The sequence below is a fragment of the Zeus faber genome, assembly GCF_960531495.2.
Source record: "Zeus faber genome assembly, chromosome: 9".
Lineage (NCBI taxonomy): Eukaryota > Metazoa > Chordata > Actinopteri > Zeiformes > Zeidae > Zeus > Zeus faber.
The window spans coordinates 36,164-108,252 of NC_137197.1; the positions used below are offsets into that span (position 1 = coordinate 36,164).

At 42.6% G+C, this 72,089-nt stretch overlaps 1 protein-coding gene across 1 annotated transcript; it reads right to left on the reverse strand.

Moving 5' to 3' along the window:
- Nucleotides 1–16,796: 16,796 nt before the first annotated feature.
- Nucleotides 16,797–53,394, reverse strand: nyap2a (neuronal tyrosine-phosphorylated phosphoinositide-3-kinase adaptor 2a; the record flags this gene model as incomplete). The annotated part of the gene is made up of 8 exons (XM_080007272.1): nucleotides 16,797–16,982; nucleotides 21,439–21,548; nucleotides 22,440–23,393; nucleotides 33,429–33,742; nucleotides 35,263–35,484; nucleotides 37,805–37,851; nucleotides 52,885–52,938; nucleotides 53,320–53,394. 8 exons carry the CDS (start codon nucleotides 53,392–53,394, stop codon nucleotides 16,797–16,799), a joined length of 1,962 nt encoding a protein of 653 aa, XP_079863398.1.
- Between the last annotated feature and the right edge of the window lie 18,695 nt (nucleotides 53,395–72,089).

The window sequence follows — 72,089 nt, forward strand, 5'->3', positions numbered from 1 at the left end:
CGGCTTTGTCCACTGCACACTAGTGTGCATGAGTGATGAATTTAAAAAGAATAGAGCGTTCACAAAATTCTCTAAAACACGCCTGAATGAATACAGGAGATTGGACGTGAAGCCAGCTAGCTGCTGGAGATCAAAATCTTGAGTAGGGTCACTTGTAAAGCACGCATCTCTAAATTTTCGCGCATCACGGCCAGAAAAACCCAGTCTCCCTCCCTAAACCCTTACCTGTGGGCAGAGATTCCCACAAGTGACGCCTGAGCAGAGACCCGTGAGGGGCAGGGCGTAAAAGCCGCCCCCAAGTCTTTCTGTGGTCCGCAGCCGGTGCTGGACTACGCCCCTTTGTCCACCACATTTATATTTTGAATTTTATTTTCAAAATTGTAATTTCTCTTACCTGTTTTACTTTAAAATGACACAGAATAGTTATTTATTACTTGTTAATTGTGATGAAGCTTTTTAGCTCAAAATTGTCTGCGAGTCATATACCGTCACCGAAAGAGCAATAATTGGCTCGCGAGCCCTAGGTTCCTGACCCCTGTAATAAGGGGTTCATGACACCAGATTGTTGTTAATGTGTGCAAGGGCACACAGCACAGGAGCTCTTTAAATCTAACTTACTGTTTAAATTATTATAAAAAAAAGAAAAGAAAGAGGGAGGGGAGGCAGAGACAAGGATCGGATAAGACAGGATAAAAGGAGGAGGCTCTCTCCCCTAAGAGTTACTCCACCAATGTGGGTTTAGGCCCATATCCCAGTGAGGTTAGGATTGGGCGTAAAGCCTCTCTGAGGCTCATGTCCAAATTGTGTTAAAGGAGGTTAAAATACATAAGTGTCTGAACACCCACCCAGTGGCCGAAATGTCAAGCCCCCATCTCAATGAGGTAAGGTTTAGGTTCAGAATTGTTTCAGGTAAAAAAAACAAAAAAACATTCACAGTTGTCTGGAAGTTGAGTTTAGACCCAATACTTGGTGAGGTTAGGTTTAGGTTTGTATCATCCAGCAGTTAAGGTTAGGGTCAGAAAAAGGGTTAGGTTTGAAATGTGTAAATGTCCGGATCCCTGGGGGTTGGGGTGAAGCTCAAACTGCACTGAGATTAGGTTTAGGTATGGATTCTCCTGGGTTACGGCTAGGGTGAGGACCTCATTGAAGTTAGTTGGTTAGAGGGAGTACCCCTGTCATCCAAACCTAGAAAAGACTTAACAAACCGAGTACATTGCCTCCCTGTGGTGAAAAGAGGAACCGGAAATCAATATACAAAAATAAGTGCTGGCACAACTCAAAAAAATAATAAGAAAATACATGTAAATAAGTATAGGTGACCCTCACCCTAATCCAGGGATGAGCATGGAATCAAACAAAGGATCTTTGATTACATGCAAAGTGGAAAGATCATTAAATCAAGGTAAGTAAATCATTTCTGTAATGTGTATATATAGAAAATACTTGAAGAAAATAGTTAATTAATTACAAAGCAATAGATAATATTGTTTCCCTCGTTCTATGGATTCAGTCCTGATACCAGATGGAGGATGGATTACAGGTAATTAAGGTAAATAGGTTTAGAATACAGGTAAGTATATGTGGAGCGTGTCTTTTTTTTGGATGTACATATATACATACACACGCATGCACCAATATATATTATATGTACAGTATATATTGTGTGTGTGTGTGTGTGTGTGTGTGTGTGTGTGTGCGTGTATGTCCATGTATACATATGTGACCCACCGCAGACTTCAGGGTCATCTGGCGGCTTTTGAAAAAAAAAAAAAAGGTTTTTGTATCATTTGAAAGTGGAGAATCAGAGCTCTCAAACAAGGTGTCACTTGTGCAAATCAAGCAAATATTTTTTAAAGCTATGACTTGTTAATGAAAAGTGTGTGGCGAACTGTGATTCTTTCTTTATTCAACCAGGTCCCAGAATGCAAATGGGGGTTGGAGGACAAACAAAGCCTCATGGCAAATTAACATAATGCTGAATGGGCCAAACACGAACAGCATCAACAACACACAACGAATTTTGTTTTTAAAAAAGCTTTTATTCAACAGTAAGAATATACATGTATTATAAAAGTGGAATTATTTTGGAGTTTAAAAGTAAGGACAACACAACAAAATGTAGAGTCTATCAATATTATGAGTCTAAGAAAATCTGAAATCTGAAAATCTGTCACCAACCTCAACGGACTTCATCACATCATCAACTTCTTCTGTTGTAACAATAACAGCCATATCGTTGGTCTCCTCCGGTGGTTTCATCGTCACATTAAGGTTGAAACGCGCTGTTTGAAATGTTCTCCAAGTCCGGAGTAATATCAGATTCAGCAGCACTGTCGTTCTCCGCGTTGCTGTCGGAGAACTGACTATCATCATGGAAAATGAGGTGGTGTACCCACTGCTAACACTGACTTGGATCTATTGCAATGGTCAGATTAAGGTCTGAAATATGATTGAGCTTCTGCCACCCGCTTTGCGTAATCCATAATGATGTGGAGAAAAATGTTTTCACAGACAAGTAAGACCGAAACACCCCCTTGCTGCGCTTTAACTGTCCGTATACGGAAGTGAGGGAGGTGCGTGCACAAAGCGTTCTTCTACGCAGTTTCACAACAATGGCTCTGTGTGTGTAAAAGTAGTACGATTTAAAGGTTGAATTCTATCGAAACGATTTTCACATTGTGTGATTGTGAATGATCTTCACCTGGACTCTCGCTTTAAAGGAAACCATCGATCGGCGTTGTTCAGCGCTATTAAGCGTCTCGGTAAGTGAAATGCGTTTCCCCATGTAATCTAATGGGAATATTTAACTCCACGGTTTAACATTTTTCTACTATTTATAAATCAAACTCGGTTTTGAAAATACGTTCAGAGAAAAATAAAACACAAAGTGTCACAAATCTGGAAAAATCTAATTTTTTCCACTTATTTGGCTGCTCCTGGCGATTTTAGAAATGCGCAAGATGGCGGGTTTTGCTGCGGGTTTTGCTATGTATATACACAGCTCCCCTAAGTACTTGCAAGCAGTGTCTGGAGATATTCTATGATGATAACAAAAAAAAAACAGTTGATTATGGAGATCCCCTTCAGAAGTAGTCAGACTGTACAGCGCAAGGCATGGACCAACAAAAAGCTGCAGTTATGTGAGATGTACAGCAAGTGCTATAGGTATGCGCAAAGTGGCATGCAAAAAAAGTGCTGGGTTGACCCTGTCAGACGTCATGCGGTGGGTAAGAAAAGAAAAATAACACACATTCATTATAAAATTAAAAAAATATATATTTTATTTAACAATATATTTTTATTGATGCATTCATAAACCGTGGGAGACTGGCCTACAGTGTGCAAGCTGTAGGCCAGTATCTGTGATAAAGATTTTCCTCCACTATAACTCCAGTGGAAGCTTTGACTGCAGTTGGCTATTTTGGCCACTAGATGGATCCAACCATGCATGTAAGTTATAATTTTTCATTCAAGCCTACTGGATCGATGGTCCTGATGGTCTGAAATTAGTTGTATTTTGGACAAGTTGGATCAGCCCTAATCAGTGGAGGGACTCCGCTGATTCGTCTGATCCCCAAAAACAGGAAGGTATAACTGTGTATGTGTGTGCGTGTGTGTGTGTGTGTCACCGCAGTAGGGTGGGCATGTAGGCAAACCACCCGGAGAGACACAAACCAGCACGGACAGCTGGAGATACCCGGATTTCCCAGAACTATTTATATATATATATGGGCTTGCGAGCCCGCAGTTTTGTCTTTCGGCCTACGAGCCACCTTTTGTTCGAGAGACTTGTGAATATACATGCCAACTGGCGCTGTTTCGCCTCTGCCTGCCTCCTCTTCCTCATTCCTGGCCCTGAGCCAGAACGATCGTTCAGAGGGTTTTTGAACATTTTTGTCTTACCTAAAATAATTGTGAAATATCACAACAAATTTCTGCCTCTCTGTCAGAGAAACGGTCCACCATAAAAATGATCTCATAAAATCGATAGTCATAATGCACAGATTCAGTTACACGTGCGTGCGTGTGCATTAGTTGTCGTTATGAAAAGTAACAGGGATCGATAGATACTAATAATAAACATCAAATTAGTATTTCATAGAGTAGTAGTAATAAGTAATTATAACTTATAAGGTGCGCACAGGGCACACTGCAAGACAAAACAAACCCTGCTCCAATTCTCAGTTAGGTTCATCATTCACACAATGAGTTGAAGACAACAAGGTGTTGAAGATAGCATGATTGTATTCATGAATTTATCAATTTACAGTAAAGCAGCGTAAATGTACATTGTGCTTAACCGGCATACTGTACACATGCTGTGTAACAGGCTTCAGTAGTGCATCCTTGGATTTTCGCCTAACCACGGTGTGGTTAGGGGTTGTGGCACGGTGGCGCAGTGCATTGCACTGCTGCCTCACAGCAAGAAGGTCCTGGGTTCGATTCCCGCCTGGGGCGCTGTTGGCACCGTGCTCCGGCGGGTTATCTTCCAAAAAACAGGAGCCTTTCTGTGTGGAGTTTGCATGTTCTCCCCGTGCTCACATGGGGTTTCCTCCACCTCACGTCAGTAAGGACCCCCACCCAAAACATGCACCCATCATGGTCTGACCAGCGATGGACACTTATCACCTGGTCCCCGCGCGCGTCCACGTACGCTGCCCACTGCTCCTGGCTGTGCCCCCGGAGGAAGGACAAGCCAGGATGGGTCAAAAGCAGAGGAGCCATTTCACCGGCCACCATCGTGCATGTGTGTGTGTGTGCAAGCATGTGTTGTGGAGTGTCGTGTGATGATTAAAGACTGTTTCTTCTTCCTTCTTCTTCTTCTTTAACCCTGGTCTTAATCTGAATCACACCCCCGGCATTTATGAGAGGCCTGGTTTTTATTTGAGTAACTCCACATATTTAAGGAAATATGGTAACTCAAATATGAATTACCTTATCTTCTAAACCTTACACTGCTATTATGTACATTTTCCACTCAATGCTGGACCTGCTATTTGTTGTTGTTTTTATGTCATTCATTGTCTCAACGTCATTCAATCATCACAGAGAACACAGAGGAATGTTTTTTTAATCTTTGTGTTTATTTTTTTCAAGTGCAATACACAGCCAGATGACAATGGTACGCTATTTTATATCATCACACACACACACACACACACACACACATACACTACTCACAAAAAGTTAGGGATATTCGGCTTTTGGGTGAAATTTCAGGATGAACCTAAAATGCACTAAAATCTTTACAGGTGAACTTAATTTGACCTTCTCTAACCTTTTGAATGCACATGTCCAACTGTTCAATGTTTTAGTACTTTTTGCACAACTTGCTGTTCTCTCACAAGGAGCTGAACGGCAAAATTCACAACAGGTGTTTGATCCATGAATCGACCAATACATTTCCTGGTTCAATTAGAATTGGTATCTAAACAGTCCTCTTCATCATGCTGTTCACATGTTGACATCATGAGACCAAGACCACACCTAACAACTGATCAACAGCACCTCGCCTTGCGAGGCTTCAAACAGGATGTTGTCAGAGGGAAGTGGCCACTGAGCTTAGAGTGTCACAGAGTGTCATCAGCAGGTTGCAACAGAGATACAGAGACTGGAAGAGTCACAGAAAGGCATAGAAGTGGACGTCCTTTGGCCACATCCCACACTGATGAGCGCTTCATTGTGAACAGTGCCCTGCGGAACCGGATGATGATGCCACTCAACTCCAGGCACATTTAAGGGAGATGAGAGGCGCCCATGTGTCACGTCAGACCATTCAAAACCATTTACATTTGGCGTGGTCTACGTGCTAGACGACCTGCAAGGATACCTGACCGGCACATGACAAGTTATTGAGACATTGACATTTTTTGTTGTGGTATACCCACCACTGTTGTTGGGTTTGTCTCAAATAATTGTTTGAGATGAGGAAATCACCATTGCATGCTTATACTTAAATGCCCTACTTTCATGATATAATATCACGTGAACATTTTAGATTTTCCATATATTTCACCCGAAAGCCAAATATCCCTAACTTTTTGTGAGTACTGTATATGGGACCTCACAGTACGAACAGTTGTGGGGACTCCCAGCGGGAGCTCCCAGAGTACCGTACAATTGCACTGGTGATGCTGATGTGACGACATCCAGCAGGGCTTCCATGTTGTGTTTACTCCTTAACTTTCACTGATTTTGTCTTATCATTAGACTAAGATATGTTTCTGAACAAATTTGAGGCAAGAAACAATCAATCCAGTTGCTGAATCGTCACTCATATTGGAGCTACAAGACATAATTTAAAAGATTGTTCCCACTTTCGTAAAGTACGGGCTCGCTCTGGGATTTTCTGTTTCATTCAATTAACGTCATAAAATGAAATAAATACATTGACAATAAATATACAATTTTATTTTATTATTTGTCATGTTTGTTATTACGATGCGACTCGACTGGGCGGATTCAGTCCAAGGGACCCTGGTCTTCGGTCTGGACCCATCACCGGCACTTCCATCACTTAAGGTTCAGTTCCTGTCTTGAAGCAAGAACTGAATAAGTTGCTCAAAACAGAGTTTTAAAAACAACAATCGTTCCTGTAGTAGGCCCTACAGCGTGGACAAAATAAATAAGTTGGCTCCTCCAAAACGTCTTTAGAACTATGAAAACATTTCTGCAGTGCGAAAACACATGATATGATGAGTTTTGCCATACATTAAACATTGAGATTATATTTATTGCAAAATTTAACGATTATTTTATGTAAAATAAACACCTGTTGCACACGGTTACGCACATTGTTTTCATTTGTTTAGTTCTATTAAATATATCCACAACAAAAACAAGGACTCATTCTTTCAAACCATTCATTCTTTAAAATCAGAAATGTGTATATTGATTATATTAGATGTACAGAACTTAAGTTCCATTCCTAAACATGTATATTTGTCATGAAACAAATGCAAGATTATCCCATATTCGTGAGTTGCTTTATGTTTTGAACCACTGCTCCCCCTGGTTGACAGGTAAAGCATTGCAATTGATTTCCACAAATGCAGCCTAGGGGCGTTCCCAGGTGCCGGCGCAAAATTACACCATTGATGGGGATATAGTTACAGTACAGGCAAGATCCGAACACAGACCCAACAGGGTCCCTGCTCGGGTCAGCCACGCCCCAATCACGGATCTGCCTGGGCCCTGTCATGTTCCAGCTGCCCTCTCCAAGTGGCTCCTACTGTAGTAGTGGTGTGAAGGCAATGCAGAAGTCTTTGGTACTTTGCTTTTAGTCAGGAAAAGGCGGGAATTCCTCAGTGTGCACCCCTGGTCCAAGACGATCCTCCTTACTCGGGTCTTTTCTGCTTCATACTCACATAGGGTGGCCAGCACTAGGCTGGGGAAGAGGTTGTCTGTGTGCTCCTGCAATTGTGTTGTTCTCTGGATTAAATTATTTTCTAAGTTCCCGACAAGGGTCCAACTGTCAACAATTAGTGTTTTTTTTACACAAAAAAGAAAAAGAGGTATAAAAAAACCACTGCCTGGTGTTTCCTTGGTTAAGCTTCAGAGATAACAAGAAAGTGAGCAGGAAAGGAAGTATACAGTAAATACCATATGGGAGGGGTTGGACCATAACGACAATCACATTTCATTCGTCCTATGTGTTTTTCCCTGCAAAGCTTCTACATCCCAAAGATTTGGAGACATCAAAAAATACATAGGTGCCCCCTATGGGTTAGGAGGATTTATATTATTAGATATTAGAATTATTATATTCTTGTTGCTACAAAAGAAAAGGGGAAGAAAGTTTTGGTTTTTTTTGACCCCCAAAAAATGTTAATTTTGAAAAAAAAATAAAATAAAAAAAAAATATATATATACGTGTATATATATATATATGTTTTAATATATATATATATGTTTTAATATATATATATATATATATATATATATATATATATATATATATATATATATATATATTAATGAACATATGTATGCCCCCTTATATGTATATATGAGAACATATTTATTTATTTATTTATTTATATTTATTTTAACATATTTATGCCCCCTTAATACATATATATATATATATATATATATATATATATATATATATATATATATATATATATATATATACATATAAAACTGGTTAAACTGGAAACTTAAAGACAACTTCAATAGCACTCTCTCATCAACAGACATCTTCAACAATCATCGGATCAACTCAGCCTACAGAAGGAACAAAAACCTCCAGGAATTTCTGGTCAGCGCCAAATTCAAACCACTCTTAGCACCAGAAAATTTTAAAACGGGATTCTCACAACAACAAAAAGCATCCAACCAACAGACCAAAGCTGCATATGCCATGGTAAGGGGAGCATCGCACCAAAACACCAACACCAAAAACTGCGTCTATTGGATTAAGAGCGGCGTGCGGAATAGGCTATGTGGGTGAAATGAGAAACCCCCTATGGCAATGCATCAGCCACCATAAATCCAATGTAAGACACCAGATGACTACAACCAACCCGCTGGCAACCCATTTTGTCTACCAGAGAAAGAAAAAAGGCTGAAGCAAGATGGATCACCCGATTGGGAACCCTAACACCAGTTGGTCTGAATATTAGACTATAGAGACCCCCTGGCTATATTTCTTCGGCTCCCATACCAATTTTATTTTAATTGTACATTTACATAGGGGTGAGCCTCCAGTATAGCAGTGGCAAGTGCATTTTCCACCCAGCGATGGGTAGGCTCATCCCCAAACAACCTAACCCTAAACAATTATTTTTGATTGACATTCACTAACCTTTTGTCCTTGGAGGGGGGCCAACACACCGCAGCCTGTGCACCCGCCCCAATGGGGACACCGTTAAAGAACCAACCCAAGTTCAAGTTCACAAGATTATTTGTCACATACATATACATACAGTCATACATATATGCAGTGAAATGTCATAAAACCCAGTGATTACGCACAATAAGCTCGATAAGCTCTAAAAATACAAAAAAACACTAAAATGTGCATAATCGATACAAGGTGCTCGCGCAAGCGGCCACAAGGGGCATTTACTAAAGCCTACCGAATCGTTGCCTTCCATCGTTGTTTCCAGTCATCCCGGTTCTCCATACATCTGGCCAGCTCGTTGGTGCTTTGTGCTCCCGCATCATTCTTGAGTACATTCACATATGTTAAAGTGGGACGTCCTCGTGACCGGTGCCCATGTGTTGGCTCCCACAGTACCAGTTTGCTGGCTGGCAGCTCCTGGTGTCTTTGGCAGTGTCCTGCTAGTCTCATTCTCCTTACGGCAATCTTCTCGCTCACCCTTGGTATTCCCTCATACCGAATTCTGTTGGTTACATGTGTACTCTTGCTGATGTTAAGCACTACACGCAACATCCTGGTGTAGCACCCGTCCAGGGACTTCTCTAGGGTTGGCTTCAGGGACCAGCATTCACTGCCATAGAGGAGAACGGACTCTACTGTCGCATAGAAGAAGCTGAGTTTGATTTGGCGGGGGAGGTTGGAGTTCCATACACTGGACATGCCGTTCAGGGCCTTCCATGCAGGTGCCTTCCTCACCTTCAGATCTTGCTCAGTTGAGCTGACCCATGAACCCAGGTACTTGAAGTCATCGACTTCTTTCAGCACAGTTCCTCCTGCTGTAGTCAGAGGTTGATGTTCTGGTGGAACGTTATAGGTGATGACCTCAGTTTTATGGCGTTTAGCCTCAGGCCTACTTTGGCGCACTCCAGCTCTACCCTTTTCAGTAGTTCTTGTGCTTGGTCCACATTATTGGAGAGCAGACTGATGTCATCCGCATAATCAAGGTCTGTGAGGACCACTGCGGGATGTCGTCTTGACCTCCTTGGTGTTAGCGTAAAGCCAAGTTCCTGCTCTCGCCTGCTGATTGCCTTCCTGAGTGCGTAATCGAGGACTATGATGAAGAGGAAGGGGGCTAGTGTGTCCCCTTGCGTATCTGGTCGTACTCTACTGAGATTTGGAGAGCGGTCTGGTCTCTCTCCGACCCAGTAGCTGCTTTTACCTTTGGTTGTTGTTTTTATCCCTATATAAAATATCTCTAAAGATCCCCATGAGAATATTTGCCTGCACCTTCTCAACATCCAGGTTGTTGTGTCTTCTACTTGATCGAGCCTAACCCTGACTGAAGGATAAAACTAAAAGGCACTAAAATGTATTTATTTTCTCCTATCTTAGCCCATAAAGTTATCCAATGAAAACAACATAGCAATAATCACATTTCCCTCAACTTTTTTTGATAAAAATTAATACTTGAACACTCAGTGCAAGGAAAGACAAGAATACACACTTTTTCATCTGCTGCTCCCTCAGTGCAGACACTTCACATCTTGAGGATGTTGACACATCTGGAGATTCAAATGCTGTGAAAAACTGGGACTGGAACTTCTCATGTAGAATTCATTAAAAGCACACAGGGCATATTTTCCACTCAGATTTTCGGTTGTTTATTTTGTTAAGCATAGCTTTACGGGGACTTAAAAAAGGAGGTTTAGGCAGCGTACACTGGATATGCTCCTGTGCGCTTTGAGACTACATCAAAAGCAACGTTTCAAGAAGAAAGTCTTTGATAATATCTGGGTTAATATTGTTTCTTCTGATGTGACCACTAATTCAACATCAAAGGCTTTTCTTTCAATCAATTTACCATGATGTCTTCTTCTTCTCTCGGCTGCTCCCATTAAAGGTCGCGACAACGGATCATCTGCCTCCAATACCTTCTGTTCTGCGCATCTTCCTCCCTTACACCAATCGCCTGCATGTCCTCCCTCATCACATCCATAAACCTTTTCTTTGGCCTTCTTCTTTTTCTCTTGGCTGGCAGCTCCATCCACAGCATCCTTCTCCCAATGTAACTCTCATCTCTCCTACACACGTGTCCAAACCATCTCAACCTTGCCTCGCTCACTTTTCCACCAAACTGTCCAACCTGAGCTGTCCCTCTAATATACTCCTTCTTAATCCTGTCCATCCTTGTCACTCCCAATGAAAATCTCAACATCCTCAATTCTGCCACCTCCAGTTCAGCCACCTGCCTTTTTGTCAGTGCCACCACCTCTAAACTGTACAACATAGCTGGTCTCACTACCGTCCTATAGACCTTCCCCTTCACTCTTGCTGGAACCCTTCTGTCACAGAACACTCCGGACACTCTTCTCCACCCACACCACCCTGCCTATACTGTCTTCTTCACCTCTCTCCCGCACTCTCCGCTGCTTTGGATGGTCAACCCCAAGTACTTGAACTCATCCGCCTACTCCACCTCCACTCCTTGCATTCTCAGCTTTTCGCCACCCCCCCTCCCATTCAGGCACATGTATTCTGTCTTACTCATGCTGACTTTCATTCCTCTTCTCTATAATGCATGCCTCCACTTCTCCACGTCTCCTCAATCTGGTCCCTACTCTCACTACGGATCACAATGTCATCCGCGAACATCATAGTCCAAGGAGACTCCTGCCTGATTTCATCTGTTAACCTGTCCATCACCATTGCAAACAAGAAAGGGCCCAGAGCTGATCCTTGATGCAATCCCACTTCCACTTTGAATGCCTTCATCACGCCTTCGTCACGCCTACTGCACACCTTACTACTGTCTGACTGCCCTCATACATGTCCTGTACCACTCTTATGTACTTCTCTGCCACCCCCGACTTCCTCATGCAATACCACCCTTCCCTCTCAGCACCCTATCATATGCTTTCTCTTAATCCACAAAGACACAGTGCAACTCCCTCTGGGCTTCCCTGTACTTTTACCATGATGTAACAGATAGAAATTAAAGTGATGTGTCTGTGTTCTCTGCTTGTTTTAACGATGATGATGGATCACATGCTTCAATATGAATTTATTCTCACTCTTATGGCACAGTCCACAATATGTAACCTGTGTCATCAGTGACAAAATGATATAGATGATAAAAAATGATAAGAATTAAATTTTTATGGTGCATTAACTTCAAACAGTATTACAAAACTGCCATTTCACATCGTAAAAACATTTATTTAAAAATATTCTTTAAGTATTCTTCAATGTTGTAATCTGTCTGTCATAGAAATGTTGCTAACTGAGACCCTCCTTCAAGGCTCATAGTCAAATTTAAGTTCAACTTTAAACTGGAAGTCAATGAAATCCCTTACAAGAAAATACAGGATGAAAACTTACTGAATATCTAAGAAATTACCTGAATCCATTTGCATTTGTTTACTTATTTATCTCCAAATCCACAATTCATGTTCCTTAAAGGGGCCAATTGTGCAAAACTCACTTATTCAGTGCTTGTGCACATCCATGTGGGTCTGATGGTTCCTCTAACACATACTGTGGAATAAGATGACCCGGTCAGTTTGTTGCGGGCAGCCTTTGTCAGAAAACATGTGATGAAACACCCCGTTCAGATTTTTGATCCCTTCCTACATCACAGGACCCACAGAAGAAGAAGAAGAAGAAGAAGAAGAAGAAGAAGAAACTGCAGACAATGGAAATATAAGTATTAAAAAAATAATTCTGTGTGTTTCTTTTAAAATAAAATAAAGTGTGCGGTAGATAGGCTGTCGGCTGCAGCTTGCAATCCACTGTGCATTTTCCCAAACAAAACCAATAAATATAGTATGTTTTCATTGTAGATGTATTTATTTACCGACGTTTATGAGAAACAAAAAAATCCCCGCGTCCGAGAGTTCCGTTGCGGTGTGGTGTCCGTGTCTCCCACAAGCTTGGAGCATGCCAATGAAAGTCAGAACAAACTTTTAAATTAGGCTGTTGATGGAATATGATGAAGATTCAGAAACTGCATTGATTATTGGTTTAGAAGCCGATTTTGGTGGACTGATAAGGTGAAATCAGTGAAAGTGTATGTACTTCACACAATGGAACCTGAAGTAAAGCTCAAATGCCATTAGCTCACAAAACCCTGAATTTATGCTCAAACCCGATTGGGAACTCGGGGCCTCAGAATGAAGGCTCCACCCACAAAATAATGGCCAAATTTGGAACAGGATGGTATAGAAGCCTGTTACAATGGCTAGAATGCATCATCTGAGTGGTATTTTCAGCACAAAAGAAAAACCTCCTTCAAACACATGGTTGGGTAACTCAGACTGATAAATACATGTGTAAAACGGAGCATAATAGGTCCACTTTAAGTCACAAATGGTGGACATCTTGGGTCACAGTGAACCCTGGTCTCTATGGCAACTTTAGTCCAACCCACACACCTTCCAGTGCAACACCCCCAGCACCACAGCTAAATTTGCAATATATGATAATTAAAAATACATTAAAATATAGTTAATTGATTTTGGTTAGCATATTGTGACAAATATACCTCTTGAATCTTGAATCTGTTCGCAGTGGTCAAAATGTAGCAGGTTTGGTGTGCTGTTCTAGTGTTCACAAATATTAGCAGAGTTTGGTGGGGGTTTTCCATGTTGAAACGATCTATAGTCAGAAGTTACTATCAGTTTGAGGTTTGGGCCATGTTGTAAAGATCTATAGTCAGAAGTTTGTATCAGTTTTGGGAAAGGCCATGTTGTAAAGATCTATAGTCAGAAGTGAGTATCAGATTCGGGTAAGGGCATGATGTAAAGATCTATAGTCAGAAGTTAGTATCAGTTTGGGGTAAGGCCATGTTGTACAGATCTATAGTCAGAAGTTAGTATCAGTTTGGGGTAAGGCCATGTTGTACAGATCTATAGTCAGACGTTAGTATCAGTTTGGGGTAAGGCCATGTTGTACAGATCTATAGTCAGAAGTTAGTATCAGTTTGGGGTAAAACCATGTTGTAAAGATCTATAGTCAGAAGTTAGTATTAGTTTGTTGTAAAGATGTTGTTTTTTATATTTTGTTCTTTATATTCATGTTGTTTTTTTATATAAAAAAAAAAAAAAGAAAGGGCAATCCCTGATGTGCCATGTGTCAAGATATGTTCAATACACTTAGCACTATCTGGTTCCTATTTATGGTGATTTTTTATTTTTATGATTCTATATATTTTATATTGTTTAAAGTGTGTACCTGATATGCTCTTTATGCTACTTTATTTTTCTGGAACGATGTAAATTTCCACGTTGTGGGACTATGAAGGTTTATCTTTTCGCTTCTTATCTTATCTTAAAGATCTATAGTCAGAAGTTAGTGTCAGTTTGGGGTAAAACCATGTTGTAAAGATCTATAGTAAGAAGTTAGTATCAGATTCGGGTAAGGGCATGTTGTAAAGTTCTATAGTCAGAAGTTAGTATCAGTTTGGGGAGAGGCCATGTTGTAAAGATCTATACTCGGAAGTTAGTATCAGTTTGGGGTGAGGGCATGTTGTAAAGATCTATAGTCAGAAGTTATTATCAGTTTGGGGGTAAGGGCATGTTGAAAAGATCTATAGTAAGAAGTTTGTATCAGTTTCGGGTAAGGCCATGTCGGAAAGATCTATAGTCAGAAGTTAGTATCAGTTTGGGGTTAGGCCATGCTGTAAAGATCTATACTCAGAGTTAGTATCAGTTTGGGGTGAGGGCATGTTGTAAAGATCTATAGTCAGAATTTATTATCAGTTTGGGGGTAAGGGCATGTTGAAAAGATCTATAGTAAGAAGTTTGTATCAGTTTGGGGTAAGGCCATGCTGTAAAGCAGTTGGGGTTTGAGGTTAGGATTAGCTTCATGGTGAGCTTGTCCAATATCTTGCTCTGTTGGTTCCTGTTAGTGCTAGGAACTACATGAAAGTAGAATCTTTTGGGAAAAACCTCATTGTCCTCTGATTCCATTACCCATTAACATTGTTTGCTATTTTTTTCAACCCAGGCCTTGTTGGTTCCATCAAGGATAAGTGTTCATGAACAAGTTGCAAAACATGTCCATATTGCGAAACGTACCACTCTGCACACTGCAGCTTAACACTGTGCTTAAATTGAGTGCAATGGGGCAAACAATTAAGATTAAAACTATTTTCAAAAACGTAAATCAATATTGGAGTGTTTAGTTGTTAATTAACCCAGTTAATGATCTGCCACCTGTCCTATTGACATTTCACCTGATAACCCACCTTATGTGGCATCAATGGGTTTATTACACACAAGCAATATGTTGCTAGAGAACACTTTCATATATTTCAAGCAAAAAATATACATATCCCACACACACAGATTCTCTTCCATATTTTTGATCACCCTTTTTCTACTATGGATATTTCCTCTTTCTCATGAATGACATGTTTAAAATATATTTTTAAATAATAATATATTTAGAATTGCATTGTTACTCTTTCACATTGTTTGCTGTACCTATGAATGTTGCCTATGAGGGATAGAAGAGTCGACTAATATGAAGATGTGTGTTTTAATGTTTTTTTTAACATAAAATTATTGACTCACTAAATTGCCACATCGTGCCTTTTTTCCACTGATAAGTTTCCTGGCAACAACGACATTGAAACATGGAAGAGAATTTTCAAAAGGCAGTTTACAGCTCAGCAAGCCAAGCCTGTTCCAGAAAAATCCAATCAATACAATCGAATGACTTCGATTTAAAGAAAATATAAAGATTTGCTACAACAAGATTGCTGCTGGTTATGGCCTTCTATTTGATGACACATCAAATCCGTTCAAATTGGTCACCAGTTCACGATATAGATGGTTCACTGGCATTTACTCCAGTCTATTAAGGTAACCAGAGCACACTGAAAATATAGTGGTAAGGGATGATAACTGTAGTACAAGAGTTGGACAGGTTTCACTGTGTATGGAATAATGAACTATATAGTTTACTACGTAGGGAATAGTGAAATATATAGTTTACTATGGAGGGAATAATGAACTATATAAAGTTCACTACGTAGGGAATAGTGAAGTATTTTGTTTACTATGTATGGAATAGTGAACTATATAGTTCACAATGTAGTGAATAGTGAAATATATAGTTTACTACGTAGGGAATAGTGAACTGAATAAAGTTCACTACGTCGGGAATAATGAACTATATAAAGTTCACTACGTAGGAAGAAGTGGAATTGAATTTGAACTTGAATATATATATTTCACTACTTAGGGAGCAGCTAATTACAGTATATAGTTTACTACGTTGGGAGTAGTTAACTATATAGTTTACTATGTAGGGAATAGTGAAATATATAGTTTACTATGTAGGGAATAGTGAACTATATAAATTTCACTACGTAGGGAGTAGTGAACTATATAGTTTACTATGTAGGGAATGGTGAAAAATATAAAGTTCACTATGTAGGGAATAGTGAACTATGTCGTTAACTATGGAGGGAATAGTGAACTATATAAAGTTCACTATGTAAGGAGTAGTGAAATATATACTTTACTACATAGGGAATAGTGAACTAAATAAAGTTCACAATGTAGGAAATAGTGAACTATATAAAGTTCATTACGTAGGAAGTAGTGAAAAATATAGATTTCACTACTTAGGGAGAGGTGAACTTCATACAGTTTACTCGGTAGCCGGTATAGAACTATGGAGATTTTACTGCGTAGGAAGTGGTGAAATATATAGTTTACTACGTTGGGAGTAGTGAACTGCAGTATATACAGTTCATTATCTAGCTGGTACTGAACCATATAGATTTACCTAGACAGGGAGTAGTCAACTATATACAGTGGATTTTACTCAGATGGGAGTAGTGAACTATATATATTTTACGAGGTAGGGACTGGGAGTAGTGAACTATATAGATTTCACTATGTGGTGAACATGTGAACTTTTTGGGAAATGAACATTGAGCAGGATGCAGTGTATGTTGTGCTCATATGGCCGTATCCCACAAAGCAGTGGGGCTGTGTGCAGAGTATGATGGCGGCTGGCCCAGGACAGCCATGTTGTCCTGCTTGCACTTTCTGTCTGGACGCTGCCGAGCTTTGATCTCACCACACAAAACTCTCTTCTTCTCGATGATCTCCATCATGGTGGAATCTCCACAGAGCCAAGGCATCTGCAGGAAGAGGATGCACCAGGGCTTTGACTTTATTAGACAGTCCATCTATTCATCTATCTATCTGTCATCTATCCATCATCCATCCATATACACCGATCAGCCACAACATTAAACCGCTGACAGGTGAAGTGAATAACATTGATCATCTGGATCCAATGGCACCTTTCAACGGATGGGATATACTGTATTATTATTATATATATATATACTGTGATATATTATTATTTTATATATATATATATATATATATATATATATATATATATATATATATATATATATATATATATATATATATATATATATACTGTTATATTTATATACATATATACTGTTATATATTATTATTATATATATACTGTCCTATATTATTATTATAAATCTACTGTTCTAATATGTATCTACTCTATTATTATTATATTAGGGATATATTAGGCAGCATGTGAACAGCAAGTGAACAGTCAGTTGTTGAAGTTGATGTGCTGAAGCAGCGTAAGGATATGAGCCACTTTGTCATGGTCCACATTGTGATGCCAGAAGACTGGGTCAGAGCATTTCCAAAATGACAGGTCTTGTGAGGTGTTCTATGCAGTGGATACTACCTACCAACAGTGCTCCAAGGAAGGACAACAGGCGAACTGGCGACAGGGTCATGGGTTCCAAAGCTCATTGATGCACGCGGGGAGCCATGTCCAGCCCATCTGATGTAATCCCATAGAAGAGCTACTGTAGCACAAAGTGGTGAAAAAAGTGAATGCTGCTATGATAGGAAGGTGTCAGAACACACAGTGCATGGCAGCTTGCTGTGTACTGTATACGAGCAGTCAGAGTGCCCATGCTGACCCCTGTCCACCCCTGAAAGCACCCACAATGGACACGTCAGCATCAGAACTGGGTCATGGAGCAATGGAAGAAGGTGGCACGGTCTGATGAGTCACGTTTTCTTCTACTTCATGTGGATGGGTGGGGTTATGGTCCGATCCGACGGAGCATCTGTGTGATGTACTGGAACAACACGCCTGATACATGGGGGCCCCACCTTTCAACTCCCAGGACTTAAAGGATCTGCTGCTAATGTCTTGGTGCCAGATACCACAAGATACCTTCAGAGGTCTTGTGGAGTCCATGGTTCCATTTCTTTTTTGGTGACACGAGGGCAAGCTACACAATATTAGTGGTAATTTTAACGTTGTGGCTTGTTGGTGTCTCTCATTTGGATGGATTTGTTAGCACAAGCTAAATTAGCATCACAGTTGTCATGGAGACAAGCCTACATTACTTAATAAGCTCTTATCTTGGTGCAGCAGCTGAGCACTTAGCTTTTTAGGCAGGACTTTGCAAATTCCAAGGTACTGGGAGGTATTAATATTTTCCCTTGTGCAGGGAATATCTTGAGCACATGAATAGAGAATGTAGAAGTGTCTTGCTCAGGGACACATCAGCAGGAGGAGGAACCTGCAACCTTCCGCTAACTAGACAGCCCGCTTTATCGCCTGAGCTACTGGCCCCAAATAATGTTACATGTTGATTTGATCAAAATATTCCACAGAGATACATGTTTGATATGCAAAGCCTTTTAATATGTGGAGATTACATATTTAAACAATTATTAATTAGACATCTTCTAAAAATACACATGCAATTTCGATTAATTTGAAGCAAATTAACTTAAATTAAACTTTGTTTTTTTTTGTCAAATATTTTCGTGAATATTTGATACGCAGTAGGCTTAAAGATACTATGGCAGCATTTGTGATATATTATTTTAACTACATCTAAACATATAGATAATAGAATAGATAATATAGATAATAAGGTTAGGGTTAGTGGGGTAATTAATGAGGTAATCAGAATGTTTAACTATAACCAGCAAAGTAAAATAAGTTGTGGTTTATCATCAAATGGAAATAACACAACAAACATTTATCAGATGACATTAGACACTCAACAAGATGTGTAGAACAACATGATATGACAAATGTTTTATATATAAACATCCATTTGTAGACATTATGATATACTGTATATGTATGTAGTGTATATATATATATATGTGTGTGTGTGTGTGTGTGTGTGTGTGTGTGTGTGTGTGTGTGTGTGTGTGTGTGTGTGTGTGTGTGTGTGTGTTTATACACACTGATCAGCCACAACATTAAACAGCTTACAGGTGAAATGAACATTGATCATCTGGTTCCAATGGCACCTGTCAAGGGATGGGATATATTATTCTTATGTATATTCTGTTATATATAATTGTATATATTTACTGTTATATATATACTGTGTGTATATATATATATACATACTGTTGTATATTATTATTTTATATAATGTTATATTATTATTATGTATTATTATTATATATATACTGTTATCTATTATTATTATTATTATATTAAGCAGCACGTGAACAGTCAGTTGTTGAAGTTGATGCGTTGAAGCAGCGTAAGGATCTGAGCCACTTTGACAAGGTCCACATTGTGATGCTAGAAGACTGGGTCAGACCGTCTCCAAAACCGCAGGTCTTGTGGGGTGTTCCCGCTAAGCAGTGGTTACTACCTACCAAAAGTGCTCCAAGGAAGGACAACCGGTGAACTGGCGACAGAGTCATGGAGCCCAAGGCTCATTGATGCACATGGGGAGCCAAATCTAGTCCCCCTGGTTTAATCCCACAGAAGAACTGCTGTAGCACGAAGTGGTGAAAAAGTGAATGGTGCTATGATAGAAAGGTGTCAGAACACACAGTGCATGGCAGCTTGCTGCATATGGGGGCGCTCAGGGTCCATGCTGACCCCTGTCCACCCCTGAAATCACCTACAATGGACACATGAGTGTCAGAACTGGACCATGGAGCAATGAAAGAAGGTGGCCAGGTCTGATGAATTACCTTTTCTTCTACATTATGTGGATGTCTGGGTGCTTGTACATCGTTTACCTGGGGAAGAGATGGCACCAGGATGCATTATGGGAAGAAGGGAAGCTGGCGGAGGCAGTGTGATGCTCTGGACAATGTTCAAAGTCACATCCACAGTACAAGCTTGGGTACTGTGGATGTGACTTTGACACGTACCACCTACCGAAATATTGTACAGCGGGTCAGAGCTGTTTTGAGAGCACGAGGGAGACCTACACAATGTTAGGCAGGTGGTTTTAAAGTTGTGGCTGGCCAGTGTGTATTATCATTTTACTCTGATGTGCTGCAGATATTTTGAACATTATGTAAACATGCTATATTGGAATACTGTACAGAAGTACCATATACTGTACATACAAGTGGATTGACAGAGAAACATGTTTAAGACTGTGTATGAGTCGCTCAATATAAGTACAATAACATAATGGTTTGAGACATTTTTGGGCGTAGACATTTTACAGAATATATTTTATGAATAATAATATAATGAATAAAGGGCAAAGCAGGGGGGCATTGAGGGGCATTTTAAGCATATATGGTATTTTAAATGATCAATAAACCTATATCAGTAGGAATGAGTAACTCTAACCCATGGTCAGAGGTAAGAACTCCTAATTTTCTTGTTTACACACATTAGTGAATGATATCCTGTGTTTTTATACTACTACTGTAATTAACTGGTTAACTGTCTCTAGTTAAAGGCTCCTGTATACTTCATGCAAGATAGAAATTGGTGGATAATAAAAATAGGCAGTGGACAGCCTTGGAGTGCCGTGTCTGGGGATGGTCCTCTATCAGAAATAGAACCCCAATGAACCATTGGCTACAAATGGTCGACTCACGCGACTGGTTATGTTAATAACATGCTTCTGGTAGGTCCGCTTCCTGTCAACTAATAAAAAGGTGAGACCTGCAGAAGTAATAATTTTTTAGACCTCAGTATGTTGGCCGTGGATCGGACCGCTTCGTTCACCAAGAGTCGCACAGTCATTTGTTTTAGCCTTAACTATCTGGTTAACAGTCTGATTGACCGTCTGTGTTTAACCATCTGTGGTTAACCGTCTCTGATTTTCTGCCGGAGTTAAGGTTCCCCTAACGTTCATTGGAGCTAAAGTGATGAAGTAATTGCTAACTGCTGAAATATGACGGATTTTGATTTTACGCCTTTTAAAAGCAAGGCACATTCTGCAGTGGTTTGGTTTTCATTCGGTTTTAAATATAATATTGATTAAATTTGCTCGGGTGAATCTGTGAGTACCATTCTGAATTTCCCTCCAAGATTAATAAGGTGATATAAGATTCTTCTGGGAACCTTTTAGTTACCATTGTAACCTAGCTGGCATCTTTTTAAGCTGGCTTTCAGGAACAGATTTAAGAAGTTAACCAGGCAAACCACCCGATTAGAAACTACCTCACAAACCAGCAGTTGTTTATGTAGAGGTGAAACTCTAATAACATGTTTGGTCAAGACACAGCAGGAGTGAGACTATAGCAAGGACAGACAGTCAAACAGACAGATGGTCACTCTGTGTTTAATACCTGGCTCAAGACTGGGTGGGGCTCAGTTTGCCGTTGGACCTTCCCACCTGGGGAAGAGACTCCAGAAGTAGAGGCAGATCTTCCCAGTTTGCAGCCGCTCCAGGTTTCTGCTGCAGACATAACATAGAAGAAGCTTTAAAATTAAGCAATAAGATAAGATAGTACTTGTGACCAAACTGTGATATTTTATTCTGTTTGTTGCACAAATTGATTACGATATATGAGCAGCGATCCACTGTTTCAACTATGACTGCTCAGATCTATATATAATCTATATATAATATATATAATATAACCTCCAAACAGGCACATAGGTCTGGAGCCTCTGTTTACCCCCAGACCAGTCAATCTCACTTACAGTAACTCTGTCCCCTGAACATTTAGTGACGAGACCAAAACAATGAACACTGAGCAGCATTTCAGATGGAGAATCTTTCATTAACTTTTAAAAACCTCAAAACCAATTTGGAGGTATGACTTTATGATGGGTTAGCCCAACAAACTAGCTAGAGCAAAGAGAGAAGCTGTTTTATCAACAATATTTGTTGTTGATGTTCTAGATGAAAACTTTGTATGGTTTTGTGGGCTTTTATAACCATTCATACAGCTTACAAAGGGATTCATTTAATTTTGCATACTTCCTGTCTGGGTTTGGGACATTGAGGCATATTTGCCAATGTAGTTAGTACTAATGTTCTAAAAGTGTAAAAGATGTATGGAAATTATTTTTATTTTAACCCTAAACTGGTCATATGTCAGCGGACCTGTTAATCTCGTAAACTAGCTGTGATTTTTGAAAGTTAAAGCAAAGCTCCACTCTATTAACCTAGAAACCTCAGCTCCACTATTGGATACTAATCAACATAAGTTATCCAACATTGTGTTTTTATGGTTATATGTTAGTGCAAGAAAGTATAGAAGGATGGTTGGAGAAGTATTATAATTATGATCTAGTATTGTTACGTTATGTAAATTATTAGTGAGGAGAAGCTGGTACTAACCTTCTGATGCTTTCTTTACTGTTTGCCTTCCAGGGTTTAGCAGGAGGCTCAACTCGTCCAGAGGGCTCGTTGGTGTTCGGGACCTGCTGGAACCAGGAGTGGAGTTGGGGAGCTTAGCACCCCCATCCTGGGATTTCAGGGAGGAGGAGCATGGCATGCTCCCTCCTGCCATCAGAGCTTCATACGGAGGAGGACGCTTTAGATTTAGCGGAGTCAAACAGCGGTTCATGCTAACAGGGGAAGGACATGCTGATTGACTGCGGGGGTAACCATGACCACTGTGGGAGGAGCTAGCCGACTTGTAGAAGTTGGAGGTGAGCGGGGGTGCAGAGGAGCGTCCTGAGGGTGTGATGGTGTCCTCCCTCTCTCTGTCCCTGCGATGGTTAGTGCAGCCCTGAGGAATTTCAGTTTTAGTACCTCCCACATTTTCGAGCATGGGGAGCTTTGTAACGTCCAATGGAGTCAGTGGAGATTCATCAGAGTTGGGAGAGCATTGGGCTGGGGCAGGCGGGAAGACCAGGAGAGGAGGCCGATGGGAGAGCAGGTTGGGAAAAGGTGGGGGGATGCTACAAGAAGAACAGGTCAGTTCTGAGTCCAAGACCAGGGTCTGACAGCTGCCATCCCATCGGGAGTCATGCAGAAGTTCCTCCAGCTTAGTGAACTTCATCTCCTCATAGACAGACTCGCTCTGTTCATCCTCCAGACTCTCCTGGCTCCTCAGGTTCCGCAGGATATTTCCCACCATCTCAATGTAAACTGGCTCCTCATTGTCTGGATCTCTGGATGCTGTACTCTGGCTTTGGGAAGAACATTTGGCCCTCAGCAAAGCAGAGGCATTGCTGCTGTGGTTAGAGATGTAGGAATCATCAAAGGAGGAGCTGAGTTGTGTGTTGGGATTTCTCTTTGGTTTGGGAGGAGGCAACTTCTTCAACTCCTCAGCGTAGAGACACTGATCTACAAACAGATAAACACATTAAGAAAGTGTCCAAACAACAGCTTTCAAAATAGTTTAACCCATGTGACTACAGAAATCAAGCTGCCTTTTTTTTTACAAAAACCATGAGGAGTCTTCTCTGGTGGTGTCAGTCTGCTTTCTACAGCCTGAAGCTCCACCCACTGGCTGCAGTAGGAATACTACCGCCAACAAAAAACTGTACTGCGAATAATTATTTAGATTGAGGTTGCCTTAGATAATGGCCATTGATTACTGAAGGGATGATTTCATTTTTATTTAGTTGGAATTGGATGATGTCACAAAGCGTCTTACTCCACAAACTCATCTCGATCCACGATCCGGCCACAAGTTTTATTTCATTGGCCTATCGGTGATGCATGAACAAATTATTATTTTTCTTTACTTCAATTTTGTACCCCCACTCTGTAAAACCTTATTTTGTCTTATTTTACTTTATTTTATTTTATATTATAATATTCACTAACTGCATTATGTTTTAGGAATCAGTTAGTTTCAGTTAGTTAGCTAGTGGGAAATTAGGTTAGCAATTATGTTCGGTTTAGAACTTATTGTGCATAATCTCCGGGTGTGTTGCAATGACATTTCACTGCATATATGTATGAAAGTATGTATATGTATGTGACAAATCTATTTGAATGTGAATCTTCCTCTTGAATCTTGAATCTCTTGAATCTTCAAATTAATACAGATGCATCAATGTTCTTCATTTCCTGTAAATTTGCAACAGTTTTTCACTAATTCCTGCTTCAAATGTTCATCAATATTGACAAAAAACTTGAACCACAAGATGATGAAAATTAAACGGTTTCAACGAGTGCCGTGTTTCAGATACTTTTAGCCAAAACAATGCCAAGAAGATTAATAATGATAAAAGTCTGAGCAAAAACAATAAGCTTCCAGCCCTGTGGGCTGCACCCCTAATAAAATAGCTGCTAGCAGCAATGAGCGGGTGTCGAGCCAAAGCGGAACCCCAAAGCCTAGACCTCCAGTGTGATGCATTGCTAAAGAAGTTAGACTATAGAGCAAAACGTGCAAGTGACCAATGAAGACAAAGATAGGTCTATGCAACTGTTACAATATTTCAAAAACTAGTGTAAGGAATGCATTGTTTTTTTGATAAAGAAAAAAAACAACAAACAAACAAACAACTGCCTTTTTCCATCACAATTCGAATGAAACTTGCAGGAATTGTTGTTAGAATTGTTGTTATTCAATCTTGAAATGGAACTTAATTTTTTTTTTGATTGGTTTTCCATTCAATAAATTGACTACAATAAAAGCTCCAAATAATTGCTGAATGAATTATATTAATGCTCTATGTGTGTGATGGTGACAAATTATTTTATTGCATGTTATAAAATATCAAAAACATATACAAACAGTGATATTCTCATCTTTCATCAAGCCATTTTATAACAAGACACTTGAACCAAATGGACTTAGGAATTACACATACAAATAAATGGAGATGTAGTTAATTTAGATAAATAAACTTAAAAAAAAAATGTAAGTGTAAACTGTTCTTCACTTTTGAGAAAGAAAGACAGTTTTTAGGTCATCTAAACCTAACCCTAACCATAACCGGGACACAACATACAAGTCTTTTTTTATATTATAAAAATGAACTTTTATGTTGTGTCCGGACATTGACTGCTGGAGTAGAAATTACTGTAATCTATGTTGATTTTGTGGAATGAAAGCTATTCCACCAAATACTAAAGTGAGGCAACAGCGATCCATTGCTTAAGAATTTAGAACAGAGAGAAAAAGGTGCATGTGCAAATACACACGCTTGGGCAGACATTTTAATACAGATTTACGTCAATACAGACATCTTCAACACCTCACTGAAGACATGCCATGCACCATCCTGTTTCAAAATTTCCACCTTCATCCAAGTTCCAAAAATGCCAAGGACCACAGGACTTAATGACTACAGACCTGTCGCCCTGACCACTGTGGTGATGTGTTAGGGTTAGTCTTGCAGACATCATCACATCATCGTCTGACCAGCTATGGACACTTGGTACCAGGTCCCCGGGCGCAACGACGAATGCTGCCCACTGCTCCTGGCTGACCCCCGGAGGAAGGACAAGCCAGAATGGGTCATGAGGCCTCATTTCACCGGACACCATCCAAAGCATATCCGTGTGTGTGTGTGTGTGTGTGTGTGTTTGCATGTGTTGTAGTGTGGTGTGTTGCATGACAATTAAAGATTCTTCTTCTTCTCTCCTCCTGGACCTCCTGCAATTCCCCACAGAGCCAACAGGTCTGTAGAGGATGCAGTAAACTCAGCCCCCCACTTCATCCTCCAACACCTGGGCTCCTCAGGCACCTACACCAGGATCCTGTTAGTGGATTTCAGCTCCACCTTTAACACCATCATCTCGGCTCTGTTCTCCCTGCTGAGTGTGTCTGACTCCCCCTGCAGGTGGATCAAAAACTTCCTGTCTGACAGGAAGCAGCACTTGAAGCTGGAAAAATACGCCTCTGACTCTTGGACCATCAGCACTGGTTCCCTCTCAAAGTTGTGTTCTTTCCCTTTCTACTCTTCTCCCTTTACACCAACAGCTATGTGGGAGTCTCTACCCACATGTACAGGCTTAAGGGGGGAGACGGAGTCCACTAGGACACCAGAGGTCAGCACAACTTAGAGGTCAACACTGTGAAGACAGTGGAGATGGTTGTAGATTTCAGGAAGAAACCCACCCCACTAGCCCCACCCCACTAGCCCCCATTAAGTGGGAGTGAACATAAGCTCCCTCACCAAAAAATCTCAGCAGAGGATGTAATTCCTGCTGCAGCGGAGGAAGTTCAACCTCCCAAAGACATTGATGGTGTACTTCTACACTGCCATCATTGAGTCCATCCTCACCATCGGGTAAGCTGACTGCCAAGGACAAGGGCAGACTGCAGTGTGTCATTCCTTCTGCTGGCGTGCTGCAATCTGCCATCTCTCCAGGACCTGTACGCCTTCAGGGCCCTGTGGCAAGTAGGAAAGATTGTGGCCAACTAATCCCACCCCAGTCACAAACTTTTTGAGTCACTCCCCACCGGCAGGATGCTGCAGTTTATCAGGATAAAAAAACACATGCCATAAGACAAACAACCAAAATCACCAGCACCACTCAAACAGCACTGTCAGACCTTTACGGTTATTCAGCAATGAGAAAGGCAGACTCCATTACCAGTGACCCTTCAGATCCCCTTCACCATTCCTTTCAGCGGCTCCCATCAGGCAGGTGTTCAAAGTAGGTGCTGATGGTGTGTGTGTGTGTGTGTGTGTGTGTGTGATGTGTCCACCGTTAAATGCACAGGACTTGTCCCAACTATTTCTCGACACCCCACGGCTGCAGGAAAACCCTAAGCACCTTGCTCTGCAGTCACAGAAGACCCCCCAGCCCCCAGAGAAGCCATCATTCAAGGAGAAACAGCCACACCCATCCCGAGGAGCATAAACCTCGAGATAGATACCAAAGAACAGAAGGAGACCCTGCACCCCTGAGGCGCACACATACAACCTACCTTCACATGTAGGTACAAGATGCAGCCGCAGGCGCAGAACCGGGGCCACACTGCCCGAGCTGGAGGGACCCTCATGCCACTTACACCTTGCGCAAAGGTGAGGCATACTGTGCCATACCTCAACTGGCTGGATGCCAACACACCCGTAGACAGCTAGATATAGTATGTGGGCCCGCCACCACCCAGGGCACCCGTCGCAGAGAGTCACGCAGAGGGAGCAAAGGCCGGCAGCCACCTCCCGCACCCTAATCCACACCCATAACAGCAAGCAGCCTGCAAGGGATGCCGGAAAGCCCCTGGCGGCACTCCCCCCAGCCCCACCGGGTCACAGCACGGCAGAAACCACCAAGCACCAGGGGCAAGCTGCCAGGACCCAAACCCACCCCGAAAACCCCAGTGCTCAATGTATGTTGTTGGTTACATTATATTACATTTAGTCATTTAGCAGACGCTTTTATCCAAAGCGACTTACAATTGTTCAAACACCGACGGACGCAGCCATCAGGAGCAATTAGGGGTTAAGTGTCTTGCTCAAGGACACTACAGCATGCTAGCAGGAGGAGCCTGGGATCCAACCAGCAACCTTTAGATCACTAGACCACCAGCTCTACCGCCTGAGCTACCATCCCCCGCATTATTGCTATACTTTTCTTTTCGTTCAGGATGGCCTTAATGTCCTTAGTGATCCATGGTTTATTGTTGGTGTAACAGGTGACAGTCCGAGCTGGGACATTGCAGTCAACACAGAAGTTGATATAGTCCGTGATGCACTCCATGAGCCCATCAATGTCCTCCCCGTGGGGCTCACAGAGTGCAGGCCAGTCAGTCACTTCAAAGCAGTCCTGCAGTGCCTCATAAGCCTCCACCGACCACCTCCTCACAGTCCTTGTGGTCTTAGGCTTCCTCTTCACCAGAGGCACATAGCAGGGTTTGAGGTGAACCAGGTTGTAATCTGACCTGCCCAGAAAGTTGGAGAGAAGAGGAGATGTATGCATCCTTATGTTAGCATACACCAGGTCCAGGGTCCTCTCCTCTCTGGGAGGACAGCTCACGTACTGTTTGAAAGTCGGCAGAACTCTGTTCATGGTGACATGGATAAAGTCTCCCGACATGATGATGAGGGCACTGGGGTGTTGAGTTTGAAGTTTGGAGATGGTGGTGTGCATGATTTACATTTACATTTAGTCATTGATCAGACGCTTTTATCCAAAGCGACTTACAATTGTTCAAACACAGACGGACGCAGCCATCAGGAGCAATTAGGGGTTAAGTGTCTTGCTCAAGGACACTACAGCATGCTAGCAGGAGGAGCCTGGGATCCAACCAGCAACCTTTAGATCACTAGACCACCAGCTCTACCTCCTGAGCTACCATCCCCTTGATGCTGATGCTGCAGGCAGATGTTGGGTTTGCAGAGGGAGGGATGTACAGGACAACGATGATGAGGTGCGGGATCTCTCTAGGCAGATGGTATGGACGGAGTCCAACAGCCAGCAGTTCAGCATCCGGGCTATAGAGCTGTTCTTTAATGGTGATGTGACCAGGATTACACCATCTGCTGTTAACTAGAACGGCAAGCCCCCGGCCTTTCCGCTTCCCGCTCTCGGTACAATCCCGGTCCACCCGGACGGTGTGAAAGCCCTCAACAGAGACTTTCTGTGCAGCCATGTCTCAGTGAAAGACATCAGACTGCACTCCCAGTACTCTGCGTGGCTCCGCGTTAGCGCCGTTAGCTCGTCCATTTTGTTGCTAAGAGACCGTACGTTTCCCATAACAACAGAGGGGAGACACGGCTTAAATCTTCTCCTCTCCATAAGCCCGTCCCGTCTCGACCCTCTACTCATCCCACGACGTTGCTTCCCTCCCCTGCATCCTCAGTGTGTTTTCTTGCAGAGTTCAGATGGTATATCAGCTGGTCTGGCCACTATGCCGGCCAGCTTTAGCGCGATCAGCTGTTCTCTGGAGTAAACAAAGGCGTAAAATACCAGCAATACAACACAATGTTCTGGACAGATAGGACATTCAATACAGACTTTACTTACAAAACCTCCCCATAGTCAAAGAGAGGCAAGTACGTGGCAGCAACAAGCCTTTTCCTAGCATTAATGTAAAAACAAGATTTGTTCCTAAAAAAGAAGCCCAATTTTAATTTCAATTTCCTTAAAAGATGATCAATATGAAATTTAAACAAAGGCCTTCCATTGATTGTGATCCCTAAATATTTGGTGGTCACAGTCTCAATAGGGGTTACTTGTACAGACATAATGCAGGGAAGAACAGCTGACAACATATTTTGGTTGGAAAAGAACATGGCCTTGGTTTTGTCTGCATTTAACACCGGTCTGAAGTGGATCAGGTGTGACTGAATTGTGTCAAATGCAAACTGCAGATGTTCAAATGGCAGTGCAACAGTGCTTGCACAACAACATACAATAGTATCATCGGCATAAAGATGTACAGAAGCATTAATATTTTGACCCAAATCATTTACATAAATAGTGAAGGGTGGGTCCTAAAACTGAAACTTGTGGCACACCTTTGTTAACATTAAGAAAGCTGGAGGAAAAACCACTGAACCGTTCACATTGCTTACAGTTCGAGAGATAATTTATGAACCAATCAAGAGCTTGGTCTGACAGGCCTATATTTGATAGTCTCTGGCATAAAATTCCATGATCAACAGTCTGGGTTAGGGTTACCTTGGACAAATCAATAAAAATGGCAGTACAATAGTTCTTGGCATCCAAGGCTTCCACAATATAATTTACTACTATAATGTCAGCAGTTACTGTACTGTGTTGCTTCCTAATACCAGACTGGTTTTACCATGACACCGTGGCATCACCCCCTTTAAATAAGAGAAGAACAATGGCAGTTTTCCAAACATCAGAAATTACATTGTTTTGAATGGAGAGATTACAGCTTCAGCTATAATATCTGCAGACAGGCGTAAAAAGTAAAGGAGAAGATTGTCAGGGCCTGCCCATTTTCAAGGGGTCTAGGTCCTTTCAGGCCTTACAAACCTCCCTAACAGAGAAGGAGGTGAAGGAGAAAGTGTGGCTATTGGAGGGATGACTGGCAGGGGGGGAGGAAGGGGGTGATTTCACCTCAGATAATGTGCCAATAAGGAGCTGGAGACGATAAAATGTTTGTTGAAACAATTAAGCATCTTCATTGTTCTTCTGGCAATGTTGCCAATATGTTTGCACCTGTAGTGGCCATATTGAGAGGAATTTCAAAACTCTATGGATGATTTATTAAATGATATTGCAATGAATTGAACAAAGTTGGTTTGGTTGAAATTGGACAAATAGCCTAGGAGGAAATTCTAACAAAGCGGAAATCGATGATGTCAGTAGCAAAGTTGTAGAGCATGAGGAGACACATCATATGACACCACGACTGTGACGGTAGGATGTACGGGGTGCAAGATATGGCCATGTGAAAAGTGTAACTTTGACCTGTTGGTGGCTCTGGACGCATCGGCCCGATTGTCCCACAATTTAAGATTTCAATGATTGAGACCAATGTCTATGAATGTGCTGAATTGTGTGAAATGTGACTGGTGGGAACATGGAGATGAAGAAAAAGTGGAATAAAATAAAAACGTAGACTATGTTTTCACCTTCGGTGCTTGACACCTTATTTAATAATAATAATACACATACTAATCAGCCAATGTCTATCACAGAGGACTGTAACATCTGCATATTGGCAAATTACATAAATAACATGTGAAAATATTTTACCTACTGGTTTTTGTTAATTATTTACTTACATTTATATAAATAAAAAGGTTCACATAAAAAAAACAAGTGCATATAGTGAGTTATTTTTGTGCAGAACATACAAAACATACATTTTCAAACATAAATAATACAATTAAAATAACAGTAATAATAGTAAAATAATTTTATATAAAGATAAAATGTTATCAAAGTAATACCACCTGAACTTTTGTGCTAAAGACAGTGCATGCCTTCACTCTGTGAACCATTCCCTGGTGTTGTAGGAGTCATTAATGCAGCATGTTGAGATTGACCAATCAGAGACAAGAATGTTCAAATGTCATACAAAAATACTTACATTATTTTGGTATTGTACATTGTGCAAATACATTTTTGGGATCAAACTCATAAAACGTGAAGTCATTCACTCTCAAGGGAGTTCCTACTGTGCTCAAAATGTAGTAAGCTCCAGAACTGTATGTCTTACTCTGAGGAAGGACTTTTTTAGTCTAGTTAAACTTTCAGTGAAATTCTGAGGAGAGATTTTCAGATAAATATGGACAAGGACAGCACCTTCTTAACTTGGACAACCTGCATCAGAGGCTAAATCTCAACCCCGGTCTCTGTGATCGAGTCTCAACAAAAACAACACGTTGTAAGTTTCCCAAAGCTGGAATTTAAGGCAGGGCTGCCATTCTGAAATGCATTGTTTCCATTGCTCAAGACAGAAAACCTTGAGCCTTGAACAAAGGAACATGGTCATCTGGAATCATCTGGAATCATCTGGAAACGTATGTAGAAAGCCATCACTGAACTAGTCTCCATGTTGGGGTTCCTGGAGCTCCAACCTGGGAACATTCCTCTTTCTATGTAGTACAGCACTCTGCCCACCATCACATCCATGGTGTTTTCAGAGACTTGTTAATGACAAGGGTGTGGCAAACAGTGTTTTTGAGATAATCACCTCCAAAGTTTTGCCCCACACTTCATTCAACTAGCTCCCAGAATGCAAATGTGTTGGCAGACCAAAAGAGCCACATGGATACGTGTCACATGGCCACTTGACAACCTGCTGAATGGGGACTTGACACCCTGCTGAATGGGGCAATCTCTGCATTGTTTTTGTGTTTTGAGGGAATGTTGAACAGCGTCATCGAGACACAATATTTTGTCTTAAAAAAGCTTTTATTTAACAGTAAGAATATATATGTTTTATAAAAGTGGAATTATTTAGGAGTTTAAAAGTGCGGACAACACAACAAAATGTAGAGTCTATCAATAATATTAGTCTTTGTATATCAACCTCGCTGTGTCATTTAATATATAAATGTGCGTATGCCAAATATCTTCAAAGTTCTTGGAGTTATTATGTGGGCTAACCCCAACCCTACCCCAGCTACACCCTGAGAGCCTGCTTGGGGCGTCTTTTCATTTTTTTTCACCCTTGGCTGCATTTGCAGCTAAACTTGAGAATCTTGTCAATTGCTACGTTTTCATAATCCGCATCACCAACCTCATGACGGACTTCATCACGTCATCAACTTCTTCCGTTGTAACAACAATGGGTGTGTCGTTGGTCTCCTGCGGTGGTTCTTGAAAATATTCAGTTTCATCGTCACATTCATGTTGATATCCGCTGTTTATATGTTTTCCAAGTCCGGGATAACGCTGGTATCAGATTCAGCATCGTTCTCGAAAAAATGACTATCATTGTGGAAAATGAAGTCCAGTACATGCTGCTTACACTGATTTGGATCTATTGCATTGGTCAGATTAAGGTCCGCAATATGATTTAGATCTTCTGCCACCTCTGTCTAGAAATCCATAACAACTGGAGATAAAAGTGTTCACAGGCAAGTGAAACCGGATCCTCGTCTTGTTTACGGTCATGACGTCAGCTTGACTTCTTCGTTAGTATATACGGATATATGCCCCCTACACAACAATGAATCCAGATGTGTGCAAAAGTAGTAATATTTAAAGGTTGAACTCTATCAAAACGGTTTCACATTGTGACTTCACATCGCATGGAATATGGAGAAATTTTCTTCACCTGGATTGTCGTTTTAAAGGAAACGATCGATCGCGTTGTTCAGCAATATTCAGCTTCTCAGTAAGGGAACTGTGTTTCCCCATGTTATCTAACAGGAATATTTAACTCCACGGTTTAACATTTATCTACTATTTATAAATCAAACTCGGCCTTGAAAATACACTGAGAGATAAAAATAAAAAAAAAACAGAAAGAAATACGAATCTGGAAAAATCAAATTTTCCTTCTAGAAAGGATTTTTCTACTTATTTTGCTGCTCCTAGCGATTTTAGAAATGTGCGAAAAGTCTGGTTTCTCTACGGTGTCTCACTAATTCACTTTTTTTTTATTATCCCAAACAGCATCACAACCAAGCTATTATATCTAGCGCACCACAACAGTAGGTCTAATGAGAAATAAACTGTATATTATCTTAGATTATATCTACATCGACTTCATATAGATATGTTTAGGTTTAATGCCCTAATGGATGTTTTCAACAATAGTAATGGGGGGTTTGAAGGTTACTAGTCCGTCTAATTTACTGGCTGATGGTGTCTTGATATGTTATCTAATTTAGTGTACTGTAATTTAAGATCTTTTATCTGAAATAATCGAAAATGAAATATCTAATATCTAGTATTGAGCCTTCTTTAATGTAATGTCTTCTAGTTTAATCTCACCTAATCAGATTTCCCATAACTAGCCAAAAAAAAAATCGAAAACACAGATATAACCCAGAGTAAAGGTTTGGGTGTAGTGACCTTCGCTGGAGCTCCTGGTGGTGTTGACCGTCTCGGAACTGCTGCTAAGCTTGGTGGCGGGGTCTCTCTTGGGTTTGGGTGGAGGCTGCTTCCGGGAGCTGCTGTGTGGATCTTCATCAGCTCCTCCAACCGAGTGGAGTGACTGGGATCGGACAGTGAAGCCCGGTCCGCAAGGCCCTGGAAGTCTGTCCTGTGAAGCCGGCATCGTCATGAAACCCATCCGGAAATGTTTCCCGGAGTACGTTCCCGCTGTCGCCATGACAACATCTTCACTGATCCTGCAGGGATTCACACAACAAATACAGTTAGGGCGAGTAATACTATTTGATGCTTATAATCAGGAAGCCGATGGTGGACTTGGACATCAGGCCGTCGTTGGTTTGAAAATGAACGTACAAATCATTTTTAACAAATTGTTTTGAAGCTGGAAGTGTAGCGAGTCTTTAATGGTACGTTCTGCTTCAGTGGGATCTCTCACTCCAAAGTCTCTCACACGGGTTGCCGTCCCTCTGCTCAATCACGAAGCACAATCTGTACAAACTGCCAGAGATGGCATTGTAGATATTAAAATTGTAATTTATTAATACTTTTTGACATAGTTATATATAATTTCACTACATATATGTATGCTTGTAAATATTAAAATTGTAATGTATTATTTGTCTTAACAACCGTGTGAACAGCCTGTATATGAAAACGTGTTTATGACTTAGCTTGGTATGTATGTAATGTGCTGGAATGAACCATTCCCTCACGTAGTGGAGGCAACCAGTTTACTGAAGACTCCAATGAATGGACAATATAAGACTCAATATGGCCGAAGTACTGAACGCCATACTGAGCATCTTCTGCTCCAGTTGTCAGTTTGGTTGCTAGTTGGGCTACTTTATTTTGCTTATTGGTTAAACCAACATTTGATTTGTCTCAGACAATATTACAACCGATTGTTAATAAAAAAACAATCCCAAACATCTTTTGTGAAATAATTGATTAATGAATTTCTCACATTTTCGCACCATTTGTAATTAGAATGAATGTAATTTCCAAACTTCTAAAAATCAAACAATTTGCATGATTCAAACGTCAGTTTTTTAATTGTGTGTATGTTGTCTATCTATGTGTTATACGATGACATTAACACCATTATTTTTAGAGCACTTTTCACTGTTCTACATAGGTACTTAAACTTTTCTTATTTATATCTAAAAGCGTAATGAGAAAAGTATTACTGAATATGAATGCATGCTAAATCCGGCTCATCACAGTCCGCAGAGACACTTACAACCTTCAAAAAACGCCTGAACACTTAATAACTGATACTGTCTTAGCTAGGACTAACTGTTCTGGTTCTCGATGATGTTGACTCGGTTCTAAGTTTTTGTATTGACATATTGCAGTAACAGTATATCAGTACTGATCATATTGTACTCACACATCTTGCTCTTGTGTCTGGTTGAATTTAGAAACTGAGGTCTTTAAATCCCATGTTGATCCATTTAGATGTAGTGACTCGAAAGGAACAAATCACTGAAAGGAGTCATTCTGTCCAGGCCTACTCGGCGTGGTGGGTCTTGTGACCAAGTCGCAGCTCCCCGTTATTACATTCTGTATGATAATAAAAGCTGCTTTTGAGATGAAGTTTGTCATTGTTTGCTTCCAGGGGAACTCGAGGGATTCAATCTCATGAAGTTAGTAATAATGTGAAAAAATAATAAATATGTAATATGTGGTGTTGATATTTAATCAATCAGCACCACATCATTGCGACCTTGAAGCTTTTGAAATGAAGGATTTGTACCATTTAATGGCTTCCTCTTGCCGTCTCTTCTTCTGGTGTTTTTCCTGAATATATGCCCAGTTGGTTTGGTTGCGCACTCGATCGTTCTCCCTGGCAATGTCCGAGGCATTCTGGATCACCAAGCCGTCGTAGGTTCGAAGCCCGGCGTCCTCCACATACTGACAGAACCTTCTGCAGCCCAGTTCGTCAGGACCAACCCGTGAGGTCATGTCTAATCCCAGACTGGAAATAGAGGGAAGGAGAGGGAAGTAAAGAACCCCTTCATCCAAGCTAGACACATTGCTTTCTCATCCCATATCACTTACGCCTTTCAGGAACTTTGGGTTCACTGTGAAATAAGACCCAGTCAGTTTATTGTGAGATGTGTATTTCATAAAGCATGTCCTAAAACAAGCCGTTCAGCTTTGCTATCCTAATATACGTCATTGCAGTAGTGTTAGAACTGCCCCCATCTGAATAAATAGAGCGCGACCGGATCTGCTAGCATCGAAGTTAAGAGTTAATCATGGGAAGTTCTCGAACAAATGAAGTCGTCGGCATCCAAAGCCCACAATGCTTTTCTCCAACACCAGATGGTGCAGGAGACTCAGTTCATCATTAGGTTTAGTTGTAACCCGATTAACGCGAGGACCGAACGACTTATATTCAATTAAACACTTTCACTGCGTTTTACCACATGGGTCCACCTTTGGAATTTCAAGTTGAAATATTTGAACAGTATGGCATTTCCTGTTTTTTAATCATGTTGTGACTTTTCCTCAGTACCGGTACTCCTCACTTAACTTAAATAACTGTTCTCAGTCTCGTTTCCTGAGGCAGTCAGAATTCAATACACTAGCGTTCGCAATGTATACTATATATAAACTATATATACACGATATATACTATATACACTCTATACACTATATACACTATATATAGTACATACACTATATATACTATATACACTAAATACATTATATATATCATATACACCATGTATACACTATACACTATATACAGTATATACTATATACACTATACACTATATGCAGTATATACACTAGATATACTATCTACACTATATACTCTATATATACACTATATAAATAGAGTACTATATGCACTATATATACACTATATAATATCTACACTATATACACAATATACTATATACACTATATACACTATATACCATGTACACTATATACACTGCAAATACTATATACACTATATATACTATATACACTACAAACACTGTATACTATATACACTATATATACACTATAAACACTACAAACACTGTATACTATATACACTATATATATATAATATATACACTATATATACTATATATACTATCTACACTATATACTATATATATTGTATACTATATACAATATATACACTATAAATACTTTATATACTATGTATACTATATACACTGTATACATCTCATAACCGTTAGCTAGCGGTCGCAATTTATCAGTCGCGCTGTCTGTCAGTATTCACTACACTAATGTTCGTAATTCCACACCCCCTTACTGTGAAATAACACTATATAGACTATATGCACTATATATACTATATACACTGTATACATCTCATGCCCATTCTCAGTCTCAGTCTCGCTCCCACAGTCTGTCAGTATTAACTACACTAGCATTCGCAATTGCCACGCCCCATTACTGTAAATAACACTATATACACCATATCGACTATATACACTATATATACTATATATACTATATACACTATATACCTTGCACATTATATATACTATATGTACAATTTATACTTTATACTCTATATATATTCTATATACACTATATATACTATATACACTATATACACTATATATTCTTTATATACTTTATATACTATATACTATATACACTGTATACATCTCATCACTGTTCTAAGTCTCAGTCTCGTTCCCACAGTGTGTAACTATAGATGTGCAGATGGTGTTGACAGATGTACAGACTGTCATACAGATGTGCAGACAGTGTCATACAGACGTGCAGACAGTGTCGTACAGATGGTGTCGTACAGATGTACTGACATTGTCATACAGATGTGCAGACAGTGTCATACAGACGTGCAGAAAGTGCTGTACAGATGGTGTCGTACAGATGTGCAGATGGTGTAGTACAGATGTACTGACATTGTCATACAGATGTGCATACAGTGTCAAACAGATGTGCAGACAGTGTCGTACTGATGCTGTCATACAGATGTGCAGATGGTGTCGTACAGATGTACAGATGATGTCTTACAGACGTGTAGATGGTGCTATTTCGGGCAAATGTTGGTCTCCTGCTGTCAGTTCAGTTGACCTTTACCTGGACACATTCACTTGTTGGGTCATATTGTTTGTTCAGTAGTGTTGGAATGCAGTGGAGATGCAGTGTCGTACAGATGTGCAGACGGTGTCGTACAGATGTGCAGACGCGTCATACAGTGTGCAGACTGCATCGAACAGATGTGCAGACGGTGCCATACAGATACTGTCGTACAGATGTGCACATGGTGTTGTACAGATGTACAGACAGTGTCGTACAGATGGTGTCGTACAGATGTGTAGATGGTGTTGTACAGATTTGCAGACTGTCATACAGATGTGCACACAGTGTCATACACATGTGCAGACAGTGTCGTACAGATAGTGTCGTACAGATGTGCAGATTGTGTCCTACAGATGTACAGACAGTGTCATACAGATGTGCAGACAGTGTCAGACAGACGTGCAGACAGTGTCGTACAGATGGTGTCGTACAGATGTGCAGATGGTGTCGTACAGATGTACAGACATTGTCATACAGATGTGCATACAGTGTCATACAGATGTGCAGACAGTGTCATACAGATGTGCAGACAGTGTCGTACAGATGTGCAGATGGTGTCGTACAGATGTACAGACGATGTCTTACAGACAGATGGTGTTGTACAGATGTGCAGATGGTGTCATACAGATGTACAGACTGTCATACAGATGTGCATACAGTGTCATACACATGTGCAGACAGTGTCGTACAGATGGTGTCGTACAGATGTGTAGATGGTGCTATTTCTGGCAAATGTTGGTCTTCTGCTGTCAGTTCAGTTGATGTTTACCTGGACACGTTCAGGTGTCAGATGTTGGGTCGTGTTGTTTGTTCAGTAGTGTTTGTATTTCTAGGGTTACCACCACCATAACCCCTAACTCTCTATTGGACACACAAAGAATTGCACCACACTTTTGTGTTGCTCCTTATTGAACCGCTTATCTTCCTATGGGGTTAGGGTTAGGATTAGGGTAAGGGGTAGCTTTGGGGTTAAGGTTAGCTTTGCTCCTTTTGGAACCGTTTATATTCTTATGGAATAGACCTTAATCTGAGCCCTAGATCCCTCTAGCACTGCTACTTATTTTACAAGATGTTAGAAAATAACACATAATTGATTAGCCTAATCTTTAAGGTAATCTTTAACATCTGTAAACATTAAAGTAAAAATATAATTTATGAATTATAAGATAACTCATGTATTTATATAATAATGGCGTTTAAATGAATATGCAAACTTGTAAAATTATGTATTTTTGACCAATTTATTGTTGTGTAATTTTTTATTTGAATGTTTATTGTATTGTGTATTTATGTCGATCTTTATTGTGATCCAACTATAAGTATAAGGGAATCTTAACTAACTAACCCTACAAGCTTCTCACTAAACAGCTGATGTTTGACTATCCCTCCATTCTCTCCCTCTCTCCTCATCCCTCCCCCATCCTTCCTATTCTTTCACAGCTGCAAATCTAAAAATGGAACATGAAGCTAGATGAGTGGTAACCTAGCAACAGCAGCATCCTCAAAAGTATGATGTAATGCTGGGATGGAGAGAGGGAGCAGAAGAACACAGGAGGAAGGCAGAGAAAAAGGAAGAATTTCAAGTTATCAATTCTTGTTTGGTTTTGTGTGTGTGTAAATGTATGTTCACATTTACATGTACATATCTACATGCACTTGTACTTGCACATATGTAGTGTATGTGCATGTATATATTTACTTATACTCATACTTGTACACTGTGCATAGACTTGTAGGTATGTATATGTTCTTGTTGCATCAGCTCATCTGGTCTTTTTCACTCAGACTGACCCAGTGCTGGACTCTTACTTTAAAGAAGCTGATCAATAAGATGGATCAATAAGCTGTGTCTATAAACTCATTAATAAACTGCATCAATAAGTTGCATCAATAAACTCATCAATAAACTGATCAATGAGCTCATCTGGATTGTAAAAAGCAGGAATTCAAATAGTTTGGTGATAAAAAAGAAAAAGGTTGATCTGTGCAGCTCGCTCTCTTGTTGCTGAAAAGACGACAAGAAAGAAAGAAGAACATCAAGAAAAACGTGGGACTGCAGCTTAAGAAGCATCCTCAGTATGCTAGGCCCCTGGGCTAGGCTGCTGGGGTAGGCTACCGGGCAAGGTTCCTGGGCTAGGATACTCTGTGAGTATTTTATCTGTACTTGTACGACACAGATAGTAATATTATAACTGTACTTGTTCTACACAGAGAGTGGTATTATAACTGTACTTGTACTACACAGATAGTTGTATTATAGCTGTACTTGTACTATGCAGATAGAAGTATTATAACTGTACTTGTACTACACAGAGAGTAGCATTATAACTGTACTTGAACTATGCAGATAGTAGTATTATAATGTTACATTTAGCAGACGCTTTTATCCAAAGCAACTTACAATTATTCAAGCAACGACGGACGCAGCCATCAGGAGCAATGAGGGGTTAAGTGTCTTGCTCAAGGACACTACAGCATGCTAGCAGGAGGAGCCTGGGATCCAACCAGCAACCTTTACATCACTACACCACCAGCTCTACCTCCTGAGATACCATCCCCTGAGCTACCAGTACCAGTATTACCAGTTTTACTTGTACTTGTACAGAAAGTAGTATTTTAACTATACCACACAGATAGTAGTATTATAACTGTACTTGTACTACGTAGATAGTAGTATTATAGGTGTACGTTTAGTATGCAGATAGTAGTATTATAACTTTACTTGTACTATGCAGATAGTAGCATTATAGCTGTACTTGTCCCAGGTAGATAGTAGTATTATAGCTGTACTTTTACTACATAGATTTTAGTATGATAACTGTACTTGTACCACACAGATAGTAGTATAATAACTGTACTTGTACAACAGAGATCAAAGGATTATAGCTGTACTTGTATTACACAGATAGTAGAGTTCCACGTGTACTTGTACTACAAAGATAGTAGCATTATAACTGTATTTGTACGATGCAGATAGTAGTGTTATAACTGTACTTGTACTACACAGGTAGAAGTATTTTAACTGTACTACACAGATAGTATTATAACTGAACTTGTACTACACAGAGAGTAGTATAATAACTGTACCTGTACTACACAGATGGAAGTATTTTAACTATACTACACAGAGAGTGGTGTTATAACTTTACTTGTCCTACGTAGATTGTAGTTTTATAACTGTACTTGTACTACGCAGAAAATAGTATTATATCCGTGCTTTTACTACGCAGATATTAGAATTATAACTGTACTTGTACCACGCAGATATTAGAATTATAACTGTACCTGTACCACGCAGATAATAGTATTATAACTGTACTTGTACTATGCAGAAAGTAATATTATAACTGCACTTGTACGACACAGATGGTAGAATTATAGCTGTACTTGTACTACACAGATTGAAGTATTGAAGTATTAAACTGTACTACGCAGAAGCTAGTATTATAGCTGTACTTTCACTCCGCAGATATTAGTATTGTAACTGTACTTGTACCACGCAGATAGTAGTATTATATCTGTACTTCTACTACGCAGAAAATTGTATTATAATTGTACTTGTACTACACAGATAGTAGTATTATAATTGTACTTATACTACACAGATAGTAGTATTATAACTGTACCTGTACTACACAGATAGAAGTATTTTAACTATACTACACAGATAGTAGTGTTATAACTGTACTTGTCCTACGTAGATTGTAGTTTTATAGCTATACTTTTACTACGCAGATTTTAGTATTATAACCGTACTTGTACTACGCAGAAAAAAGAATTATATCCGTGCTTTTACTACGCAGATATTAGTTTTTTAACTGTACTTGTACCACGCAGATAATAGTATTATAACTGTACTTTTACTATGCAGAAAGTAATATTATGACTGTACTTGTACTACACAGATAGTATTATTATAACTGCACTTGTACTACGCAGATGGTAGATTAATACCTGTACTTGTACTAAATAGATTGAAGTATTTTAACTGTACTACGCAGAAGCTAGCATTATAACTGCTCTTTTAATCTGCAGATATTAGTATTATAACTGTACTTGTGCGACGCAGATAGTCGAATTATAACTGTACTTGTACTACGCAGATAGTAGTATTATAACTATACTTATACAACGCAGAGAGTTGTATTATAACTGTGCTTGTTCGGCACTGATAGTAGTCTTGTAACTGTACTCGAACTAAAAAGATGCTAGAATTATAACTGTACTTGCACTACACAGAGAGTAGTCATATAACTGTACTTGTACTATGCAGATAGTAGTGTTATACCTGTACTTGTACTACACAGATAGAAGTATTTCAACTGTACTTCACAGATATTAGTATTATAACTGTACTTGTACCACGCAGAGAGTAGTCATATAACTGTACTTGTACTATGCAGATAGTAGTGTTATACCTGTACTTGTACTACACAGATAGAAGTATTTTAACTGTACTTCACAGATATTAGTATTATAACTGTACTTGTACCACGCAGATAGTAGTAATATAACCGTGCTTGTACTATGTAGATAGAAGTATATAAACTGTACTTGTACTTTGCAGATTTTAGTATTATAACTGTACTTGTACTACACAGAAAGTTGTATTACAACTGTACTTGTACTAAGCGATTGTAGCATTATCGCTGTACATTTAGTACACTGATATTAGTATGATAACTGCACTTGTACTACGCAGATAGTAGTATTATAACTGTACTTGAACTACGCAGATAGTAGTCTAGTAGCTGTACTTGTACTACACAGACAGTAGTATTCCACGTGTACTTGTACTACACAGATTTAAATATTTTAACTATACTCCACAGATAGCAGTATCATACCTGTACTTGTGCTACACGGATAGTAGTATTTTAACTGCAGTTGTACTACACATATAGTAGCGTGATAATGTACTTGTGTCAGGGTTCGCCCGGGTCCTACCAGCATCAGCCACTAGATGCCGCCAGTACTGCCTTTTCAAGGTTGCTCTGCTTCACCTATTTCTGTTCCTGATTACCCTGCCTCATTAGATGATATGTTTCACCTGTGTCTTGTTTGGTCGTCCCTATTTAGACCCTGTCGTTTGTGTCCTCGGGCGCTCAGTCTTGAGTTTGTCTAACCTCATGACAACGCTCTTGTCCCAAGCTCCCGAGACTTCTTATTTGTTTTTGCCCAGTTTTGTACTTGTTTTGAGTAAAACCTCTATTTTTGCCACCTCGCCTCTGCCTTGTTCTCTGCACCTGGGTTCACTCAGCACACCTCCTAACAGCAAGACTGAGCGGCAACATGGACCCAGCAGAGAGCCAGCCTCCAGAGGTGGAAAGCCTGCGGGTGGCCTTGACGCACCAGGGGGCTGCGATTGGCCGACACGAGCGGGTTCTCCAACAGGTCCTGGAAAACCTGCAGTCGCTCGCCCAGGCCGTCCAACAGAGCCAGGCACCGGCTCCACCTATGGGCCCTGCGCCAGCGCTGCCTCCCATGGACCCGCGTCCTCCAGAGCACCGCGAACCACGACTGCCGGCGCCAGAGAGGTACGACGGTAACCCAGGGGGCTGTCGTGGCTTTCTGACACAATGCTCCCTGGCTTTCGAGCTCCAGCCGTCACAGTTCCCCACCCAGCGCTCACAGGTGGCATACGTGGTCACGCTACTCACCGGCAAAGCACTCTCCTGGGCCACAGCCATCTGGAATCGGCAAACCCCGGCCTGCTCCAGCTACCAGGCTTTTGCCGGGGAGATGCGCCGAGTGTTCGACCACTCAGTCAGTGGGAGGGAGGCGTCGACACGGCTACTCCGGCTCCGCCAGGGGGGACAGAGCGTGGCGGACTACGCCATCGCATTCCGCACCCTCGCCGTGGCGTCTGGATGGAACAGCGAGGCACTCATCGCGGCCTTCCAGGGGGGCCTCAATGAGGGGGTCAAGGACGAGCTGGCATCCCGGGAGGCGCAGGAGGACCTGGACACGCTCATCGATGCAGCGATTCGGGTGGACAACCGCCTCCGGGAGAGACAAAGGGAACGCGATTTCCCCGCTTCACCAACACCAGCGCGCAGAGCGGCTCTGGGGACGAGGCCTCCCGAGCATCTCCTGGCTATCCCGAGCTCGCCTCCAGCATCAAGGGAGGAGCCGATGCAAGTAGGCAGCACACGGCTCTCTCGGTCCGAACGTGACCGGCGGATGAGAGAGCACTGCTGCCTGTACTGTGGGATCCCGGGGCATTTCCGTTCTTCCTGCCCTGAGCTCTCGGGAAAAGCCAACTCTCGTCCAGGGTAGGGAGAACTGCGACGAGGCCAACCTTCTCTCCCGAGCTCGAGGCGACCAGGGTCCTGCTGGCTGCCTCCCTCGCCTGGGGAGATCAACATCACTCCCTCCAAGCTATGGTGGATTCCGGCGCTGCAGGAAGCTTCCTGGATGTAGGGCTAGCAAAGGCCCTAAAGCTCCCTCTGGCACCTCTAGAGCATCCTCTCACGGCGACAGCCCTGGATGGAAGACCACTGGGGTCCGGTAGCGTGTGCCATCGGACCGCCCCCCTTTGGCTGTCACTGGAGGGAAAACATTCAGAGGTAATCCAGCTCCACCTCATCCACTCCCCTGAGTTTCCACTGGTCCTGGGCTACCCATGGCTAGCCCGTCACAACCCACATCTGGACTGGGCCTCCGGGTGTCTCACCGAATGGGGCCCTGCCTGCCACACCACTTGTCTTCGTTCTAGTCCGTCTTCTCACCCTCTCGAGTCTCCAGTCCGTGTCCAAGCTCGGGCCCCTTCCCAAGCCCCTGCCCGTCACAACCCACATCTGGACTGGGCCTCCGGGTGTCTCACCGAATGGGGCCCTGCCTGCCACACCACTTGTCTTCGTTCTAGTCCGTCTTCTCACCCTCTCGAGTCTCCTGTCCGTGTCCTGGCTCCAGTCCGTATTCAAGGTCCCATCCATCCCGAGTTTTCACGAGTGCCCCACGAGTATGCCGATCTGAGGGAGGTCTTCAGCAAGAGACGGGCCACCACGCTTCCTCCCCATCGGTCCTATGACTGCGCCATCGACCTTCTGCCTGGCACCTGCCCTCCTCGAGGACGTCTCTTCTCTCTCTCTGCCCCTGAGACTACAGCCATGGAGGAGTACATCCGGGGGGCGCTCACCTCAGGTTTCATCCGCCCTTCTACCTCCCCGGCGGGCGCAGGGTTTTTCTTCGTGGGTAAGAAGGATGGCGGCCTGCGTCCCTGCATTGATTACCGTGGTCTGAACAAGATCACGGTCAAGAATCGCTACCCCCTTCCTCTCATGTCCACATCTTTCGAGCAACTGCAAGGCGCCACCATCTTCACCAAACTCGATCTTCGAAACGCATACAATCTCGTCCGCGTCCGCGAGGGGGATGAGTGGAAGACCGCCTTCAACACACCTACCGGCCATTATGAATACATGGTCATGCCTTTTGGATTGGCCAATGCTCCCGCTGTCTTCCAGGCCTTTGTAAACGACGTCCTCCGTGAGTTTCTCAATCGCTCCGTGTTCGTCTACATCGATGACATCCTCATCTTCTCCAGGACCCTTCCCGAACACATACAGCATGTGAGACAGGTCCTTCACCGCCTGCTCGCCAATGGCCTCTATGTGAAGCTGGAGAAGAGTGAGTTCCACGCCACCACCGTTCAGTTCCTGGGGTTCGTCATCACCGAGGGTCACGTCCAGATGGATCCTGCCAAGACCGAGGCCGTCCGGGACTGGCCACCACCCACCTCGGTCAAACAGGTGCAGTGCTTCCTCGGGTTTGCCAATTTTTACAGGCGATTCATTCGGGGTTTTAGCACGGTGGCAGCTCCCCTCACCGCCCTCACTAGGACATCCACAGCCCGCTTCGCCTGGACTGCGGAGGCTGAGGGGGCGTTCAGGGCTCTCAAGATGCGGTTCACCGCTGCCCCTGTCCTGGCCACACCAGAGCCTACCCTACCCTTCGTGGTGGAGGTGGATGCTTCCAATGTGGGAGTGGGGGCCGTTTTGTCCCAAAGGACTCACGACAGGAAGCTCCATCCATGTGCTTTCTTCTCCCGTCGCCTCACCCCAGCGGAACGGAACTATGACATAGGGAACCGGGAGCTACTGGCAGTCAAACTGGCGTTGGAGGAGTGGCGGCACTGGCTGGAGGGGGCCTAACACCCATTTGTCGTCTGGACCGACCACAAGAACCTGACATACATTCAGGAGGCCAAACGCCTCAACTCCCGTCAAGCCCGATGGGCCTTGTTCTTCAATCGGTTCAACTTCATCCTGTCGTATCGTCCCGGGTCCAAGAACCTCAAGCCCGATGCTCTCTCCAGACAGTTTGACCCTCCTGAGCTGGTTGAACTCCCCGAGCCCATTCTCCAGAGCTCCTGCATCTTGGCTCCGGTCCGCTGGGGAATCGAGACGCAGGTCCGGCAGGCCCAAAGGAGGGAGGCGGATCCCGGCAACGGGCCCCCGGGTCACCTGTTTGTCCCGAAGGCTGTCCGATCACAAGTCCTGCAATGGGGGCATTCATCCCGCCTCACTGGCCACCCGGGGATCTCCAGGACCCTCGAGTTCCTCCGCAGGCGTTTCTGGTGGCCTACCATGGAGCAGGACGTCCGGTCCTTCGTCGCTGCCTGCACCATCTGCACCCAGAACAAGAACCCCCGGTCACGTCCCATGGGGCTGCTGCATCCCCTTCCCATCCCCAGTCGGCCCTGGTCACACCTCTCAGTGGACTTCATCACCGGCCTTCCACCGTCTCGGGGCCACACTGTCATCTTTGTCGTTGTAGACCGGTTCTCCAAGGCTTGCCGTTTTATTCCTCTGCCCAAGCTCCCCTCAGCTCTGGAGACTGCTGAGCTCATGGTGCAGCACGTTTTCAGGGTGTTCGGCCTGCCCCTGGACGTGGTGTCAGACCGCGGTCCGCAGTTTGCATCCCGGTTCTGGAAAGCATTCCACCAGCTCCTCGGCGCCTCCGTCAGCCTGTCCTCCGGTTTCCACCCGCAATCCAATGGCCAGACTGAGCGGGTCAACCAGGACCTGGAGACAACACTGAGGTGCCTCGTGTCCTCCAACCCTGCCTCCTGGAGCGACCATCTAGTGTGGGCGGAATACGCTCACAACACTCTGCGCTGCTCTTCCACTGGCATGTCCCCGTTTGAGTGCCAGTTTGGGTACGTACCTCCTCTGTTTCAGGAGCAGGAGGCGGAGGTGGGAGTGCCGTCAGCCCAGCGGTTCGTCCAGCGGTGCCGACGGACCTGGCAGAGGGCTCGTCAGGCCCTGCTGAGGACATCCCGGCAGCAGCAGATCCAGGCCAACCGACGGCGCAGACCAGCGCCTATGCTCCGTCCGGGCCAGAGGGTCTGGCTGTCCACCAGGGACCTTCCATTACGGGTGGAATCACGCAAGCTCGCGCCACGGTATGTTGGGCCCTTCAAGATCGTGCGGCGGGTCAATCCTGCCGCATACCGTCTTCTGCTCCCCAGGTCGATGAGGATAAACCCCACCTTCCACGTCTCGCGGCTCCGACCGGTGGTCACCAGCACCTTGGCCTCGCATCATCGACGATCAGCCCGCCTACACGGTCCGCCGGCTCCTGGACTCCCGCTGGGTCCGCAGGGCCCTGCAATACCTGGTGGACTGGGAGGGTTACGGGCCGGAGGAGCGCTCCTGGGTTCCGGCCCGGGATATCCTGGACCCCTCTCTGATCCAGGATTTCCGCCGTCGCCACCCGACACTCCCTGGAGGAACGTCGGGAGCCGTTCCTAGACGGGGGGGTCCTGTCAGGGTTCGCCCAGGTCCTACCAGCATCAGCCACTAGATGCCGCCAGTACTGCCTTTTCAAGGTTGCTCTGCTTCACCTATTTCTGTTCCTGATTACCCTGCCTCATTAGATGATATGTTTCACCTGTGTCTTGTTTGGTCTTCCCTATTTAGACCCTGTCGTTTGTGTCCTCGGGCGCTCAGTCTTGAGTTTGTCTAACCTCATGACAACGCTCTTGTCCCAAGCTCCCGAGACTTCTTATTTGTTTTTGCCCAGTTTTTTGTACTTGTTTGGAGTAAACCTCTATTTTTGCCACCTCGCCTCTGCCTTGTTCTCTGCACCTGGGTTCACTCAGCACACCTCCTAACAACTTGTCCTAGGTAGACACTGTAGAAGTTTTATAGCTGTACTTTTATGATGCAGATATAGCTATTATAACTGTACTTGTACCACACAGATAGTAGCATTATAACTGTACTTGTACTACACAGAAAGTAGTAATATAACTGTACTTGTGCAACACATATAGTATTGTAACTGTACTTGTACAACACAGATAGTAGTATTACAACTGTACTTGTACTTCGCAGATAGTAGTATTATAACTGTACTTGTACTACACAGATAGTAGTATTGCAATTGTATTTGTACTACAAAGATGCTAGTATTATAACTGTACTTGTACTACACAGATAGACATTTTTACTGTACTTGTCCTACATAGATAGTAGTTTTATAGCTGTGGTTTTACTACGCAGATAATAGTATCATAACTGTATTTGTATTACGCAGAAAATACTATCATAGCTGTTCTTTTACTACGCAGATATTAGTATTATAACTGTACTTGTACCACGCAGATAGAAGTATTTTAACTATACTAACAGTTGTAGTGTTATAACTGTACCTGTCCTACGTAAATAGTAGTTTTATAGCTGTACTTGTACTACGCAGATATTTCTATTATATCTGTACTTGTACTACGCAGATAATAGTATTATAGCTGTTCTTTTACTACGCAGATATTAGAATTATAACTGTACTTGTACCATGCAGATAACAGTATTATATCTGTTCTTGTACTACGCAGATATTAGAATTATAACTGTACTTGTACTCCACAGATAGTAGTATTACAACTGTACTTGTACTACACAGATAGAAGTATTTTAACAAAACTACACAGATAGTAGTAATATAACTGTACTTGTACTACACAGATAGTATGATAATTGTACTTGCACAACAGAGATAGTAGTATTTTTACTGTACTTGTACTATTCAGATTGTAGTGTAATAACTGTACTTGTACTACACAGGTAGAAGTATTTTAACTGTATTACACAGATATTAGTATTATAACTGTACTTTTACTGCGCAGATAGTAGTATTATAACTGTACATGTACTATGCAGATAGAAGTATATCAACTGTACTTGTACTACGCAGATTGTAATTTTATAACTGTGCTTCTACTACATAGATAGTAGTATTATAACTTTACTTGTACTACACAGATAGTAGAACTATAACTGCACTTGTACAACGCAGATAGTAGTATTATAATTGTACTTGTAGCATGCAGATAGTACTATTTTAGCTGTTCTTGTACTACACAGTTAGTAGAATTATAACTGTACTTGTACAATGCAGATAGTAGTATTATAACTGTACATGTACTATCCAGATCATGGTATTATAACTGTAATTGTACTACACAGATAGTAGCATTATTACTGAACTTGAACCACGCAGATAGTCGTATAGTACCTGTACTTGTACTACACAGATAGTAGTATAACAATTGTACTTGTACTATACAGATATATGTATTTTAACTATACTACACAGATAGTAGTGTTTTAACTGTACTTGTCCTACGTAGATCGTAGTTTTATAGCTGTACTTTTACTACGCAGATATTAGTATTTTAACTGTACTTGTACCACACAGATAGTAGTATTATATCTGTACTCCTATGACACAGATAGTAATATTATAACTGTACTTGTACTATGTAGAGAGTAGTATTATAGATATATGTTTAGTATGCAGATAGTAGTATTATAACTGTACTTGTTCAACGCAGATTGTAGCATTATAGCTGTACTTGTCCCAGGTTGATAGTATTATTATAGCTGTACTTTACTACATAGATTTAAGTATGATAAATGTACTTGTACCACGCAGATAGTAGTATAATAACTGTGCTTGTACGGCACTGATAGTAGTCTTATAACTGTACTCGAACTACAAAGATGCTAGAATTATAACTGTACTTGCACTACACAGATAGTAGTCATATAACTCTACTTGTGATATGCAGATAGTAGTGTTATACCTAGACTTATACTACACAGATAGAAGTATTTTGACTATACTTCACAGATATTAGTATTATAACTGTACTTCTACCACACAGATAGTAGTACCATAACAGTGCTTGTACTATGTAGATAGAAGTATATAAACTGTACTTGTACTTTGCAGATTGTAGTATTATAACTGTGCTTCTACTACATAGATAGTTGTATTTTAACTGTACTTGTACTACACAGATTGAAGTATTTTTACTATACTACACAGATAGTAGTGTTATAACTGTGCTTGTCCTACATAGATTGTAGTTTTATAGCTGTACTTTTAGTAAGCAGATATTACTTTTATAACTGTACTTGTACTACGCAGAAAAAAGTATTTTATCTGTGCTTTTACCACGCAGATATTAGTTTTATAACTGTACTTGTACCACGCAGATAATAGTATTATAACTGTACTTTTACTATGCAGAAAGTAATATTATAACTGTATTCGTACTACACAGATAGCAGTATTATAACTGCACTTGTACTACACAGATGGTAGAATAATACATGTACTTGTACTACATAGATTGAAGTATTGTAACTGTACTACGCAGAAGCTAGCATTATAGCTGTTCTTTTACTCCGCAGATATTAGTATTATAACTGTACTTGTGCACGCAGATAGTCAGATTATAACAGACTACACAGATTTAAGTATTTTAACTATACTCCACAGATAGTAGTATTATAACTGCAGTTGTACTACACATATAGTACCTTGATAACGTACTTGTCCTACGTAGACACTGTAGAAGTTTTATAGCTGTACTTTTATGATGCAGAAATAGGTATTTTAACTGTACTTGTACCACGAAGATAGTAGTATTATAACTGTAGTTGTACTACACGGAAAGTAGTAATATAACTGTACTTGTGCAACACAGATAGTATTATAACTGTACTTGTACTACGCAGAAAAAAGTATTTTATCTGTGCTTTTACCACGCAGATATTAGTTTTATAACTGTACTTGTACCACGCAGATAATAGTATTATAACTGTACTTTTACTATGCAGAAAGTAATATTATAACTGTATTCGTACTACACAGATAGCAGTATTATAACTGCACTTGTACTACACAGATGGTAGAATAATACATGTACTTGTACTACATAGATTGAAGTATTGTAACTGTACTACGCAGAAGCTAGCATTATAGCTGTTCTTTTACTCCGCAGATATTAGTATTATAACTGTACTTGTGCACGCAGATAGTCAGATTATAACAGACTACACAGATTTAAGTATTTTAACTATACTCCACAGATAGTAGTATTATAACTGCAGTTGTACTACACATATAGTACCTTGATAACGTACTTGTCCTACGTAGACACTGTAGAAGTTTTATAGCTGTACTTTTATGATGCAGAAATAGGTATTTTAACTGTACTTGTACCACGAAGATAGTAGTATTATAACTGTAGTTGTACTACACGGAAAGTAGTAATATAACTGTACTTGTGCAACACAGATAGTATTATAACTGTACTTGTACTACGCAGAAAAAAGTATTTTATCTGTGCTTTTACCACGCAGATATTAGTTTTATAACTGTACTTGTACCACGCAGATAATAGTATTATAACTGTACTTTTACTATGCAGAAAGTAATATTATAACTGTATTCGTACTACACAGATAGCAGTATTATAACTGCACTTGTACTACACAGATGGTAGAATAATACATGTACTTGTACTACATAGATTGAAGTATTGTAACTGTACTACGCAGAAGCTAGCATTATAGCTGTTCTTTTACTCCGCAGATATTAGTATTATAACTGTACTTGTGCACGCAGATAGTCAGATTATAACAGACTACACAGATTTAAGTATTTTAACTATACTCCACAGATAGTAGTATTATAACTGCAGTTGTACTACACATATAGTACCTTGATAACGTACTTGTCCTACGTAGACACTGTAGAAGTTTTATAGCTGTACTTTTATGATGCAGAAATAGGTATTTTAACTGTACTTGTACCACGAAGATAGTAGTATTATAACTGTAGTTGTACTACACGGAAAGTAGTAATATAACTGTACTTGTGCAACACAGATAGTATTATAACTGTACTTGTACTACACAGATAGTAGTATTGCAATTGTATTTGTACTACAAAGATGCTAGTATTATAACTGTACTTGTACTACACAGAGAGTAGTCATATAACTGTACTTGTACTAAACAGATACATATATAGACATATTTTTACGGTACTTGTCCTGCGTAGATAGTAGTTTTATAGCTGTGGTTTTACTACGCAGATAATAGTATCATAACTGTACTTGTCCTTCGTAGATAGTATTTTTATACCTGTACTTGTACTACGCAGATATTTGTATTATATCTGTACTTGTACTATGCAGATAATAGTATTATAGCTGTACTTTTACTGCACAGATATTAGTATTATAGCTGTACTTTTACTACGCATCATCGTCATCATCAGGTCTCTTGCTCGGCGACGGGGGCGACACCATGTGTAGAGCCAATCGGTTTCACCAATCTTCTCCATTTGGGTGGGTCCAGTGCTAGGGACTCGGCTTCAACAAGCGACAGGTCCATTTGGTGTAGGTCCCTAGTGACGGCATCAATCCATCGGGTGCGGGGGGCACCGCGGGGGCGTTTCCAGCCGGCAGCTTTAGGTTGGAAGTGGAGGATAGAGTGAGTAGGGTGATCCGAGGGGAGCCTTTTGACATGGCCATACCAGCGCATCCGACGCTGTGCTGCCAGGTGGGACGCAGGGGGCTGTTGGGTGCGTTCCCGCAGCATGATGTTGGAAACCCTATCTTGCCATTTTATCCCCTCTATTGAGCACAGTGCTCTGGTGTCAACGCCATCGATTCTGGCAGCCAGGGTCTTGTTGAGAGGCCAGGTTTCTGCTCCGTAGAGGAGGATGGAGAGGACTAAGGTGTTATAAATCCTTAGTTTGGTCCCTCTTGATATGGAGTGGTGTCTCCACAGCGGCTTCTAAAGTGTTTTCATGGCACTGGCGCCAGGGCCCGTCTCTGGTTTATTTCTGGTGAAATGTTGCCATCTTTGGTGATGATGGACCCAAGGTAGGTGAAGGAGGTCACAAACTCAACCTCCTCTCCACTGATATGCAGCGGGGGGGGGGCGGCACCTCCAATGTGCATTAATTTTGTTTTGGGCCAGCTGACCTTCAGACCCAGTTTGTTGGCTTCCTCTTGGTAGGTTTCCAAGGCTTCTTTTAGCTGGTCAAGAGTGGAGCAGAATAGTGTGGTGTCGTCCACGTATTCCAGATCTGTGAGGGTGTAACTGCCTAGTTTAACCCCAGGAATACGTGCACATATCCGTTCCATCAGGTGGTCGATGATGCAGTTAAAAAGGTCGGGTTCAGCTACGCATCGCTGCCTCACTCCGCTGGTGATTGGGAACCAGGTAGAGCTTGTGCCATTGACACGCACACAGCTTTCAGCATCGCTGTAGAGCTTTTGGAAGAGAGAGGTAATCTTTCTTGGAGCTCCAAGGATGGTGAGGATCTTCCAGAGGGAGGAGTGGTCCACGGTGTCCAAAGCTGCCTTAAGATCAAGAAAGGCAATGTAGAGATGTCTGATTTAGCGAAACTCGTGTACCTTCTCAATGATGAGGCGGAGGGCAGAGATCTGGTCCGTTGTGGAGCGGTTTGGCATGAAGCCTGCCTGGGGCATCTTTCGCTTCTAATGGCCGGAAGGGCCCGGGTGAGAAGTATGCAGGTGAAGATCTTGCCTGGGATGGACAGGAGTGTGATGCCTCTGTGGTTGCTGCAGACCATTTTATCACTCTCATGTTTCCAGAAGGGGAGGATGATACCCGTGGTGCAGTCTTCCGGGGGGTGCTCAGTTATCCAGACATGATTGATGATTTCGGTGAGCCAGTCAATGGTGTTGTCACCGCCCAATTTCATCATTTCAGCTGTGATGTAGCAGATACCAGGGGCTCTGTCATTTCACAGTTTGGTCAGAGCTTGCATGACCTCTACTTTTGTGACGGGGTCAATGCTGCAGTTATCATTTGCGCTGGCATTTTTAGATGAAATGGTGAGAGTGGGGTTGGTTTGGGGTGCGGGGTGATGCAGAAGGTTACTGAAGTGTTCCTTCCAGCGGCTGATGCATTCATCCTCAGAGTTCAATATGATACCCTGTGCGTCCTTTACCTGGACTGCCTTCTGTTGGGGGCCTGATTTCACTCGCCTCAGGGTTCGATACACTTGGGAGAAGTTGTTATTTTGGGCCGCAGACTCCAGGCATTCTGCTTCTCCTTGCCAGAATCTCTCCCTGTCTTCTTGTATCGCGGTGTTGCATACGCGATTTAGGTGACGGTATTCAGTCATGTCGCCTCTAAGACGTGCTGCTCTACGGAGCTCTATGATTACTCGCGTTGTTGGTGTTATCCAGGGGCACCTAGGTGTATGGTGAGGGCGTCGGATGGAGTCAGCAGCTGCCCGGTTAATTGTGGACACAAAAAGGTTCCAGTTAGTGAGTTCTTCTTTGGCCAGGGCATTATACCGGTTGGAGATCTCAGTCGAGGTGGTGCCTGTGATGATGGAACAGCCTTTAACTTCAGTCTCAACTGCGCAACCAATAATCGGTGGTCCGTGTTGCCTAGCTGGGCTCCACGATACACACGGCAGTTGGTAACACTGGATTTCCAGCGACTGGAGATGATGATGTGATCTAAGGCCTTGCAGGTTTTGCCATCATTGCTATACCGTGTCCATTTGTGTATGTTCTTCCTGGGGAACCACGTGTCTACAATAGATAGTGCCCCAGCACAGCATAGATGCTGGAGGCGGTCACCGTTGTTGTTGCTGACGGGATCTGGAGATTCTGGGCCAATGATGTTTTTGGTCTGCGAGTCCCGAGAAGCAGAGGAGACGGTGGCGTTGAAGTCTGCTAGCACAATAGTGATGTCATGAGGGGGTATCTGCTGGATGGCCAGATGTAGTTGATCAAAGAAAGTGTTCTTTGCCTGGTCGTCTGCGACCTCTGTTGGTGCATAGGCAACAATAACTGTTAACTTGCCGTGTTGGTGCTGGAAACGGGCGGTTAGCAGCCGTTCGCTGACTGGGGTCCATCCTATAAGGGATTACCTAACATGGCATGGCATTGCTAGGGCGACACCATATAGCCCTCTGTTATCATTTGAGCCGCTCCAGATGTAGCTGTGGTCTCCCTCTTTCTTCTCACCGCTATCGCGCCAGCGTGATTCGCAGAGTCCCACGATGGAGATGTTGTAACGAGACAGTTCACGAGACAAAAGAGTAGCGTGTCCTGCGCGTCAAAGTGTTTGCACGTTCCATGTGGCAACACGGAAGGGATATCGGAGATTGATTGTTCGTGAGTCAGGGGCGTGCAAGGGTCGATACCAAGGGTCAGTCCGGCTATTTCTGATTGGTTTCGTAACAAGGAGAGGTTCTCTGGAGTAGGTTGTTAGCCCACTGCCAGATAGCCAGCTGAGGGGGCTGCCCCCTTTAGGGCCTGCTGGCCTGCCCTGAAACCATTCTTTGTCAGGCCCCTCGCCTGAGACCAGTTTGCCATGGGAAACCCTACCAGGAGCACAAGGCTCCAGACGACATAGCTCCCAGGGTCACGGGGACGCACAAACCTCTCCACCACGGTAAGGTGATGGTTCCCGGAGAGGTGATGGTTCCCGGAGAGGAACTACACAGATGCTACGCAGATATTAGAATTATAACTGTGTTTGTACCATGCAGATAGTAGTATTATAACTGTACTTGTACTACGCAGATAGTAGTATTATAACTGTGCTTGTACTATGCAGATAGAAGTATAATAACTATGCTTGTACTACACAGACAGCAGTATTATAACTGTATTTGTACTTCACAGATAGTAGTATTTTAACTGTACTTGTACTATACAGATACAGTGTTATCTCGTCTTACGACTGTAATTTATTCGATAAGAACGGTCGTATGTTAAAACAGTTGTATGTAGAGGTAATTTTTCCCGTATAAAAAATGAAATCATGAAGGGTAAAAATAAACATAATACACAGCACAAACCCAGTAAGTAAATGTGCAAAGATTTCGATAAGCCACGAAATAAGTGCACAAACAAATTAGGTCGCCCGCTGACTGACTGCTGACTGGTGGCCGACGCACCAACTGCAAATTTCCACGGTCATATATTCGAGCAGTCGGTCGCAAGGCGATACAAATTTCCGCGACTATCTCTACTCGTATCTTGGATTAGTCGTAAGTAGATCGTTAGTCGTTAGTCGAGGTACCACTGTAGAAGTATAATAACTATTATAACTGTACTTGTACTATGGATATAATAGTATTATAGTTGTACTTTTACTACGCAGATAATAGTGTTAGAAACGTACTTGTACTACGAAAAAGTGGGATTATAACTGTACTTGTACAATTCAGATAGAAGAATTATAACTGTACTTGCACTACACAGATAGTAGTATTATAACTGTACTTGAACTATGCAGATAGTAGTATAGTAAATGTACTTGTACTACACAGATAGTAGTATTACAACTGTACTTGTACTACACAGATAGTAGTATTATTACTGTACTTGTATTACACAGATAGTCATATTACAACTGTACTTGTACTACACAGATAGAAGTATTTTAACAATACTACACAGATAGTAGTAATATAACTGTACTTGTGCTACACAGATAGTATAACAACTGTACTTGCACTACAGAAATAGTAGTATTATAACTGTACTTGTACTATGCAGAGAGTAGTGTTATACAGTAACTGTATTTGTAGTACACAGGTAGAAGTATTTTAACTCTACTACACAGATATTAGTATTATAACTGTACTTGTACTATGCAGATAGTAGTATTATAACTGTACTTGTACTATGCAGATAGAAGCATATCAACTGTACTTGTACTACGTAGATTGTAGTATTATAACTGTGATTCTACTACATAGATAGTAGTACTATAACTCCACTTTTACTAAACAGATAGTAGTATTATAACTGTACTTGTACTATGTCGATAGTAGTATTATAGCTGCACTTTTAGTACACAGATTTTAGTATTATCACTGCACTTGTACGACACAGAAACAAGTATTATAACTGTCCTTGGACTACGCAGATAGTAGTATTTTAGCTGTATTTGTACCACACAGATAGTAGTATTATAACTGTACTTGTACTATGCAGATAGTCGTATTTTAACTGTCCTTGTACTACACAGATAGTAGTATTATAACTGTACTTGTACCACGCAGATAGTAGTATTATAACTGTACTTGTACTATGCAGATAGTAGTATTATAACTGTACTTGTACTACACAGATAGTAGTATTATAACTGTACTTCTACTACACAGACAGTAGTATTATAACTGTACTTGTACTACACAGATATTTGTATTATAACTGTACTTGAACGACACAGATAGTAGTATAGTAGCCGTACTTGTACTAAATAGATAGTAGTATTACAACTGTACTTGTACTACAGAGATATAAGTATTTTAACTATACTCCACAGATAGTAGTATTATAACTGTACTTGTGCTCCACAGATAGTAGTATTATAAATGCACTTGTACTACACAGACACAAGTATTATAGCCGCAGATATTAGTCTTATAACTGTACTTGTACTATGTCGATAGTAGTATTATAGCGGCACTTTTAGTACACAGATTTTAGTATTATAACTGCACTTGTACTACACAGAAAGTAGTATTATAACTGTACTTGTACCACGCAGATAATAGTATTATAACTGTACTTGTACTATGCAGATAGTAGTATTATAACTGTACTTGTACTACACAGACAGTAGTATTATAACTGTACTTGTACTACACAGACAGAAGTATTATAACTGTACTTGTTACACAGATATTTGTATTTTAACTGTACTTGAACTACGCAGATAGTAGTATAGTAGCTGTACTTGTACTACACAGATGGTAGTATTACAATTGTACTTGTACTACACAGATATAAGTACTTTAACTATACTCCACATATAGTAGTATTATAACTGTACTTGTGCTACACGGATAGTAGTATTATAACTGCACTTCTACTACACAGATTCTAGTAATATAGCTGTTCTTTTACTCCGCAGATATTAGTATTATAACTGTACTTGTACGACGCAGATAGTAGTATAGTAGCTGTTCTTGTACTACACAGATAGTAGTATTACAACTGTACTTGTAGTACACGGATAGTAGTATTATAACTGTACTTTTACTCCACAGATACTAGTATTATAGCTGTTCTTTTACTCCGCAGATATTAGTATTATAACTGTACTTGTACGGCGCAGATAGTAGTATCATAACTGTACTTGTGCAATGCAGATTGTAGTATTATAACTGTACTTGTACTACACAGACAGTAGTAATATAACTGTGCTTGTACGACACAGATATTTGTATTATAACTGTATTTGAACCACGCAGATCGTAGTATAGTAGCTGTTCTTGTCCTACACAGATAGTAGTATTACAACTGCACTTGTACTACACAGATATAAGTATTTTATCTATACTCCACAGAAAGTAGTATTTTAACTGTACTTGTGCTACAGAGATAGTAGTATTATAACTGCACTTGTACTACAAAGATAGTAGTATTATAACTGAACTTGTGCTACGCAGATAGTAGTATTATAACTGTACTACAAAGATGCTAGAATATAGAGTATAAGTAAGATACAGATGCTGGTATATATAGCAGTAGTGCTACGCAGATGCTAGTATATATACTAGTAGTACTACACCGATGCTAGTATTTATAGTAGAAGTAATGCACAGATGCTAGTATATATAGGAGTAGTTCTACACAGATGCTACTATGTATAGCAGTAATTTTACACAGATGCTAGTATATATAGCAGTAGTGCTACACAGATGCTCGTGTATATAGTAGTAGTACTACACAGATGCTAGTATATATAGTAGAAGAAATGAAAGACGCTCGTATATATAGGAGTACTACGACACAGATGCTAGTATATATAGTCGTAATACTCTAAGTGTACCTGCAGCCAGAGGAGGAGAAAAGCAGAAGATGAGAGGACAACAGGATTCAAGCAGACGTCGATTCTCTCTCTGTCCATCCCTCCATCTCTGGACCCACAACAGAACGCGGGATAAAAAGACAGATGGATGGAGTAATATCCAGACGGAGAGAGAGATAGACTCTTCTTCCTACTGAACAAAAGACGGCACAGTGGAGGAAAAAGGGAGAGAGAGGGAGAGAGAGAGAGGGAGAGAGGGAGAGAGGGAGAGAGAAAGAAGGAATGAGGGAGGGGTAGAGGGAGGGAGAGAGAGGGAGAGACTCCTTCCTACTGAACAAAAGATGGAGGGAAAAGAGGGAGATAGAGAGGGAGAGACAGGAGAGAGAGAGACAGGGGGGCGGATGGAAGGTTCATCAGTCTTCTCCTCATCCCTCGTTCCTCATACACAGCATCGCCCCCGGCAAAGGGAGGCTGAAACCATGGCAACCAGATTGCACCATCACCATGACAACTGCATGTGCACACATGGTGTATTACTATATATATATTATATTGTGTATTATTCTATATCGAATGATGTGTATTATTCTATATAATATACTGTGTATTGTTATATATATTATACAGTGTATTTTTATACATAGTATGATGATTATTATTTTATACATTATACTGTGTATTGTTATATATATTATACTCTGTATTATTCTATATATTATACTCTGTATTATTATATATATTATACTCTGTATTATTATATATGTATATTATACGTGTATTATTATAATTATTATTACTATTATTAATATTATTATTATTATTATTATATTACTTTATTATTTTATTATTTTTTTATCATGTGCTCTCAGCATGCTGGGCATACAACACAGAGTATTTATTCCATTGCATCTAGGACCGAGTTAGTCTGCAAGTGGAGTTCAACTTTTCAACCTGCAATGCAACTCTTTATTCATTATTTATTCATCAACAACTGCTGCAATAACTCTGTCCTGTGGACGACCTGTGGGATGACAAGAACACAGTTTTTTTTTTTTTATATAGAGCCACTAATCCCCTCTTTAGAGAGCTATTTTACCATGTTTGGGTCTATAAACAACTAATCACTACTCCAAGAGGAGGAGATTCACCACAGGTGAGACAATTAAACATAGAACCAAACAACAGTTACACATTAACATGTATTGAAAAACAATTAATTAAGTTCAGGAAAACTGGGGTGCACAAGCCAGTGTATCATCCGTGCCGGTCCCAAGCCCGGATGAATAAAGAGGGTTGTGTCAGGAAGGGCATCCGGCGCAAAAACCATGCTAAGTCAAACATGCGGACAACAAATCTGATTTCCATGCCGGATCGGTGGAGGCCCGGCTTAACAACGACTGCCACTGGAGCCGTTAGCCAACAGGGTGCCAGTGGAAATTGTGCTACTGTCGGCCGAAGGAGAAGACGAAGAGGGGGAAGGCGTGTCCGGAGACAGCAGGAGAGGAAGAAGGGTCGGAATGTAGAGTTGAGAGTAGGAACTTTGAACTTTTGCACAATGAAGGTTAAAGAGAGAGAGCTGGCTGACATGATGGAGAGAAGGAAGGTAAATGTATCATGTGTACAAGAAACCAGATGGAAGGGGAGTAAGGCCAGGAGTATCGGAGGCAGGTAGGGATAGTCTTGAAGGAAGAATATGGGTTAGGGTTAGGGTAAGGGTTAGGGTTTGAACACACCCCAACCTGGTTGCATCCCTGTCCTTTCAACCTCATTTACTATCATAATTAAGACAGGAAGAGGCCACGTGACCAGTTGTTGTTCCAGTTTTCCTGAACTTTGTCTTCTTTCGGCTGCTCCCATAGCTTTATGATGTCATTGTATTATTTACTTTAAATTATATTTACAGTGAGACGCTTTATCACGTCGTCATATTCTCCTTCTCCTGTCTTCCTTCCTCTTCCCGCATGACACACAGAGTACTTTCTTGGCCGTCTCCCTCACCACTTCTACAGTTGTTTCCCAGTAATCTTGTAACCGTTCATTCCCACCTATTGCCTGCCTTACCTCTTCCCTAAATTACATGTAACACTCCTCCTTTTTCAACTCCCACCATTTTTTCTTTGGCTCTTCTTTCACTCTCTTCCTCTTCTTGGTCTCCAGAGTGATCCTACAGACCCCCATTCGATGCTGCCTAGCAACACACTCCCCTACCACCACTTTGGAGTCACAAATCTCTTTCAGATTGCACCTGTGTTCACCTTCCTCCACTCCTGAATGTCAGTAGTAGTACAGTAGTACAGTCTCAGCATTGAGACCTCACTGTTCTCAATGCTGAGAACAGTGAGGTCAGCATTGACAGTTCTAATGGCTTGGGGGAAAAAAACCCGTCTCAGTCTCTCTGTTCTCGCTGCGTGACTGCGGAGGCGCTTGCCTGACCGCAGCAGCTGGAACAGTCCGTTGTTGGGGTGATGAGGATCCTTCATGATCCTGCGGGCTCTGCGACTACACCTCCTGGTGTATAACTCCTGCAAGGGGGGGAGGGTAGTTCCAGTGGTACGTTCAGCTGAACGCACCACCCTCTGCAGGGCCCGCCTGTCCTGAGCAGTACAGCTCCCAAACCAGGCAGTAATGTTGCCTGTCAGGATGCTCTCCACTGCTCTAGAGTAGAAGGACTTGAGGATCCTCACCGAGACCCGGAATTTCCTCAGCTGCCTGAGGTGGTAAAGATGCTGCCTCGCCTTTCTCACCAGAGTGTCTGTGTGTACAGTCCATGTTAAGTCCTCTGTGATGTGGACTCCCAGGTATTTGAAGCTGCTCACCCTGTCGACAGAAGTCCCATTAATCACCAAGGGCGGTGCGTCCTCGATTGTGATCCACGCCTAAAGTCCACAATCAGCTCCTTCGTTTTGTTGACGTTCAAGTGGAGGCTGTTGTCCTGGCACCAGAGTGACAGGTCAGCCACCTCCTCGCGGTAGGCCTTCTCGTCGCAGTCGGTGATCAGGCCCACGACCACGGTGTCGTCAGCAAACTTGATGATGGTGTTGGAGCTGGACCTGGCCACCCAGTCATGTGTGTACAGGGAGTACAGTAGGGGGCTGAGGACGCAGCCCTGGGGGGATCCTGTATTCAGGGTGAGGGAGCTTGACATGTGCTTCCCCACTCTGACCACCTGGGGGCGGGCTGTGAGGAAGTCCAGGATCCAGGCGCACAGCGGAGCATTCAGTCGGAGCTCCTTCAGCTTGACAGCCAGTCTGGTGGGGACTATGGTGTTGAAAGCTGAACTATAATCGATGAACAGCATTCTCACATAGGCCCCCTTCTGGCCATCCAGGTGCGTGAGGGTGGTGTGCAGTACCTGAGAGACCGCGTCATCCGGGGATCTGTTTTGCCGGTACGCGAACTGCAACGAGTCCAAGGTGCGGGGGAGGGAGGCGCAGATATAATCCTTTATCAGCCTCTCGAAACACTTCATGCCACCAAGGTGAGGGCCACCGGACGGTAGTCATTCAGGCAGGTTGGAGAGGCGATCTTCGGGACAGGAACGACGGTGGACCTCTTGAAGCAGGACGGGACCACTGATTCAGCCAGGGAGATGTTAAATATTGTAGTGAACACCGGAGCTAGCTGGTTAGCACAGGTCTTCAGTACTCGCCCAGATATCCCGTATGGGCCCGCAGCTTTCCTCCTGTTCACCCGCATCAAAGCCCTCCTGACCTCGTGCACGGACACTGAGAGTGCGCGCTCATCCCCAGCGGTGTAACTCCAATTAGCCGGCGAGCTAGCGGTGTTGTTGCCAGACTCGAACCGCGCATAAAAGGAGTTCAGTTGGTTGGCTAGGGAGGCGTCCACACTCGTGGCTGGGGAGGAGCTGCTCTTGTAGTTTGTTATTGTTCGCAGCCCCTCCCACAAGCGTCTTGTGTCCCCCCGCTCCATCTGCAGCTCCACAGTCTCTTTGTACGTCCGTTTTGCGTCCCTCACCACCCTCCGCAGATTGTACGACGGCGCTTTGTAATTGTCCATATTTCCAGATACAAGTCCGTCGTTGTAAGCGGCCGTGCGAGCATTCAGAGCGCAGCGGATGGATTTATCAACCCATGGTTTCTGGTTTGGGAATATACCGAACTTTCACAGTGGGAACGATATTATCCGCTAGCGTAGTTCCAAAACTTACTACAACCTCTGTAAACTCGCTGACGTCACTTGAACTTGATTGGAACATGTCCCAGTCTACGTCAGTCAGAGCGTCCTGAAGCGCAACCTCCAACTGCCCTCTTTGGAGAACTATTTATCATGTTTGGGTCTATAAACAACTGATCACTACTCTAAGAGGGGGAGAATCACTACGGGTCAGACAAAAAGAGATAGAAACAAACAACTTTTACACAAAAACATAAACATTGGATGACAACGTATTGAAATGACAATGTACAGTTAATTAAGTCCAGGAAAACTGGAACTACAACTATTCACGTGGCCTCTTCTTGCCATAGTTATGGCAGTAAATGAGGGAGGAAAGGAGAGCAATGCAACCAGGAGGGTGCTGAGGTGCACTCAAAGCAGGTGTGGTGGTGTGTGCTTGGGACCACCTGTATGTGTTTGTGTGTGTGTGTGTGTGTGTGTAAGATGTCCACCGGTGAGTGTACATGACTTATTCCCATTGGTACTGGTGTGGAAGGTCTGTATTATGTTGCAGCGCCTTCAAGCAGCTGTAAGGGCCCCAAAGCCCCCTGAACTCCATAGCCCTGTAGACACCCAACGGCTGCAGGAAAGCCCTGAGTACCCTGCCCTGCGGCCACAGATGACCCCCAGGCCCCCAGAGAAGCCAGAGGGCCCTGGAGCAATACCCACGTCCAGCCCCGAGGAGCATTACCCAGTCCCAGGTAGCACAAGGAGACCCCGCACCCCAGGGGCGCACACATACAACCAACCCCCAGGTGCAGGCACAAGACGCAGCCGCAGCCACAGAACGTGGGCCGCAGGTGCAAGGCACCGACCGCGGGCCTGGATCCCGACCCCATCTCGACCCCCACAGACCAACACCTGCCAGAGCCTCCCTCTGCTGATGCCAGCAGGCCGCCAGATATACAGGCCCTCCACCACCCCCAGCAACCAGGGCGCCCGCCGCAGAGAAGCCATACAGCAGAAGCAAAAGGCCAACAGACCCCCCCCCCACCCACGCTGATTCAATATGTGGATGATCTACTTTTGTGCTCCACAACATTAGAACAGTGTCAGAGTGACTCCATGGCTGTGTTGCGAAAACTTGGAGTAGGAGGGCATAAAGTCTCCCAGAAAAAGTGACATATTGTAAACCAGAGGTAGAATATTTGGGCCGGACGATAGCCCATCAAACAAAAGCAATTGCCCAATTGGACTTGAAACATGCAGTGGCCGTAGAAAACAACCCATAGCAAACTGTAGCACCAAACTGGATGCAGTAGCCCAGGGCTACCCTCCATGCTATCAGGGCCGAGCTGCCGTACAGTATGCATACAACAAAGCGTCAACGATTACAATGGGATATCCAGTAAAAATATACACCCATCGCAAAGTGACAGAGATAATAAAACAGGGAAAGTTTGTGCTAACCAATACAAGGCTTTTGGAACATTAAACTTTGCTAACATACCCAGATGTCATGTTAAAAAGATGCTCCACAGTAAATACAGCAGAGTGTGTGGCAGATTCACTTACATACACTAAACTAAGACCAGATCTGATGTCCACCCCAATAATAAATGCAGATGGTGAGCTGTTTGTGGATGGATCATGCTTCAAGGACCACATTTGTAACCACGCAGGGTATGCTGAGGTCCACCGTCAGGCGTATCAGCAGTTTATCACAATCCACTATAGGAAGGACGTATAGTAAATATTTATACTGATTCTGCATATGCACATGGAGTGTGTCATCTGTTTGGAGCAGTATGGAAACAAAGATAGTTCAAGAAAACTGATGGCACACCCATTCTGCATCACACTCAAATTGATGACTTAATGACAGCATTGCTGTTACCAAAACAGGTGGCAATTGTTAAATGTCAGGCGCATAAGAAAGGCAATGACTACATAATCGTTGGCAACAATATGGCAGACAAAGCAACGAAACTAGCTTAAACATATGCAATAGGAATTCAAGCACCGCTGATTATACCCCAGGCGGCAGCAAGCTTAGATGATCTTATCAGAATGCAGGAGAAGGCGGGTGTGTATGAACACAGTATGTGGATGAATAGAGGAGCCAAGGGGGCTGAGAACGGCGTATGGATGGCCAGTTGTAGCTCCTACAGCATTAGAAGAATCTTTCATCTTTAATTATCACACAACACTACAACACATACACACACACACACAAATGCACATGGTTTGGAAATGAAATGAGGCCTCTGCATTTAATCCATCCTGGCTTGTCCTTCCTCCGGGGGGGGAGCCGGGAGCAGCATTCGTTGACGCACCCGGACCTGTTAACGAGTGTCCATCGCTGGTCAGATGATGATGTGTGCATGTTTTTGGTGGGGGTCCTTAGTGACGTTAGGTGGAGGAAACCCCATGTGAGCACGGGGAGAACATGCAAACTCCACACAGAAAGGCTCCTATTTGGGAGATAACCCACCCGGAGCATGTATACCGAGCCGTATGGTTTTAACCATTGAGCAAGGGGGGAGTGGTAAGGAGAATTAAAAAGCAAGGATACTGGTCTCCATATTTTCAGTCAATGGTAGATGCGTGTCTGGCTGAATGTGAAGTATGTGCCCAAAACAACATGTGAAAAGCCATCACTACACCATTAGGACATATTCCAACACCAGAAGGACCTTTTGGACACTTACAGATGGATTGAGAATGAGGACACAACCTTACCGTCCACCTCTGCCAAGCATCCTTCTTGCTAATGTCCAGTCCCTGGAGAACAAGATGGATGAACTTCGAGCAAGGATTCAATTCCAGCGAGACACGAGGAACTGTTGCGTCCTCTGCCTGACGGAAACATGGCTGAACCCACTGGTGCCGGATGAAGCCATACGTCCAGCCGAGGCCTTCTCCGTGTTCCGCGGCGACAGAACGGGAGAGTCGGGGAAATCCAAAGGTGGAGGCGTCTGCCTAATGGTAAACAACCGCTGGTGTAACGCCAACAACACCAAATTCCTCTCCCACTCCTGCTCGCCGAACCTGGAACAGCTGACCATACTATGCCGTCCATTTTATCTCCCCCGGGAATTCAGCACGGTCATCATTACAGCCGTTTATATCCCACCGCAAGCGGACACCGACGCAGCTCTGTCGGTTCTGTACGATGTGTTGTGCGGATTTCAGAACAGACATCCCGACGCGGCTGTGGTGGTGACTGGGGACTTTAACAGGGCCAACCTGAAAAAAGTTCTGCCGAATTTCCACCAACACATCACGTGTGCCACCAGGGGAGACAGAACTCTGGACCATTGTTACACTCCTTACAAGAACGGATACAGACCGTCTGGCTCCCTGCTTTCGGGAAATCAGATCACGCCGCGATCTCGCTGCTTCCTGTTTACAGGCCTCTGATCGCGCGGGATCTGGTGATGACGAAGGAAGTGAAGCGGTGGACGGACCAATCAGAGGCTGCGCTTCAGGACGCTCTGACTGACGTAGACCGGGACATGTTCCAAACAAGCTCAAGTGACGTCAGCGAGTTTACGGAGGCTGTAGTAAGTTTTGTGGCTACGCTAGCGGATGAAATCGTTCCCACGGTGAAAGTTCGGATATTTCCAAACCAGAAACCATGGGTTGATAAATCCATCCGCTGCGCTCTGAACACGCGCACGGCCGCTTACAACGACGGACTTGTATCTGGCAACATGGACAACTACAAAGCGGCGTCGTACAATCTGCGGAGGGCGGTGAGGGACGCCAAACGGACGTACAGAGAGACCGTGGAGCTACAGATGGAGCGGGGGGACACAAGACGCTTGTGGGAGGGGCTGCGAACAATAACAAACTACAAGAGCAGCTCCTCCCCAGCCACGAGTGTGGACGCCTCCCTGGCCAACCAACTGAACTCCTTTTATGCGCGGTTCGAGTCTGGCAGCAGCACCGCTAGCTCACCGGCTAATTGGAGTTACCCCGCTGGGGATGAGCGCGCACTCTCAGTGTCCGTGCACGAGGTCAGGAGGGCTTTGATGCGGGTGAACACCAGGAAAGCTGCGGGCCCAGACGGCATATCTGGGCGAGTACTGAAGACCTGTTCTAACCAGCTAGCTCCGGTGTTCACCACAATATTCAACATCTCGCTGGCTGAATCAGTGGTCCCGTCCTGCTTCAAGAAGTCCACCGTCGTTCCTGTCCCGAAGATCGCCTCTCCAACCTGCCTGAATGACTACCGTCCGGTGGCCCTCACCTCGGTGGTCATGAAGTGTTTCGAGAGGCTGATTAAGGATTACATCTGCGCCTCCCTCCCCCGCACCTTGGACCCGTTGCAGTTCGCGTACCGGCAGAACAGATCCACGGATGACGCGGTCTCCCAGGTACTGCCCACCACGCTCACGCACCTGGATGGCCAGAAGGGGGCCTATGTGAGAATGCTGTTCATTGATTATAGTTCAGCTTTCAACACCATAGTTCCCACCAGACTGGCTGTCAAGTTGTTGGAGCTAGGATTGAATGCTCCGCTGTGCACCTGGATCCTGGACTTCCTCACAGGCTGCCCCCAGGTGGTCAAGGTGGGGAAGTACATGTCAAGCTCCCTCACCCTGAATACAGGATCCCCCCAGGGCTGTGTCCTCAGCCCCCTACTGTACTCCCTGTACACACATGACTGTGTGGCCAGGTCCAGCTCCAACACCATCATCAAGTTTGCTGACGACACCGTGGTCGTGGGCCTGATCACCGACTGCGATGAGAAGGCCTACCGCGAGGAGGTGGCTGACCTGTCACTCTGGTGCCAGGACAACAGCCTACACCTGAACGTCAGCAAAACCAAGGAGCTGATTGTGGACTATAGGCGTGGATCACAATCGAGGACGCACGCGCCCTTGTGGATTAATGGGACTTCTGTCGATAGGGTGAGAAGCTTCAGATATCTGGGAGTCCACATCACAGAGGACTTAACATGGACTGTTGATCCTCATCACCCCAACAACGGACTGTTTCAGCTGCTGCGGTCAGGCAAGCGCCTCGCAGTCACACAGCGAGAACAGAGAGACTGAGACGGAGTTTCTTCCCTCAAGCCATCAGAACTGTCAACGCTGACCTCACCAGGGGTCCTAACTGAGCCATGCACTAGGCTCCACTACCTACTGTACTGTATGTAGCATACTGTACCGCATACTGTATCACTGTTCAGGGTTGTTTGTGATGCCGTATAGCTGCGCCGTACTGTTGTATACTGTGCTGTATTATCCCAAACACTACTCCCTCTATTCACATTCATATGCCACTTTAATTCACATGCCACTTTAAATGCACATATCTGTATACACATAGGCATATTCCCTCTATCTATTCCATTTTATTTCAATTTATTTTTATTGTATTTTATTCTTTATATTTTTATCTTATTCTATAAGTATTCCACCTACTGTATTACGTTTTAGGAGTCAGTTAGTTGGTCTATTAGAAAGGAATTTTCTACTTTTTATTTTATTTTATTTTAAATTTTTTCCTAGGACATATTGTGTGCTATCACCGGGTGCGTTACATTACATTTCACTGCATATATGTATGGAAGTATGTATATGTATGTGACAAATAAAAAATCTTGAATCTTGAATCTTGAATCTTGAATTATGTGGATATGATTAAAAAGGTCAATGGTAAAATGTATATGCTGGTGATATTAGACAGATTCTTTAGATGGGTGGAAGCTGTTCCATCAGCAGACTTAGGAGCTGGGACAGTGATAAAATTCTGACTAGAGAAGTAATACCTAGATTTGGAATTTCAACAGAGATCAGCTCAGATAATGGATCATCATTCATACAGATGGCAGTGAAACAAGTGATGCAGCACATGAGAATAAAGCAAAGGCTTGGATGTGTGTATCACCCACAATCGCAGAGAAGGGTTGAAAGAGTGAATGGCACGTTAAAGATGAAAATGAACAAAATATGTGCAAACACAATATTAAACTGGGTGGATGCACTCCCACTAGCACTAATGAGCAACCGTATGCAAGCTACCCGAGAAACACATTTAACCCCACATGAAATGCCTACGGGTCAACCCATGCCTGTGCCTGTGTTACGTGGACCACATGAACGTCCACCGTTAGAACAGTTGCAAATGGAATTAAGAGAATATATCAGACAGCTAACTGCAACACATAAAGTGATATACCAACAGGAAAAGAACAGAGTCCCAGAACCAGAAGAGGAGGCACCTGGGGAGTGAAACCTGGAGACAGTGTCTACCTGAGAGTCCTCCGGAGACGGTGGAACAAACCAGGACGGAAGGACCCTATACAGTGGTTAGAGCAATGCCAACTGCTATTCAGGTAGAGGGAAGCACCACATGGTATCATCTTAACCATTGTACTAAGGTACCGCAAAGGGACATTAGATCAGACCATGAGAAGGAACCAGACCCGGATCCTGGGGCGCCCACAGACGGGGGGCCCTGAGGATCCCGGGGAAACTGCAGATGGAGAGCCCCCGGAAGAGCCTGCAGAAGGGGGGCCTCAGGGGGAATAAACTCTGTTTTCAGACTCTTTGCTTACTCAGGTTGCTGTTGATCAGCTGTTGAACCATGGCGAATCCTGCTGGCTCAAGGGACAAATGTGGAAGAGGCCCGAATGGGGACCTCACCACTGACAAATTGGACAACAACCTGGCCTAACAACCAAACTTCACAAAAGGAGAGTAACCATGAGACACATGGTAGCATTATACAACAAGAAAAGGTTTGGTTTGTCGAATGTTTGGTGAGCAAGGTTGTACATTTATTCCCAATAACACTTCACTTGAAGGGAGTTTTACTCTTGCCACGAATAGACTGAAGAATTGGAGAAGGGAAGTAACGGCTGCTGCGGGCAGAGGAGCCCACACATGGGATTGGTTAGAGGGAAGCATAGGAAGATGGGGAGTCATGCTTACAAAAATAGGGATAGCAACAGGAATAGGGATTGTGATAGTTGGATTAATCTTCTGTTGTTTGCTTCCAGTACTGAGAGTGTTTATTACTAAAGTGCTGATTTATCAGACATCCGTCCAGGCTAAAGTCAGGTGTAGTTTCTTTGTTGGCGATGATGTGTTGATCAAGAAGGACTCTCCGCTGACGCTGACTTGATTATAATATTGTTTATTACAAGTAAGAATAGCATCAAACCAGACTTGCCATGGAATGTCTGGGAGAGAACCGAAGTCAATGTGTTCCTTCCTGAATGGAACTAAGGAGTGTCATTTATGCTTGTCCAGAGACAACGTCGTCCATCTGATTCCAATTTATGGGTCACAGTTCACATTCCACCTCCCTCATCACCGGGGCCCCTGGCAATGGACTCTCTCTCTTGAGACCCCTGGCAACATCTGTTAGTAATTATATTATACAATGGGGGCTTTCTTGGGACGCCAAACATTCCCAGACACCTCACAGGCAGGCAACAGTTGTCATCAATCACCGTGAGAATGCTGTACCAGTGGTTGGCAAACCAGGAGAGTATGTCACAGCTGCTGGTCTCCCCTATATGGACATGGAAGACCCCTCGACTGCCCGTACCATAATCATGATTGTCTATGGCCGTTCGGAGCCAATGCTGAAGCAGCACGCAGAGCCCACAGATGGTTCTGCATATCAATGGCTGGGAAGTAACCGTTACAGGACGCCCACTGCCCAAGCCTGGCACTGCATTTGCATGGTGTTCTTAGGGCTGGTAAGGGTGGTGGAAGAGCTGTGTACAATACTGCACAGCTCAAGAAGAAAGACATCCACGAATAGAAGACATGTGTTGTGATTTTCCATGTATTGTCTGTATTTTACTTTCGGCTATATGAAGGTCTATATTTGGGAATCTTTTTCTGTTTATACCACAGAAAATATGTTTTTTCATAATCTTATCCATCATGTAAATTGTCATGGAGAAAACCCCACTCTTAGGCTCTTTAAACAAATAGGCAGCACTTGAGGTGAGTTGGATACACAGATAAGACTCTTGTCTAAGAAATAACCAGTCTGAGTGAGGTCTGCAGATTACACCGAAAACTCTTTGGTTTACAAAGAAATATATTCATTGGACTCCTCCTTGTCTTCTACTTTTCTGAGTATTCCACCATATGGAGATAATTACTTCGGACCCCACTCTTCCACTGAGAGAGGTCACAGCTCACTCAAAGTGGGCCCCTCACCCTCTGGCTTTTCAAAGGCCTCTCTGTTGAGACATGCATTCGCTCTTATTTTTCGCATAATTTGAAAGTGGAGAATCAGAGCTTGCAAACCAGGTGTCACTTGTGCAAATCAAGCAAATATATTTAAAGCTATGACTTGTTAATGACAAGGGTGTGGCAAACTGTGATTCTGAGATAATCACCTTCAAAGTTTTACCCACACTTTTGTTCATTCAGCTAGCTCCCAGAATGCAAATCTGGTTGGTGGACAAACAAAGCCACATGGCTACTTAACATCCTGGTGAATGGGGCAATCACTGTTTTGTTCTTGTGTTTTGAGGGAATGTTGAACAGCGTCATCAACACATAACTATTTTTGTTTTTAAAAAAGCTTTTAATTAACAGTAAGAATATACATGTTTTATAAAAGTGGAATTATTTTGGAGATGAAAAGTACGGAGAACACAACAAAATGTAGAATCTACCAGTAATATGAGTCTCACAAAATCTGAAATCTGAATCTGAAATCCGAAAATCACCAACCTCACTTCATCAACTTCTTCCATTGTAACAACAACGGACGGATCGTCGGTCTACTCCGGTGGTTCTTGAAAATACTAATTTCATTGTCAGAATTTAGATATAAGATTGAACACCTCCTTTAGAGATGATATTGGGTTCCATACGTACAACAAGATATTGTCTGCATACAAAGTGATTTTGTGAACAGAGTTTCCTGTTTGTATGCCTACAATATTAATGTTTTGACAGATGTCCATAATAATACAGTATGTCCAATTAACTTTGACAAATGCGTTTTCGCCATCAAAAGGGGCACTGATAGTATTTAAGTTTTTCCTTTGAGATATGCTGATGAGACTGAATAAACAGTGCATATTGCTGGTTGAGTGTCTGCCTTTGACAAAGCTTGTTTGGTCGAGGTGAATTATAAATGGAATTACTTTTTCAATTCTGTTGGTTTGTGCTTTACTTATAATCTTAAAGTCACAATTACTAAGGCTTATGGGTCTATAACTGGAGGTGAAGGCTGGGTCCTTATTGGGTTTGAGCAAAACCGA